Source organism: Crotalus tigris, unplaced genomic scaffold (assembly GCF_016545835.1).
Source record: "Crotalus tigris isolate CLP2741 ecotype Arizona unplaced genomic scaffold, ASM1654583v1 scf7180000019844.519500, whole genome shotgun sequence".
In the NCBI taxonomy this organism is placed as follows: Eukaryota; Metazoa; Chordata; class Lepidosauria; order Squamata; family Viperidae; genus Crotalus; species Crotalus tigris.
The window spans coordinates 207,598-267,424 of NW_024097737.1; the positions used below are offsets into that span (position 1 = coordinate 207,598).

At 45.2% G+C, this 59,827-nt stretch overlaps 1 protein-coding gene across 4 annotated transcripts; it reads right to left on the reverse strand.

Annotated features, from left to right (window-relative positions):
- Positions 1–5,836: 5,836 nt before the first annotated feature.
- SNPH (syntaphilin) lies at positions 5,837–48,680 on the reverse strand. Of its 4 annotated transcripts, none has more exons than XM_039364772.1 (6): positions 48,550–48,680; positions 48,174–48,344; positions 19,025–19,109; positions 15,576–15,683; positions 9,401–9,550; positions 5,837–7,901 (listed from the first exon to the last, which is right to left on the reverse strand). In XM_039364772.1, exons 3-6 carry the CDS (start codon positions 19,066–19,068, stop codon positions 6,647–6,649), a joined length of 1,557 nt encoding a protein of 518 aa, XP_039220706.1. In that variant the 5' UTR covers positions 19,069–19,109; positions 48,174–48,344; positions 48,550–48,680; the 3' UTR covers positions 5,837–6,646. The 4 variants fall into 4 exon arrangements, with proteins under 4 accessions (XP_039220706.1, XP_039220705.1, XP_039220707.1 ...); XM_039364771.1 differs by having other exon boundaries at positions 15,576–15,782; XM_039364773.1 differs by having other exon boundaries at positions 15,576–15,782; positions 18,988–19,109.
- Positions 48,681–59,827: the final 11,147 nt, after the last annotated feature.

A 59,827-nucleotide genomic window follows, 5' to 3' on the forward strand; every position in this document is an offset into this window, starting at 1 on the left:
GTGAAGAAAAAATATTTAAATATTTAAACCAGGGGTCTTCAAACTTGGCCCTTTTATGACTTGTGGACTTAAACTCCCAGAATTCCTGAGCCAGTCACGCTGAGGGGAAAGGGAGAGGTTTCCAAGCTGAGCCAGGCTGACTCAGGAATTCTGGGAGTTGAAGTCCATGAGTCATAAAAGAGCCAAGGTTACCTATTCCTGAACTAGGCAGTTCTTACATGAATGGCACCTGATTTTACCACAGCTGTTAAGCGAATCACACAGTTGTTAAGTGAATCCAGCTTGCCTCATTGATTTTGTTTGTCGGAAGCCATCTGGGACGATCGCAGATGGGGATCACATGACCTCAGGATGCTGCGACCATCGTAAATACAAGCCAGTTGCCAAGCAGATAAATTTTGATCAGGGGATGCTGTAGGTCAGGGGTAGGCAACCTTGGCTCTTTTATGACTGGTGGACTTCAACTCCCAGAATTCCTGAGCCAGCCTGGCTCAGCATGGAAACCTCCCTTTCCCCTCAGCATGGCTGGCTCAGGAATTCTGGGAGTTGAAGTCCACGAGTCATGAAGGGGCCAAGGTTACCTACCCCTGCTGTAGGTCATGTGTGAAAAAGGGTCGTAAGTGTCATTTTTCAGTGCCGTTGTAACTTTGAACGATTGCTAAGCCAACAGTTGTAAGTCGGGGACTACATGTACCATCCCAGTTGTTGGTCCAGTCTTTTCTTGACAACCTCCAGAGATGCAACGCCCACAACTTTGGGAGGCAAGCTTCAAAGAAACCCGTTCTCTGCCCTTTGCTGTTGATGAGAAAAGGCTGGTGGAAGAAACCACATTTCAGCAAAAAAGAAAATTAGGGATCTGACTTGTGTCACAAAGTGTGCAGAGTAACACAAGTTGGACTTGGCTCCTTAGCACGGATTGTTCTCACAAGCAGCTCAACTCTACCAGGTCCAAAATACACAGCCCTACCGACAGAGTTGTGATCTTTTTTCACACTTACGACGTGGCAACTTCCCTGCGGTCATTGGATCAAAATTTGGCCGCTCGGCAACTGACTCATATTTACGACGGTTGCAGAGTCCCGGGATTACGTGATCCCCCTTTTTTGCGACCTTCTGGCAAGCAACGTCAATGAGGTAGCCGGATTCACTTAATCACCATGGCAAGCAAGGTTGTAAAATGGGGGGGGAGTCTCACTTAACAACGGTTTCGTTTAGCAACATACATTTTCTGCTCAATTGTGGTTGTAAATCCAGCACTCGCTGTATGAGGCTCTTGTCCTGAGCAGGGGGTTGGACTAGAAGACCTCCAAGGGCCCTTCCAGCTCTTAGTCTAAGAAGGACAAGGGTGTGTGTGTGACATCAAAGTAAGGAGAAATTTCCTCACAATGAGAACAATTAGCAGCTGGTGGAACTACTTGCCTCCAAAAGTTGTGGATGCAGGAATTGGGTATGTCTAGTTTAATGAAGAGAAGGATGAGGGGGGACATGATAGCAGCCTTCCAATATCTCAGGGGCTGCCCCAAAGAAGAGGGAGTCAAGCTATTCTCCAAAGCGCCTGAAGGCAAGACAAGAAGCAACAGGTGGAAACTAATCAAGGAGAGAAGCAACCTGGAACTAAGGAGAAACTTCCTGACAGTTAGAACAATTAACCAGTGGAACAACCTGCCTCCAGAAGCAGTGAATGCTCCAACACTGGAATTTTTTGAGAAGAGACTGAACAGCCACTTATCTGAAATGGTATAGGGTTTCCTGCCTGAGCAGGGGGTTGGACTAGAAGACCTCCAAGGTCCCTTCCAACTTTATTATTATCATTGCTATTTTCATGTGGGACCTGAACACCTCTTAAAGTGTATCCCAAATCCGTGGGTCTCCCTAAAACTGCAGGAAGTGTGTGGGGAGAGGCCTTTATACCAACCTTCCCATCCTGGGACACCTGTATACGCTGGATTTCGACTCTCAGAATCCTTTGTTCAGCACGAGCCACGAATGGCTGGGAAAAGTGCCCAATGTGATAAGAAATTTGAGCAACCATTTGGAATTGGTTCCTAACTTATCTCATGTTTTGTTCATGTTTAATGTTTTGCTTTTATGACATTCTAAGCCAGCGGTCCCCAACCTTTTGGGCACCAGGGACTGGTTCCGTGGAGAGAAGTTTTTCCACAGACTGGAGAGTGCGTGGTTTTGTGTGTTGCCTGCATCCTGTGGATGTGGCTTTGCTTGTTTGTGTGGACTGGTTGCTGGCATGATGTGGCCCGGTACCGGTCCACGGACCGGGGGTTGGGGACCCCTGTTTTAAATCACCAAGATCCACCTGACCATGAGATGGGCGACATACACATTTGATAACTCAAGTAGAAATAAATAAATCAACCCTTCCAGCAAATCTCTGCGAACGAGAAATCCCACCGGCCGCCATTACAGATGGGCGCCAGTCTGGTGTCACAGAGACACTGGCTATTAGAGGTAGTCCCCAACTTACGGCCACAGTCGAGCCACCATTTCTGTTGTTAAGCTGTTGCAGTTGTTAAGTGAGTTTGGCCCCATTTTTACGACCTTTCTTGTCGCAGTTGTTAAGTTAGTCACCCGGTCGTTAAGTGAATCTGGCCACCCCCATGGACTTGGCTTGTCGGAAGGCTGAAAAAGAGGGATCACACGACCCTGGGATGTGGCAACGGTCCTAAATACGAGTCAGTTGCCAAGCATCCGAATTTTGATCACGTGACCCTGGGGATGCCGCAACGGTCGTAAGCGTGAAAAATGGTTGTACGTTAATTTTACAGTACTGTTGTAACTTCAAACAGTCACTAAAGGAATGGTTATAAGCCGAGGACTACCTGTATTTACAGAAGAATTTAGCAGCGTTAACGGGCTGAAGGTCTGGTTTAACCTTTTGCTTTTCGCAGCTTAGCGTACAGAATCAAGGCGACCCGTTTGGTGGGATCATCATCCTGTTTTCTGAACAGGCAGAGAAATGGGTCAGTACAGGGACCGTGTTTTGCAGGTCGTGTGAACACAGCCACAGTGTCATTTGGGAAAGAGCTGGGCGGGTTGTGTAGAAAAATATCCAGCCATTAAACAAGCTCTGCTGTAAACTTTTTCTGGAGCAGAGCAAGTGGTTAAAATACATCACTTTGGTTCTCCCCAGGTATTTACAGATTACAAGATATTCTCCGTATAATTTAGTGACTAGCTTTTATTCTTGGGCATAACCCACTAGACAACATGACCTCTCGGCTTTCCCTAACGGAAATTAGCTTCGCACAGGGTCCCAAGCCAGGATTGGCTTCCTCATGATTCAATGCAAACCCACACAAACTGCACAAACAAGCCTGCCGTATAACAGTTTAGTGTGATGAGTGAAGCCGGTCAGCATGTGGCTTGGTCCCAGCGAAAGGGATCTTAAGAGAGTTTACATTCCTTCGCAAGAATGGCCCCATCCAGCCACTGCTTTTGCTCACGGATGGTTGTAAATAGGGGGTCTTTTGCTAGCTTGGATGAAATGGCAGCCACAGAATTTAAGACAGTGTGATATTGGTTTACCCATTTTTCCCCCTCCTCATCTCAAAGGGATGTGGAGTTTAATCTCCATCTAGTCAGTTTCTCTACTCCCCTTGATTGTTTGTCTTATACATTACAAGCAAACAATGGAAACCCGAAGGAGGCACATTTTCCTAGGCCAGTACCATAACCACGGTCCATGTCCAGGTCTTGAACTACTCAAGGGTTGCATCAAGCTAGTAGCTTGACATTCTTGTCTACTGGATGGGCAAAAGTAGCAACCAGGTGGGGGGCACACAGTATGCTGGAGCCTGCTCCACGTTTAGCCTCTCCAGGGTTAGCATCGCCGAAGAGAGCAACCCACCACTGGAACGCCTAAACCGATCAACTAGGACAGTAGCGTTCCACGTTTGCCAAAAGTGAACATAGTGCAAAGCGAAAGAAAACAAACTTAAGGGCTTCTTTGACCCCAGGGAGGAGACGGCAGGTTGCTCCATGTGAGGTATATCTCTGCCTTCTCGTCATCTTTGTTCCCAGGAGCATTTTCCAAAACGCAGAGGGCGGAGTGGGCTCAGAGCAAACGGTTGAGAAAGTCTCACAAACGTGACGGGGGCGAGCGACGTGTCTGCGGGCACCCTTGCGCGCCGCGCTCACGATTCGACACATTTCACAACATTCTTGGAGGGGAAGGGAATGACACCCGAGTCCTCTGTCTGTCTTGCGAAAACATTTCTGGAAAGAAGGGCTGGCACCGATGGGGGCAGGTGGAACCCCCGACTACATTTCCTCTGGCGTGGGTGGCTCCAGGGTTGCGTTCCCAGATATTGGCCAAATGGTGCAGCATCGTGTTGTATCTGCAGACAGGACGTAATCTGAGGCAAGGTTCGCCAAGAGTTAGCCTTGGAAGAAGCGTCGTGACAGTACAGAATCTCTGAACAAAGTGCTGACTTTCTCCTACGGTACACCAACTAGCTCTACTAGACTGAGGCTTGGGGAAAGAGAGGAGTCCGAACAGCGGACGGGATGAGGAGGCTGGCCTACAGTTTGCGTTATAAAACCCAATGAAACGGCAGACCTTTGTAGGAAGGGCTGTTCCAAAATGATGCAAATTACAAAGGTGATTGGGTGTGTTCTCTCTTCACTAGAAACACAAGGGTAGTTTGACTAAGGACAACACCTGTACCAAAAGGGTAGGCGGTAGTGATGGTGGCGTGAAGCGAGCTTGCCAGTGAAGTGATTTGCAAACCTTATGTCTATTGTTGAATTGGGGTCATACTAGAAAGCAGTGGGCTTCGTGTTATTCTAGCAAGCCTGTCCCCCCCAAATGTCCAGATCAGGATTTGGGGTTCTGCAAGACTTCTGCACCATCTTAGATACCTTTAGAGGAGAATATATGTGGCTCAGGATTGATCTATAGGAGTCCTTGGTGGTCTTTGAGCTTAGTGGTTTTCTTGGAGACATTTCATGACCCAACCAGGTAACATCATCAGTGTTAGAAGGGAGTGGGATGTGTGAGGAGGAGGAGGACGACAATGATGACTGTGGGATATTTGATGCTCTCTGAGTTTGGTGGTTTTCTTGCAGATGTTTCATTGCCCAACTAGGTAACATCATCAGTGCTAGAAGGGATGAGGTTTGCGAAGTGGGGAGGAGAAGGAGGAGGAGGAGGAGGAGGAGGAAGAGGAGGAGAAGAAGAAGGTGGTGGTGGTGGTGGTGGAGGAGGAGGACGGTGACGATGACTGTGGGGTCCTTGGTGCTCTCTGAGCTTGGTTGTTTTCTTGCAGACGTTTCACTGCCCAACTAGGTAACATCATCAGTGCTAGAAGGGATGAGGTTTGCGAAGTGGGGAGGAGGAGGAGGAGGAGGAGAAGGAGGAGGAAGAGGAGGAGAAGAAGAAGGTGGTGGTGGTGGTGGAGGAGGAGGAGGATGGTGACGACGACTGTGGGGTCCTTGGTGCTCTCTGAGCTTGGTTGTTTTCTTGCAGAAGTTTCATTGCCCAACTAGGTAACATCATCAGTGCTAGAAGGGAGTGAGCTTTGCTCTCTGTTTTATCTCTCTTAGATCTGTGGTCCTCAACCTTTCTGGCTTCACAGACTGGCAGTGGCGGCGGTGGTAGTGGGGAGGAGAGGGGATGACTTTGCACGTGTGCTCGCTGCTTTTGCAAATGGAGCTTTGCGTACTTGCCCACCACTTGCATGGCCCGGTTCCCAACGGGCCGCAGACTGGGTCCAGACTGTCAACTGTGGGTTGGGGACCCTTGTCTTAGATAACAAGAAACAAGGGAAAGAAGCCACCAGTTTGCAAGGAGACAGAAGATGCAGTCAGACCTCTGGAAATCTCTCTGTGTGTGTGTGTGTGTGTGTGTGTATGTGTGTGTATGTGTGTGTGTGTATGTGTGTGTATGTAGAAAAGGGGACCAGGGGAATTTGGGGAGCTGCTGTTGCACACATCTGCCTCCTCTCTGCAAAGCAGATAAGAGTCCTTCTCCTACTGCAGTGGTTTCCAATCTTGGCCGCTGGAAGATGGGTGGACTTCAACTCCCAGAATTCCCCAGCCAGCCATGCTGCAAGACAGGCTCCTGTAAGGTGAAGAACATGGACGGATCTGGACTTAAGCAGGACGGGAGATGATCGCGGGAAGGTGAGGTAGACTCAGGGCTGGTTAGAGAATGACACTTGGAAAAAGCAGGAAAGAGAGACGAGGGAGGCCGCGACAATGGAGGGACGTTTTCTGGATCACTCAAAAACATTCAGATGTTAAGAGGAGGGAGAAGGGAGTCAGCCAATCATGTGGGACACGTGACACACGTTTCCTAAAGCCAAGTTTGAGTTTTCAAGAGCAGCATCCCTGAAAGGAGACGGTTTCTCAGCAAGGAGAAGACGGTCCTGTCCTGTCCACGCTGTGCCAGGGCCACCACAGCAATGGCTTCTCACAAGTTATTTTGCATAAATCAAGATCCAGCACATCGGGATGCCCGGTCAAGTCGACCCACCCGTGCGCTAAATAAATAAGGTAACAGGAAAGAGAAATTCAAGTTGTGCGTACGGGATTTACAATCGTGGTCCCCTAAACCCTGAACGCTCCGAGGGCGACAAAGCAGATGTATGTGCACATGACAGAGTCGGTTGGGTGGGGAAGAAGGAAGAGGTTATGGCGGAGAGCAAGTGCTGCTCACGTTGGTGACTGACCGGCAGCTGATCTTCCGGATCGAGTGCAGGGCGACTGTGCAGCAACCCCGCAGCAGAGAGCTGATGTTGTAAATGGGTTGCCCCTGCCTCCGCTGCGAACGGCACAGCCAAGCCACCGTAGGCACTGCAGGCACAACCACGGCCAAGAGATCCACAAGGAAATGGCGGCTCCAGTAAGTTTTGGGCTCGGCTGAAGAGTCCACTGGGGCTGCCGCCCCCGCGGTGTCCTGTCCTGGCTCAGTTGCCTCATCTTCAGGGCTACAGACGATGCTCACGGATGGGCTGGCGCTGCAAGGTTGATGCACAGCCGGGTTTCGCGAGGCCGGCTGGCCATCGGGCTTCTCGGTGGGTTCTCCAGCATTGACCACGACAGCAGAGACGGGTTCGAGGGTTGTCCTGTCTGTGTGGTTTGAGCAGTTGGGGACACAACCCTCTGAGCTGGTGGGCTCGGCCACCTCTTCAATCTCAGAGGGCCACTCCGAGGTAGGACTGGCGAGGCTGCCCGCTTGAGACTTCATGACCTTCTCCAAGATGGTGTCCAGATCTGGCTGGTAATGTCCGAAGTCTGTCTGGATGGCTTGTTCCTGCATGCAGCTAGCTTGTACGGCGGCCTCCACGCTCTGCTGAGATCCCGTTAGTTTCTCGTACGTGGAGCTGGTGGGCATCTGGGACCCCAGGGTGTAGGAGGTGTGTAGGGACGAGGCATCGTCAGGACCACACTCCACACCTGAGGACAGGAGGCTGCTGTGGTCCAACAAATCTGTCCGGCTCAAGGAGTTCTCTGCAGCCACGAAGCCGCTATCAGCTCCGTCGTCCACGGAGATGGTTTGCGAGCCGCCGATGTTCCTGTCCGTCGCTCCCTGGTCACTCAGCTTGGTGTACGTGGAACTGCGGGTGAGCGAGCGTGCAGGAGATCCCCCAGCCGACTCGGTGTGCCCTTCCTCTTTGACCGCCCCATTCTGCGCAACCTCCATGCTGTGCAGCAGCGTCTCCAGCTTCCTGTTCTGAATGTTGATGTCCACAAAGTACTTCTGGAGGCCTTTGTCCTTCTCGATCAGGTTATTCTTGACGGTGTCGATGACCTGCTTGAGCTGCTTGATCTCCTTCCGGGCTTCTTTGAGAGCCAGCTGAGCCTCCACTCGGTGACATTCTTCTTCAATCCAGTCTTCTTGCATCCTTGAGAGTTGGGTCTTCAGGTCTTCAATCTCGCCATCCCTGCAGTGACAAACAAGTAGTAGATCAGTGGTTCTCAACCTTTTTAATGCCGCGACCCCCAACCGGTCGTAAGTCGAGGACTACTCAACCGGTCGTAAGTCGAGGACTACTCAACTGGTGCAGTACCGTTTGCAGAGTGGGACTTTTGGCGGGCTCAGCAGGGCAGAGACAGCTTGGACAATTCCTACTGGCTTTTGAAAGCCAATAGAATTAGACTCTGTTCAAGAGAGTCTACTCTAATGGCTTTCAAAAGCCAATAGAATAAAAGGGAGTAGCACAGCTAAGGAAAAGGGGGAAAAATGGCAGACTGCGTTGTTTGCCGACCCCTGTGAAATGGTCATTCGACCCCAAATGGGGTCCCGACCCACAGGTTGAGAACCACTGTAGTAGATGGTCACTGGGCGGATCGCAACATACAGTACCGCATTGGGTGCCAAAACACATTATTAGGGTTGGGTTAAATTCTACATACAGGGCAGTGCTGATGTCTTTGCTTGTTTTCTGGAACCCTCTCTGCATTTACATGAGAGTATAACGCACACAGTGCTGAATAGAGCTTCTGCTAGGCACAGGATTATATTTCAGAGACCCTATTTCAGTAATGGCGAACCTTTTAGAGACCGAGTGCCCAAAAACTGGCCCCGCCCCTGCTCCACCCCCTGCTCTGCCCCCGATCCGCCCCCCCATCCCCTGCCCCGCCTGCCTGCAGGGCCACTCACTGCCTCCAGGGCCCGCCACAGATCACCCAGGCAGCCCAGCAGCGCTATGGTGGCCATGTCCTCTGCCCGCGCCCTGCAGCATCAACTGTGCACGATGAGGTGTGAGGGCAGAGTCTTGTCTACGCTGCCTGGCTGCCATGTCCTTGGCTGCGCTGCTCCGTTTGGGCCATGCTCAGGGGCAACTCTCCTTCAGGGGGGCTGCTGGAGAGGAGGGGCTCACGGGGCGAGGCAAGGCTGGGGCAACGGCACATGTGCCCACAGAGAGGGCTCTGAGTGCCGCCTCTGGCACGCGTGCCATAGGTTCGCCACCCCTGCCCTATTTGATAATACAAGTAGTCCTTGACTTACAACCACAGGGACTAACACCAGGCGCCCAAGGAGAAAACAATATCCTAATCAAGGAACTGCCAAAGAGTAAACTGTAGGTACCCCCACCAACACTGGCAGGGCAAGCTACTGTACATAAAGAGGGAGCAAACTCCACACTTACTCACACTGATGATGTTCCCTAGCCGGGTCATGAAACATTTGCAAGAAAATAACCAAGCTCAAAGTGGCTGAATATACTGAATCTGTAATTTTGACTGACTGATCAATTGACTTTTGAATTAAAACATTGATGAAAGATTAATCGAAGGGGGGTGACAACACGGATATCACATATGTATCAAAAAAGGATAGGATGCCACGTTCAATATTTTCTCCTGAAGGACTTAACCTGGAAAATCAAGGGCCTCCAGAAGGGAGGGAAAGCCCCCCTTCTCTGCCCCGGCTGCTCACCTGTCCTGCAGCCTCTCGTGAGTGTCCCTCAGCCTGGCCCGCAGGTGCCGGATGCAGACCTCTTTCTGCTGGAGGGGGGTGAGATATTGCTCAGGTGTCGGGGGCTTGATCCCATGGTTGTCACTACAGAGGAGGTACTTGACGGGGCGCCTGGAAAGAGAGGGAGAGGTAACTAACAGCGTTCCTTCCTTCCTCATCAAGGTCAACCTCCCACGCTATCATTTTTCTTTCTTTTCTTTCTCTTCCTTGTTCCCTTCCTCCCTCCCTCCCTTTCTTTCTATCCCCTCTCTTCTTTCTTCCTCCCTTCCTTTCTTCCTTCCTCCTCCCTCCCTTCTTTCTATCCCCTCTCCTTCCTTCTTCTTTCTTTCTCTTCTTCCCTTTCTTTCTTCCTCCCTCCCTCCCTTTTCTTTCTAGCCCCCTTCCTTCCTCCCTTTTCATTCTTTTTCTTTTCTTTCTTTCTTTCTTTTTCTTCCTTCCTTCTTTTCTCTTCCTTTCTTTCTTCCTTCTTCCCTCCCTCCCTCCCTTTTCTTTCTCTGCCGTCTCTCCTTCCTTCCTCCTCATCAAGATCAACCTACCACTCTATCATTTTTCTCTTTTCTTTTTCTCTTCCTTGTTCCCTTCCTTCCTCCCTCCCTTTCTATCCCCTCTCTCCTTCCTTCCTTCCTTCCTTCCTTCCTTCCTTCCTTCCTTCCTTCCTTCCTTCCTTCCTTCCTCCTCTTTCCCTTTCTTCCTTCCTCCTCCCTTCCTTTTCTTTCTATCCCCTCTCCTTTCTTCTTCTTTCTTTCTTCCTTTCTTTTCCTTCTTCCCTTTCTTTCTTCCTTCCTCCCTCCCTTTTCTTTCTAGCCCCCTTCTTTCCTTTTCATTCTTTTTCCTTTCTTTCTTTCTTTCTTTCTTTCTTTCTTTCTTTCTTTCTTTCTTTCTTTCTTTCTTTCTTTCTTTCTCTTCCTTTTTTTCCTCCTTCTTCCCTTCCTCCCTCCCTCCCTCCCTTTTCTTTCTATGCCATCTCTCCTTCCTTCCTCATCAAGATCAACCTCCCACTCTATCATTTTTCTTTCTTTTCTTTTTCTCTTCCTTGTTCCCTTCCTCCCTCCCTTTCTTTCTATCCCATCTCTCTCCTTCCTTCCTTCCTCCTCCCTCCCTTTTCTTTCTATCCCCTCTCCTTCTTTCCTTCCTTCCTTCCTTCCTTCCTTCCTTCCTTCCTTTCTTCCTTTCTCTTCCTTCTTCTCTTTCTTCTTTCCTCCCTCCCTTTTCTTTCTATCCCCTTCCTTCCTTCCTTCCTTTCTCCCTCCCTTCCTTTGAATTCCATAGATCTGCAAGGAGGTTTGTCCACTTTTCCCCACCTGTTCACACAACGGGGTGACCTTGCTGCCCCTCCCTTCAGCCAATTGCATTGCTACCTCTGCCAGACTGGGGTGTGCTCGATGCATAAGCTGTGCTTGGTTCTAAAGATGCTCCCTTTTTTTTTTCTAGGTTTCTAAGAGATGGGGGGAAAAGCCACCATCCTGGTCTTCTCCTCGCTCTAGAACAGCGGTTCTCAACCTGTGGGTCGGGACCCCATTTGGGGTCGAACGACCATTTCACGGGGGTCGCCAAACAACGCAGTCCATCATTTTTTCCTCCCTTTTTCTTAGCTGTGCTACTCCCTTTTATTCTATTGGCTTTTGAAAGCCAATAGAATAGACTCTCTTGAATAGAGTCTGATTCTATTGGCTTTCCAAAGCCAATAGGAATTGTCCAAGCTGTCTCTGCCCTACTGAGCCCGCCAAAAGTCCCATTCTACAAACGGTGCTGCACCAGTTGAGTAGTCCTCGACTTACGACCGGTTGAGTAGTCCTCGACTTACGACCTGTTGGGGGTCACGGCATTAAAAAGTTGAGAACCACTGCTCTAGAGGGATTGATGAAGCAACACATAAGAGACAAAGGATGCAGAATGGAGGGTGGGATTGGAGAAGACCAGACAGATATATAGAAGGAAGACAGGTCTTTATCCTCACAACACGGAAGACACACGTCTAGTGGGGACTGGCCAGGCTCCGAATTTTATTGCCTCTCTCCCAAATTCATGGCCGGTCCCCAGAACCGGCCTTCTTCTCACCACAAAGTGAGGAGGACCTCTACAAGGGCAGAGCTCGTTCTGTGGTGGCCTCCCATCCACGTATTTGTCCTCAAGAGGGCCTGGCCTAGCCTCCAGAATAACTAAATTTCAGCACGCACTGAAGGCCGTTCCATTTTCCCAGGGTTTTACAGGCATTTTTTATTGCTTTTCTGTTGTTATTACATGTCAGAGCAGGCACAGTCTTATTGTGCTGAGGTAACTCAGGAGTAAATACATTGGTATGTATTAAATGGTGGTTTATCATATCCTACAGTCGTGGCCAAAATTGTGGAAACCCCTTTGGGAAAAGTGTATTTTTGAGGTTGGATGGCTAATAACACCACTTTTTTTTTTGCAGTAGTACCATAAAATTATATATCAATGGAAAGATAATTTAATCAAGAATGTAATGCAACAAAGTTTGTTCAATGATCTGTATTGTATTCTATGAAAAGTTATAGCCAAATAACCAGAAAAAGGAAGCACAACTTGCTCAGGTTGATATCAGGTAGCTTTCCTTCATCTGATTGTAGCCAATGAGCGTGAGTGTTTAGAGAGCCAATTGGGTGCCATCTTGTTTTGGCCATGAGCCAATCAGATCACAATAGGATCCAGTGATTGAGGTCCTGTATTGAAGCTGAGAGGAGGACATTGGTTGGTGTGTTATGTGATCGCTATCAAGTCGGTTGGGGTTTTTTTGTATTTTTCCCGAGTGAGCTTGTAAAACTAATAAAATGAAAGTCATGGTGCAAAGAGTTGACCAGTTGCCCAGAAAGCGATGTAAAATAGTATCATTAAGTGAACAAGGCTACAGTTATAAAGAAATTAGAAGAAAAATGGGTGAGAACTTAACCAAAGGTAGCATTTCTACTGTACGCTTTTCCCAAAAGGTTTCCACCATTTTGACCACTACTGTATCTACAATGTACACACTAGGAACAGAATACATACATGTGGTCATTTGGCAAACTCCAACACGCAACAGTTACAGCAGGAAACGGACTGAGAGAGAAAGACTCTTCCCTTTTTTACTCAGGCTCTTAAAGGGACACAGACCCTGCTGAGTCATTCCTAACACTGCATCATTCATCTCCCATTAGACAAGCTGCTTAGCTTCTAAATCATTGCCTTGACATTACAGGTCGTCCTTGACTTACAAACAGTTCATTTAGTGACTGTTCAAAGTTACAGCAGCATCCCCGTGGTCACATGATCAAAATTCAAACACTTGGCAACTGATGGGCACAGGGTCCCAGGGTCACGTGATCCCTTTTTGTGACCGCCTGACAAGCAAAGTCAAGGGGGAAGCTGGATTCACTGAATGACTGTGTGACTAACTTAAACACTGTAGTGATTCGCTTAACGACCATTTGACTAGAAAGACCATCAAGTGGGGCAAAAGTTTTTAAGAAGAAACTGGACAGCCACTTGTCTGAAATGGTTGGACTAGATGACCGCCAAGGTACCTTCCAACTTTATTATTATTATTATTATCGATTATCGCACAGTCAGCCAGATGTTCAGACTGGATTTGGCATTTTGTCTACCTATCGAGTGCTTACCCAGGACCTGGGATAGGGAGATGTGGATGTTTGATGGTATTACAGATATCGTCGCAGGATGGAAGCAGTTCCTAATAAGGCCGCCTTTTGCAATTGATTAATAGCAAATTTGTCAATGCCAATGGTGATTATTATTATTATTATTATTATTATTATTATTATTATTATTAAAATGTACTTAACAAATGTCTCATTTAACAACAGAAATTTTGGGCTGAACATACCTGAAGAGGATCAGTAGATTATCACAATTGGAAGTGAACTGCACCTCAAGTATAGGTAATCCTTGACTTATAACTATTTGTAAGTTTATTTATTGACCATTTATTTATTTATTGACCATTCCAAGTTACAACGGTACTGAAAAAAGTGCCCTATGGCTGTTTTTCACTCTTACGGCCGTTGCAGCACCTCCAGGGGTCACGTGATCAAAATTCAGATGCTTGGCAACTGACTCACATTTATGATGGTTGCAGTGTCTGGGTTTGTTTGATCACCATTTGCGACCTTTGGACAAGCAAAGTCAATGAGGGAAGCCAGATTCACTTAACAACCCTGTTACTCACTTAACAACCACAGTGATTCACTTAACAACCGAGGCAAGAATGGTGGTAAAATGGGGCACAGCTCACAGCTGTGCCTTGACATTGCTTATTTATTTATTTATTTATGAGACTTATATACCGCTTTAAGTGCAAGCACTCTCTAAGCGGTGTACACCAGTAAGCAATGTATATATATATATTTTACATTGCCCCCAACAATCTGGGTCCTCATTTTACCTACCCCGGAAGGATGGAAGGCTGAGTCAACCTTGAGCCGGTGAGATTTGAACTGCTGACCTGCTGAACACAGTCAGCCAAAGTGGCCTGCAGTACTGCACTCTAACTGCTGCGCCACCTCGGCTCAGAAGGTCGCCAAAGGGGATCACGTGACCCCAGGACACTGCAACCGTCACAAGTATGAGTCGGTTGCCAAGTGTCCAAATATTGATCCCATGGCCACAGGGATGCTGCAATGGTCGTTAAGTGTGAAAAACGATCATGAGTCGTTTTTCCCAGCGTCTGCTGCAACTTTGAACGGTCACTAAATGAACGGTTGTAAGTTGAGGACTTCCTGTACCTGTTCTGGAACACTGCTTGCCAAAATGTGATTCATAGGCATGACGCATGGAAAGTGTACATTAGGAGAAGTGTGAACACACAGGTTACGTTTTGTGCGCTTCTTGGAGCTCTGCATCGCTTCGCGGTGCTTTTACAGCCCTCTCTGAACGGTTTATAGAGTCAAGCCTTTTGCCCCCGACAATCTGGCTCCTCACTTTACTGACCTCAGAAGGATGAAAGGCTGAGTCTGCCTTGAGCCAGTGAGAATCGAACTGCAGGCAGTGGGCAGAGCCAGCCTGCAATGTTGCCTTGCAGTAGGTAGCATTGCAAACTGAAGCAAAACTGGGACAGTGTGGGGGTTAAAATCAGCAAAAATAGTAACAGTGAGAGCACTTAGGCTTATATATCGCTTCACAGTGCTTTACAGCCCTCTCTAAGCATATTGCTCCCAACAATCCGGGTCCTCATTTTACTGACCTCGGAAGGATGGGTGGCTGAGTCAGCCTTGAGCTGGTCAGGATCGAACTGATGGCAGTCAAAAGAATTAGCCTGCAGTTCTGCCTTCTAACCACTGCGGCACCAGGACTCAGAGGAAGGAAAAAGAGACCAAAAGGAAAAGGAGGGAGGGAGGAAGGAAGGAAGGAAGGAAGGAAGGAAGGGGAGAGGGAAAGGAAGGGAAAGAGGAAGGCAGGGAGGGAAGGAGGGAAGAAGGAAGGAAGGAAAGAAGGAAGGAGAGAGGGGAGGAGAAGGGAAGGGAAGAGAAAGGGAGGCAGGGAGGGAAGAAGGAAGGAAGAAAGGAAGGAAGAGGGGAGTAGAAAAGAAGGGAAGGGAAGAGAAAGGGAGGCAGGAAGGGAAGAAGGAAGGAAGAAAAGAAGGAAGGAAGGAAGGAAGGAAGGAAGGAAGGAGAGGGGAGGAGAAGGGAAGGGAAAGAGGGAGGCAGGGAGGGAAGGAGGGAAGAAGGAAGGAAGGAAAGAAGAAAGGAGAGGAGAAAGGAAGGAAGGAAGGAAGGAGAGAAGGGAAGGGAAAGAGGGAGGAAGGAAGGAAGGAAGGAAGGAAGGAAGGAAGGAAGGAAGGAAGGACGGAAGGAAAATGTTGCAATAGCCCTTAGACTTATATACCGCTTCACAGGGCTTTCCATCCCTCTCTAAGCAGTTTACAGAGTCAGCCTATTTGCCCCCCAACAATCTGGGTCCTCATTTTACTGACCCCGGAAGGACGGAAGGCTGAGTCGACCTTGAGCCGGTGAGACTCAAACGGCCGAACTGCAGGCAGGCAGGCAGACAGGCAGGCAGCCATCAGCAGAAGTAGCTGCAATACTCCACTTTAACCACTGCGCTGTGCTGTTGTCACCAGACTGGGCAGGCTGGCCCTTCGGCCTGGACCTGCGTGCTCAGTGGCGCCCCCTGGCATTACCTTGGCGTGGGACTGCTGTCGCTGCCCTTACAGGAGCCGGAATTGCTGCTGCTGCTGAGCGAAGAGGTGCCGTAGGTGTCGCGCATACTGACGGGCGGGGAGGGGCGCCTGGAGGCGGGAAGAAGAAGCTGTTTCTCCGTCGGAGTGGCTGGGGCCGTTGCAGACTTATAGAGGGAGGCAGAGCCACTCCTTCCGTAAAACTCACGGCTTCCACAACCCGAGGGAACACAAATGCACAAGACAGGAGAAGAGAATCAAGGTAAAAAGTAGGACCGTGCAAACAGGAGATCACAAGGGAAGGGGGCTACAGCTTCTCTACAAGGAGCAACAGGGGGTGCATACAGGGGGTGGGTGATGGGTGTGGGGGATCTATAGAGCTCTCTCCCCTTCTTATCCTCCGTAACTCAGTTCTCCCCAAACTGGGCATCTTCCTATATGTCAGTGGTTCTCAACCTGTGGGTCGGGACCCCATTTGGGGTCGAACGACCATTTCACGGGGGTCGCCAAACAACGCAGTCCGCCATTCCCCCCCCCCCTTTTCCTTAGCTGTGCTACTCCCTTTTATTCTATTGGCTTTTGAAAGCCAATAGAATAGACTCTCTTGAATAGAATCTAATTCTATTGGCTTTCGAAAGCCAATAGGAATTGTCCAGGCTGTCTGCCCTGCTGAGCCCGCCAAAAGTCCCATTCTGCAAACGGTGCTGTACCAGTTGAGTAGTCCTCGACTTACGACCGGTTGGGGGTTGTGACATTAAAAAGGTTGAGAACCACTGCTATATGTGGATTGATCCCCCAAATTCTCAATGATGGCCACGCACGCTCGGGAATTCCGAAAATTAAGTTATCACACACGGAAGGAAGAAAACCAAACTACCAATAATTAAGTTATCGCATAGGGAAGAGAGCAAATCGAACTACCAATAATAAAATTATCGCATAGGGAAGAGAGCAAATCAAACTTCCAATAACACAATGTCTACATGCAAATGTACACCGCAACCCATCCTTGGAATATACCAATTATTGTTCTTGCTGGTCATTGGATCCCCAAAAGGTGATTTGTAACCCTTTTAGGAAATGGGGCCAAAAAAATAAAAAAATAAAAAAGGAAGGTCACCCAGCGATGTGGGTCAAATCCCTTGATATTTAATAAACTCAAAAGGTGAGGGGGGAAAAAAAGGCAAATAAAAGTAGAGGAACTTGTTGGATCATGGGTGCCTACCATCTAACAGGGTTTTTCTTTGCAGGTTAAGCAATGTTGTGCAAAACGCAAAAAAGGGACGAGACGATTCAAGGAAGAAAACAAGAAAGAACAGAAAATCTAACCCTAGTTTATATCATTTGACACAAATCATTTTCATCATGTCCATCTACCACGGTGTTTTGCAATTATGGCAACTTTAAGGTCGATGGACTTCAGTCTACCCATCTTAAAGTAGCTAACTTTTATATAACGTTTATATGTTGTTGTTGTTGTTAATTGCGAAGTCGTGTCCGACCCATTGCGACCCCATGGACCACGTTCCTCCAGGCCTTCCTGTCCTCTACCATCTTCTGGAGTCCATTGAAGCTCACGCCTCCTGCTTCAGGGACTCCCTCCAGCCCTTTCCTTCTCTGTCGTCCCCTTCTTCTCTTGCCCTCCATCTTTCCCAGCATTAGGCTCTTCTCCAGGGAGTCCTTCCTTCTCCTTAGGTGGCCAAAGGACTTGAGTTTCAACTTCAGGATCTGGCCTTCTAAAGAGCAGTCGGGGTTGATCTCCTCCAGGACTGACCGGTTGGATCGCCTTGCAGTCCAGGGGACTCACAGGAGTCTTCTCCAGCACCAGAGTTCAAAGGCCTCCATTCTTTGGCGCTCAGCCTTTCTTAGGGTCCTTTCTTTTTCATAAGCCTTTCTTATGGTTTATATAATGTTTATATAAAGAGCCAGTTTAGGCTAGTGGTTAAGGCAGCCAGGAGATTCTAAGTCGAGAAACACTGGTTTAAATCTATTTCGCTCTACCCCCGAATCCACTGTTTCTTATCTCCTATGAGAAACTTAAAAACGATCAGTATAACTTCCATGAAGTGTTCAATCTTAATAGTTAATAACAGTAAATATTAAAAGTTCCACCCCCAGATAAGGAACTGGACATAATCTCTGGAATAGCATGGAGGTTTTGCTACTTAAAACAGAAACTTTTAGCTTTATGTTGGTCCAAATTTTATTACTGAGTAAGGTCAAGCTTGATTCGAAGAATTCTAAGCTTTGTTTCATTGTTGGCTTATTTTGTGTTACCGAGACACAGCTATCCAATTGTTCTGCTCTTTCAAAGAGAGTGCGACACAAGTTTATTTTATACACAAGGTATATTAACCCATAACGGTGTGGCTGTAGTGTCATTGTTTATCCTTGTCGTTCTTTACTTCCCCCTTTTATTGGTATGACAAATTCCTTGTGTGTCTAATCACACTTGGCTAAATGAAGTATGGAATTGAATTGAATTTTAAATCCGTCCACTTCAATGGCAGAGGCAGTCTTCTGAGGAGGAGGAGGAGGAAGGAGTATTAGGTATGTTCACCGTCTTTCCGTTATTTATACAAATAATACAGACAGGTAAGCAAATAAATAAATAAAATTAAAATAATAAAATAAAGTAAAAATAAAATAATAAAATAAAAATTAAATTAAATTAACTAACAATAATATAATATAATATAATATAATATAATATAATACAATATAATAATGTAATATATAATATATAGTATAGTATAGTATAGTATAATATAGTACAATATAGTATAGTATAATATAATATAGTATAATATAGTATAGTATAATATAGTATAATATAGTATAGTATTAGTATAGTATAGTATTAGTATAGTATAATACAGTATAATATAGTATAGTATAGTATAGCATAATATAGTATTAGTATAGTATACTATAGTATAGTATAATATAGTATAATATAATATACTATAGTATAGTATACTATAGTATAATATAATATAGTATAGTATAATACAGTATAGTATAATATAGTATAGTATAGTACAATATAGTACAATATAATATAGTATAATATAGTATATAGTATAGTATGCTATAGTATAATATAATATAGCATAATATAGTATCGTATAATATAGTATAGTATTAGTATAGTATAGTATAGTAATTAGTGTAGTATAGTATAATATAGTATAACATAACATAACATAATAAAATATAATAATAATAAAGTGGGTGGAATTTGATGCTCCATCACACCTGCCATTTTTTTAACCCCTCCCTATGGGCACCTGAGAAGGACGGGACTCTTGTCTGCTGCCAGACGAGACGTGTTTTCGTGGGAAAGCTCTCCCGGGGGAAGTGCCAGAGAGAGGCTTTGCTTTGTGTGAATGGGCCAACTGCTGCAGGCACCCACCTTCCACGGGGAGGAGAAAGAAGGAAATCATATTCACCTTCGGGATCCCGTCGAGGGTCTTCTGCTTCCTGGCAAGGACATAGCAGTCACACCACAGGTTTTGGCAGTGAAGCCAAGGCCAGCTGGATGGGGAGAAGATGACAAGGAGAGAGGAAGAGGAAGATTCAGGGTGAGAATTAAGACCAGGCAGCTGTGAAATCTAGCAGATGGGCTCTGGGTTCAGATCTGGTCTTTCTTTCTTTCTTTCTTTCTTTCTTTCTTTCTTTCTTTCTTTCTTTCTTTCTTTCTTTCTTTCTTTCTTTTCCCTCTTCCTCCCTCCTTCTTTCTTTTTCTTCCTTCCGCCCCTTTTTTCTTTTTCTTCTCCCTCTTTCTTTCTTTTCTTCCTTCTTTCTTTTTTCTTTCTCTTCCCTCTCCCTCCCTCCCTTTTTCTTCCTTCCTTCCCTTTTTCTTTCCTTTCTTTTTCTTCTCTCCCTTTTTTCTTTCTTTCTTTCTTTCTTTCTTTCTTTCTTTCTTTCTTTCTTTCTTTCTTTCTTTCTTTCTTTCTTTTTCTCTTCCCTCCCTTCTTTTTCTTCCTTCCTTCCCTTTCTTTCTTTCTTTCTTTCTTTCTTTCTTTCTTTCTTTCTTTCTTTCTTTCTCTTCCCTCTCCCTCCCTCCCTTTCTTTTTCTTCCTTCCTTCCCTTTCTTTTTTCTTTCCTTTCTTTTTCTTCTCCTCTTTCTTTCTTTCTTTCTTTCTTTCTTTCTTTCTTTCTTTCTCTTCCCTTTCCCTCCCTCCTTCTTTCTTTTTCTTCCTTCCTTCCCTTTTTTCATTTCTTTCTTTTTCTTCTCTCCTTCCTTCCTTCCTTCCTTCCTTCCTTCCTTCCTTCCTTCCTTTTTCTTTCTTTCTTTCTTTCTTTCTTTCTTTCTTTCTTTCTTTTCTTTCTCTTTTTCTTTCTTTCTCTTCCCTCTCCCTCCCTCTCTTTCTTTTTCTTCCTTCCTTCCCTTTCTTTTTTCTTTCCTTTCTTTTTCTTCTCTCCCTCTTTCTCTTTTTCTTCCTTCCTTCTATCTTTCTTTCCTTTCTTTTTCTTCTCTCTTTTTTCTTTCTTTTCCCTCCCTCTCTCCCTCCTTCTTTTTCTTCCTTCCTTCCTTCCTTCCCTTTCTTTTTTCTTCCCTTTTTCTTCTCTCTCCCTCTTTCTTTCTTTCTTTCTTTCTTTCTTTCTTTCTTTCTTTCTTTCTTTCTTTCTTTTTTCTTTCTTTCAATCTACCGTAGATTGCGTGCTTTTACGAAACTTACTTTATTTTTTTTTTAAAAAAATCTAGGCTGCAGATGGCTCTGAATGCAGATGGTGGGAACGTGATGCGTGCTATCTGTCTCAATTTTAGCAAAGCATTTTATAAAGTACAGGCAGTCCTCGACTTACAACAGTTCATTTAGTGACCGCTCGAAGTTACAACAGCACTGGAAAAAGCAACGGATGACCCTCTTTTACACTTACGACTGTTGCAGCACCCCCTGCAGTCACGTAATCAAAATCTGGACGCTTGACAACTGACTCACGTTTACGACGGTCGCAGTGTCCCTGGGATCACGTGATCCTCTTTTGTGACCTTCTGACAAGCAAAGGTCAATGGGGGAAACCGGATTCACTTCACAACAGCGTGATTAGCTTAACAAGCGCAGCGATTCACTTTACCACTGCGGCCAAAAAGGTCGTAAAATGGGGCAAAAGCTCCCTTAACAACTCCTCTCGCTTAGCAACAGAAATTTTGGGCTCCATTGTGGTCGTACGTTGAGGACTACCTGCAATTCCTTCCTCAGTCATTTTCTTTTTTATCCAAGATGCTAAACTTTGTCTCTAGTCCTCAATACAGAGAAAGACGCCCTTAACACGCCGTTGAACACTGGGCGCTATCTAACAAAATGAAATTCAAGGGTGAAAAAAGTAAGGTTCTACATTTAGGCAAGAAAAGCCAAATGTACAGGTATAGTATAGGGAGTACCTTGCTCAATAGTAGCAACTGTGAGAGGGACCTCGGAGTCTTAGTAGACAATCACCTAAATATGAGCCAGCCGTGTGCTGCAGCTGCTAAAAAGGCCAACACAGTGCTAGGCTGCATTAACAGGGGGATAGAATCAAGATCACGTGAAGTATTAATACCACTTTACAAGGCCTTGGTAAGGCCACACTTGGAATGCTGCATCCAGTTTTGGTCACCATGATGTAAAAAAGTTGTTGAGACTCTGGAAAGAGTTCAGAGAAGGGCAACAAAGATGATCAGGGGACTGGAGGCTAAAACATACAAGGAATGGTGGCTGGAATTCGGTATGTCTAGTTTAATGAAGAGAAGGACGAGGGGGGACATGATAGCAATCTTCCAGTATCTCAGGGGCTGCCCCAAAGAAGAGGGAGTCAAGCTATCCTCCAAAGCCCCTGAAGGCAGGACAAGAAGCAACGGAGGGAAACTCATCAAGGACAGAAACAACCTAGAACTAAGGAGAAACTTCCTGACAGAACAATTAACCAGTGGAACAGCCTGCCTCCAGAAGCGGTGAATGCTCCAACGCTGGAAGTTTTAAAGAAGAGACTGGACAGCCATTTGTCCAAAATGGCATAGGGTTTCCTGCCTGAGCAGGGGGTTGGACTAGATGACCTCCAAGGTCCCTTCCAACATCATCATCATCATCATCATCATCATCATCATCATCATCATCATCATCATCATTATTATTATTATTATATTTAGAATCCTTCTTCAGGTACCAATCTCTTATTAGCTTTTCCTCCGCTAAGTGGGAATTTAAAAATGGTGGGAGTTTTTCAGCGGAGGGTAGAGCCCACTGCCTGCCTGAATAGAAGTTCCCAAGACAATGTTCTGCATCCCCAAAGACACGAAGCTGGAGTGGGGGAGAAATGCGCCAAGATTAGTCATCCTCCAGCTTGCTTGCCTGCTGCGAGGGAAGAAGATGCAGCTGTAGCGATGTCTGTGGACTGGAGAAGAGAAGAGAAGGGAGCAGGAGAGGGAGGTGGACTGATGAATAGAATAACAGAGTTGGAAGGGACCTTGGAGGTCTTCTAGTCCACCCCCCGCTCAGGCAGAAGACCCTCTACCATTTCAGACAAATGGCTATCCAGTCTCTTCTTGAAAACCTGCAGGGATGGAGCACCCACCCCTTCTGGAGGCAGGTTGTTCCACTGGTTAATTGTTCTCACTGTCAGGAAATTTTTCCATAATTCTAGGTTGCTTCTCTCCTTGATGAGTTTCCATCCGTTTGTTCTTGTCCTGCCTTCAGGCACTTTGGAGAATAGCTTGACTCCCTCTTCTTTGGGGCAGCCCCTGGAACTCTGCTATCCTGTCCCCCCTCATCCTTCTCTTCATTAAACTAGACATACCCAATTCCAGCAATTCTTCCTTACATGCTTTAGCCTCCAGTTCCCTGATCATCTTTGTTCCTCTTCTCTGCCCTCTTTCTAGAGTCTCAGCATCTTTTTTACATCGTGGTGACCAAAACTGGATGCCGGATTCCAAGTGTGGCCTTACCAAGGCCTTGTAAAGTGGTATCAACACTTCACGTGATCTTGATTCCTTCCCTCTGTTAATGCAGCCTAGCACTGTGTTGGCCTTTTTGGGCAGCTGCAGCACACGGCTGGCTCCTATTTAAGGGATTGTCCACTGGGACTCCGAGATCCCTCTCACAGTTACTACTATTGAGCAAGGTAGCACCTATAAGCAACTGTCAACCAAGCTAACAGTAAACAGCCCAACCAAAGAATCTCTAAGACCATCCCTACCAGAATTGAAACAGAAAGCAACCCCCCTACTGCCAGTGATGCTGTTCCCTAGTTGGGTCATGAAACGTTTGCAAGAAAACGAAACAAGCTCACGCAGCACCAAGGACCTCACAGTCCTCCTCCTCCTCCTCCTCCTCCCTGCAATTCCCATTCCCTTCTAACACTGATGATGTTACCTAGTCGGGTCATGAAACGTCTGCAAGAAAACAACCAAGTCCAGAGGGCTCCAAGGACCCTATAATATTCCTCCTCCTCCTCCTCCTCCTATTCTCCCTCCTCCTCTCCATAAACCTCCCTCCCTTCTAGCATTGAGGATGTTCCCTAGTTGGGTCATGAAGTATCTGCAGAGAAACCCATCAGTTCAGAGAGCATCAAGGACCCCACAGATCAACCCTAAGCCACAAAGCATTGGAGGATAAGGGGACTGGAGGCTAAAAACATATAAGAACGGCTGCTGGAATTGGGTAGGTCTAGTTTAATGAAGAGAAGGACGAGGGGGGGACATGATAGCAGTCTTCCAGTATCTCAGGGGCTGCCCCAAAGAAGAGGGAGTCAAGCCGTTCTCCAAAGCGCCTGAAGGCAGGACAAGCAACGGATGGAAACTCATCAAGGAGAGAAGCAACCTAGAACTAAGGAGAAATTTCCTGACAGTTGGAACAATTAACCGGTGGAACAACCTGCCTCCAGAAGAGGTGAATGCTCCAACACTGGAGGTTTTCAAGAAGAGACTGGATAGCTATTTGTCTGAAATGGTATAGAGTTTCCTGCCTGAGCAGGGGGTTGGACTAGATGACCTCCACGGTCCCTTCCAACTTTATTATTTATTTATTTATTTATTTATTTATTTATTATTATTATTATTATTATTAATCTTCTCCTTTATCAGTAGCCCTGTCTTCTCCAGGAAGATCTGTCCCCAACCTGGTCTTTCAGATCGTCCACTGGTGCCCCCCGTCACCATTCTGAGTCCATCCATCTTTCTGCCAGCCAACCTTCTCTTCCCTTCTGCATTTCCCATCATGATGAACTTCTGGACTTCTCCAAGTAGTGCTGCCTTTTTACACTGATTGATTAAGTTCTATCATGCCTGTGTTGACCCTTATTGACCACACAGATAGAAGTTCTCCATAACAATTGCCCCTAACTTGACCTTTCAGGTCTTCCTAAGGTGTGTCCATCATGACCAGAACTGACTCCATTTTCTCCTCTCCTCTCCCTTCCTCCCCTGTCTGCTCCCCTCCTCCTCCCCTCCCCTCCCTAAAGTTACAGCCTTCTCCAGAGAGATGGGTCTTCATATTGGTTGATTAGTTTCCACTGTTGACAATTAGCAAACATATAGATTTTCTCCAAGACAATCTGTTTTCAGCCTGCTCCTTTTTAATAGGTTTTTCTTTGATGGCATTATGTGTGTGCACGTGTGAGCTCAAAGGCCCTCTTAAGGTGACTTCCAGTACTATGATGCTATGACTCCAGACTCCTCTCTTCTTCCCATCTCTTCTTTCCTTCTTTCCTTCCTTCCTTCCCTTCCTCCCATCTTTCCTTCCTTCCTTCGCTCCCCCTTTCTTCCTTTGTTCTCCTTCCCCATCTTTCCTTCCTTCCCATCCCTTCCTTCCTTCTTCCCATCTTGCCTTCCTTTCTTCCTTCCTTCCTTCCTTCCTCCCATCTTTCCTTCCTTCCCTCCCTCCCTCCCACTCCTTCCTTCCTTTGTTCTCCTTCCCTGTCCTTCCTTCCCATCCCTTCCTTCCTTCCTTCCTTCCTTCCTTCCTTCCTTCCTCCCATCTTTCCTTCCTTCCCTCCCTCCCTCCCATTCCTTCCTTCTTTCGTTCTCCTTCCCTGTCCTTCCTTCCCATCCCTTCCTCCTTCCCTCCTTCCTTCCTTCCTTCCTCCCATCTTTCCTTCCTTCCCTCCCTCCCTCCCTCCCTCCCTCCCATTCCTTCCTTCTTTCGTTCTCCTTCCCTGTCCTTCCTTCCCATCCCTTCCTCCTTCCCTCCTTCCTTCCTTCCTTCCTTCCTCCCATCTTTCCTTCCCTCCCTCCCTCCCTCCCTCCCTCCCTCCCTCCCTCCCACTCCTTCCTTCCTTCGTTCTCCTTCCCTGTCCTTCCTTCCCATCCCTTCCTCCTTCCCTCCTTCCTTCCTTCTTCCCATCTTTCCTTCCTTCCTTCCCTCCCTCCCTCCCGCTCCTTTCTTCCTTTGTTCTCCTTCCCCATCCTTCCTTCCCATCCCTTTCTCCTTCCTTCCTTCTTCCCATCTCTCCTTCCTTCCTTCCTTTATTCTCCCTCCCTCCCTCCCTTCCTTGCTGCTTTGATTTGGTTATGTGGGAGAAGACAGGTAGGTTGTGACAGAGGAGAGGCAGGCCTGTTTATTTGCTCCCCGTTTCCTGACATGGGAGGATCAATAGAGTGCAACCTACGAGTGCAACCTACGACCTATCTTTAGTGGCGTCTAGAAAAATAAAATCTAAATTGAATGGGAAGCCCCCGCTAGGAGCTCTAAATACATGTGTTGCTGGGAAGGAGAAGAACATCCAAAGAGAACAGTGACTCAGCAACGAGAAACTGTCATTGTTGCAGCTGCAAAAAAAAAAAAAAAAAAAAAAAGGCGGAATTGCAGAAGCTTTAGACCAGGGCTTTTCAACCTTTTCACCCATTGTACCACTTTTAGGATATGGCAGTATCCGAGGACCACCAGTCGCCTAGCAAGGTGTCAAAAACTTGATGATTAAAAAGAAAAAAAAAGGGGGGGGGAGTGATAAAGTGCAGGTAGTCCTCGACTTACAACAGTTCGCTTAGTGACTGTTCAAAGTTACAACGGCACTGAAAAAAGTGCCGAGCAAGACACCTGCCTGCCCATCCAGTGGCGCTCTTCCTCCTGTCGAAGGTTTTCATTATTGTGAGCATTTCTATTGAGGATTGGCAGTGGGGGTGGGGTGGGGGAGTGTTTGGTTTTTATTCCTACCATCTGCTGGGTGGTTGCAGCAGGTTTTGGTCACTTCACTTGACCCTGGGACACTGTGACCGTCATAAATATGAGTCAGTTGCCAAGCATCTGAATGTAAATCACAAGACCCTGGAGAGGCTGCAACATTCCAGCTGATCGGCGCTTCTGGGCTCAGCAGAAGCACCAGGATCAGCAACAAGCTCCAGCTGGAGCCTGGCGCTGATCCTGGCGCTTCCGCTGAGCCCCGACAGCCCCGAAGAAGCGCCGATCAGCTGGAAAGCAGCACTGATCCTAGCGCTTCCGCTGAGCCCTGACAGCCCTGCAGCTCCAGCTGTCTCTCGCTCAGGCTTGTGTGGTTCTGCCACCGGTTCAGCTCCTTCCCCTTCCCCGCTACCCCTTTTCTAGGATGGTCGCGTACTACCTGCCAGGTGCCAATGTACCACAGGTGGTACCCGTACCACTGGTTGAAAAGCCCTGCTTTAGAAGATAATCACACCCTGGCTGACCTATATCCACAGTCCCCCCCCTTTTTCCCTCTCTCTCTGATTATAATCCTGCATCCATAAAAAAAAGTCAAATTCCAAAACTCAAGCTGGCTGTGCAAATTTTCTGCATTTTTATTTTGCGCAACACACTGTTCTTTCTTCCAATATGAAGAGGAACTAAAGAACCTCTTGCTGTAGCTTAAAGAGGAAAAGGGCCAAAACTGGCTTGAAATTCAGCATTAAAAAAAAATTAAGATCATGGCATACTGTCCCATCACTTGCCTGAAGGGAAAGACATGGAAGCGGTGACAGATTTTATTTTCTTCGGCTTCCAGATCACTGCAAACGGCGACTGCAGCCATGAAATTAAAAGAGGCATCCCCCTTGGCAGGAAAGCTATGGCAAACATTAGAATAAAATACTAATTCCACTGTTTAATTCTCCTCACTGATAGAGAAGAATAGAGATAACAGATTGTAGAATAGAAGAGAACAGAATAGAATAGACACAAGAATAGAATGGAATGGAATAGTGTGGAATAGAGAAGAATAGAGATAACAGATTGTGGAATGGAATGGAATGGAATGGAATAATAGAATAGAATAAAGATTGTAGAATAGAATAGAATAGAATAGAATAATAGAACAGAATAAAGATTATAGAATAGAATAAAATAGAATAGAATAAAGATTGTAGAATAGAATAGAATAGAATAGAATGCAGAATGGAATGGAATGGAATAGAATATAGAATAGAATAGGATAGAATAGAATAGAATAGAATAGAATAGAATCATGGAATGGAATGGAATAGAATGGAATACAATAAGGAATAGAATATAATAGAATAGAAGAGAAGAGAATAGAAGAGAAGAGAATAAGGAATAGAATAGAATAAGGAATACAATAAAATAGAAAAGAAAAGAATAAGGAATAGAATAGAATAAGCAACATAATAGAATAGAAAAAGGAATAGAATAGAATAGAATAGAATAAGAAGAGAAGAGAATAAGGAATAGAAAAGAAGAGAATAAGGAATATAATAGAATAAGGAACAGAATACAATACAATAGAATAGAATAAGGAATAGAATAGAATAAGGAATAGAATAGAAGAGAAGAGAATAAGGAATAGAAAAGAAGAGAATAAGGAATAGAATAGAATAAGGAACAGAATAGAATACAATAGAATAGAATAAGGAATAGAATAGAATAAGGAATAGAAGAGAATAGAAGAGAATAAGGAATAGAATAGAATAGAATAGAGGGAGGGAACCAAGCTATTCTCCAAAGCACCTGAAGGCAGGACAAGAAGCAACGGGTGGAAACTAATCAAGGAGAGAAGCAACCTAGAACTAAGGAGAAACTTCCTGACACTCAAAACAATTAACCAGAAGTTGTGAATGCTCCAACAGTGGAGGGTTTCACGAAGAGATTGGACCGCCATTTGTCTGGAATGGTATAGGGTCTCCTGACTGAGCAGAGGGTTGGACTAGATGACCTCCAAAGTACCTTCCAGCTCTGTATTCTGATAATTTTCACCCTATGCAAAGTTCTGCCTTTATTTAGCTGGAGCATGGAAACAAAATCACAGGAGTATATATATAAAAACAGGATAGAAGATTAATGCCAAGGGACATTGGCTTCCATTATGATTAAATATCAATAGCAAACAAGCTTATTCTTTGTATTCAGCTCAACTAATCTGGGAGATAGATGTAGACGTTTTGGGTTTATATGTACGCGGCTGAGCCTGTGCTTGTGTTAAATGTTGTGTTTGTCTTCCTCTTTTATCTTGGCTGCTGAATATGTTACTTATTGATTCGTTTATAATGTTTTAATCTTGTTTGTCATCACTGTTAGTCATCAGGGTCATAAATAAGTTGAATGAATGAATGAATGAATGAATGAGAGATCCTTCGTGCTCTCTGAGCTGGGTTGTTTTCTTGCAGACATTTCATTACCCAAGTAGGTAACATCATCAGTGCTAGAAGGGAATGGATGAGGATGAGGAAGAGGAGGAGGAGGAGGAGGAGGAGGAGGAGAACTGTGGTGTCCTTGATGCTCTCTGAGCTGGCTCCTTTTCTTGCAGACATTTCATGACCCAACTAGGTGATGTCATCAGTGTTACAAGGGGGAGGAGAAGGAGGATTGTGGGGTCCTTGGTGCTCTCTGAACTGGCTTCTTGCAGACATTTCATGACCCAGCTAAGTAACATCATCAGTGCTAGAAGGGAATGGAGGAGGAGGAGGAGGAGAACTGTGGGGTCCTGGATGTTCTCTGAGCTGAGTTGTTTTCTTGCAGACATTTCATGACCCAACTAGGTAACATCATCAGTGCTAGAAGGGAGTGGGGGTTGTGGGGAGAAGGCAAAGGGGAGGAGAAGGACAAGGATAAGGAGGAGTAGGAGGACTCTGGGATCCTTGATACTTTCTGAGCTAGTTTTCTTGCAGACATTTCATTACCTAACTAGGTAACATCATCAGTGCTAGTAAGGAGGGGGATTTGTGGAGAGGAAAGAAACCACCAAGTTCAGAGATCCCACAGCTGAACCCTCAGCTAAAATATTTTCTGATGAATGAATGAATGGATGGATGGATGGATGGATGGATGGATGGATGGATGGATGGATGGATGAGTCTCACATCTAAGTTATAATGATCCTAGAGATTTATCTGCTTATCTAACTCTGCCATTTTTATCTTCCTGGGCTCCAAGACCACCGCAGATGGGGACTGCAGCCAAGAAATTAAAAGATGCTTGCTCTTGGGGAGGAAAGCTATGGCAAATCTAGACAGCATACTAAAAAGCAGAGACATCACCCTGCCAACAAAAGTGCGTGTAGTCAAGGCCATGGTTTTCCCAGTTGCAATGTATGGCTGTGAAAGTTGGACCATAAGAAAGGCTGAGCGCCAAAGAATGGAGGCCTTTGAACTCTGGTGCTGGAGAAGACTCCTGCGAGTCCCCTGGACTGCAAGGCGATCAAACCGGTCAGTCCTGGAGGAGATCAACCCTGACTGCTCTTTAGAAGGCCAGATCCTGAAGTTGAAACTCAAGTACTTTGGCCACCTAATGAGAAGGAAGGACTCCCTGGAGAAGAGCCTGATGCTGGGAAAGATTGAGGGCAAGAGAAGAAGGGGACGACAGAGAAGAGGTGGCTGGATGGAGTCACTGAAGCAGGAGGCCTGAGCTTCAATGGACTCCAGAAGATGGTAGAGGACAGGAAGACCTGGAGGAACGTTGTCCATGGGGTTGCGATGGGCTGGACACGACTTCGCAATTAACAACAACAATCCATATCTATCTATCTATCTATCTATCTATCTATCTATCTATCTATCTATCTATCTATCTATCTATCCATCATCCATCCATCCATCCATCCATCCATCCATCCATCCATCCATCCATCCTAATGAGAAGGAAGGACTCACTGGAGAAGAGCCTAATGCTGGGAAAGATGGAGGGCAAGAGAAGAAGGGGACGACAGAGAAGGAGGTGGCTGGATGGAGTCCCTGAAGCAGGAGGCGTGAGCTTCAATGGACTCCAGAAGATGGTAGAGGACAGGAAGGCCTGGAGGAACGTGGTCCATGGGGTCGCGATGGGTCGGGCACGACTTCGCAACTAACAACACACTCTGCCATAACCCAATAAAACATTTTTGCCTGCAAGTTTGATGCATAAACATAGCCTCAGACTTCTGCAAAATTTTGACAAGTTAGTCCCTGCTTGGGGCAACGTATGTGGAAGTTGAGACAACAACACGCACTTCAATTCAAACATTATCTGGTGCTGCTGCAGACTGATGTTTATAAGCAGGTTTGCACAAATCTTTCTGCACGTACACCGTGGAAGATAATTTTACGTATATTATAACTATGACGGTCCAGTAAGAAAAACACAGGTTAAATCTGCTTTTCTTGGCAACAGTTTGTGTTCCAGCTCCAGAAGCCAAACAGCCTTTTAACTAAACAAGCTACAAAACAGCAGAAAAACAAAAGGCTTTGACAGTTGTTTTTGCAAGAATATTAGAGTTTTTTTTCATGCGCGTATGAATAAAATGAAAGTGGGGGTCTGGGAAGTTAGAAAGTGCCTATGATGCCTTATGAGGGATATAAGAATAAAAGGACATAACAAGCATATCTTAAGCAGTGTTTCTCAAGCTTGACAATTTTAAGGCATGTGGATTTCAACTCCCAGAATTCCACAGCCAGCATTGCTGGCTGTGGAATTCTGGGAGTTGAAGTCCACATGCCTTAAAATTGTCAAGGTTGAGAAACACTGTCTTAAAGGCAGCTATTTTGTTTGATAGTAAGGGCTGATTTGCATGTCCTGCTTGCTGAGTGCACCCCACTAAATGTTTGCCAAGGCTATGAATGCACGAGTTCACTGCCAGTCCTCAATGATGGCTAGATTGCTGAGTGTCAGCACAACTTTCTCAAAAATAGCCTCTGAGTCAAATCTCATCTCCTTTGTTGACAAGGTAACTACTTAGTGGAGAAGGGGCAGGCTGTGGATGTAATCCACCTCAATTTTCGCATAAAGGTTAGACCGTTTTTTCCAAAGGGCATTCTCCATCCACAAACTGTTAAAAGTGTGGTTTGGATGGGGCTGCTACGCAACCTGGTTCCACAGTCTGTTGCCTCGCCACATTCACAGAGCGACGGGATGCATTTATGTCGAATTGGAGAACGATAACCAGGCATCTACGCTGGGCCCATTTTTATTCAGCGTTGTTACCGAGAGTCCTCAACTTACGACTTACGACCTAGGTTCGAAATGCTAACGTTCAGGGACGCTCCCCGACTCTCAAGGGATTTTTGCATTATGGACACTCAGCAACCAGCTACGTTCGTGTCCGTTTGCGGCATCTGTGATTTACGTTTTTTGCTGGAAACTGGTCTTTCCTTCCTCCTTCCCTTCCTTTGCCTCACTCCATTTTCCTTCCTTCCTTCTCACCATTCCTTCCTTCCTTCCTTCCTTCCTTCCTTCTCCTCACCCTTCCTTCCTTCCCTCTCTTCCTCCTCAACCTTGTCTTACCCCCTTTCCTTTTCTCCCTTCCTTTTCCTCACTCTTCCCTTCCTTCCTTCCCTCTGTCCCTCATCCTTCCTTCTTTTCTTCCCTCCCTTCCTTCTCCTCCCTCCCTTCCTTCCCTCATCCTTCCTTCCTTTTCCTCACTCTCCCTTTGTTTTCTTCCTTCCTCTTCCTCACCCTTCCTTCCTCTTTCCTTCCTTCCCTCCCTTTCTTTTCCTCACCCTTCTTTCCTTCCCTCCCTCCTTTTCTTTTCCTCCCTCTCTTCCTTCCTTATCCTCCCTTTCTTTTCCTCACTCTCCATTTTCTTCCTTCCTTTTCCATCCTTCTTTTCTTCCTTCCGTCCCTCATCCTTCCTTCCTTTTCCTCACTCTCCCTTGGTTTTCTTCCTTCCTTTCCTCACCCTTCCTTTCTTCTTTCTTTCCTTCCTTCCCTCCCTTTCTTTTCCTCACCCTTTCCTTTCCTCCCTCCCTTTCTTTCCTCCCTCCCTCCCTTCCTTATCCTCCCTTTCTTTTCCTCACTCTCCATTTTCTTCCTTCCTTTTCACCCTTCCTTTCTTCCTTGTCCCTCACTCTCCCTTTCTTTTCCTCACTCTCCATTTTCTTCCTTCCTTTTCCTCACCGTTCCTTCCTTCTGTCCCTCATCCTTCCTTCCTTTTCCTCACTCTCCCTGTTTTCTTCCTTCCTTTCCCCCCTCCCTTCCTTTCCCTCATCCTTCCTTTCTTCTTTCCTTCCCTCCCTCCCTCCCTCCCTTTCTTTTCCTCACCCTTCCTTCTTTCCTTCCCTCCCTCTTTCTTCCTTTTCCTTACCCTCCCTCCCTCCCTTCTGTCCCTCATCCTTCCTTTCTTTTCCTCACTCTCCCTTTGTTTTCTTCCTTCCTTTCCCCCCTCCCTTCCTTTCCCTCATCCTCCCTCCCTCTCTTCCTTCCCTACTCCCTCCCTCCCTTTATCTTCAACATTAGTTTCCATTAGTTTTGATCTCTCTTATTTAAAAATTCAATAATTGCAAAACAAACAAACAAACACCCAGATTTGCAAATGATACGAAATTGGTCCATTTGAGGAACATCCACATGACAGAATGAGATTGGAATCTAAGCTGGATAGCTGGAAGATTGAGCCAAGAGGAACAAGATGCCCTTCAACAAGGAAAGGCATATAATTAGAGGGGGGAAATACATGATATACCTACAAGATGAACAAGGAAGACTTGGAAGAGTGACATCAGAGAAAGAATGGGTCATCATCCACAACAAGCTGAACACGAACCAACAGGGTGAGCAAAATAACGCATTGAAATAAGTCCCAAAGGTGCTTTTTCACGAGGCAACTGGACTTTCTTGTTTTTCTTTAAAGATGTTTCCCTTCTCATCCCAGAAGCTTCTTCAGCGCTGAAGCTTCTTAGATGAGAATCAAAACATCTTCAAAGAAAAACTCCAGTTGCCTCGTGAAAAAGCATCTTTGGGGCAACTATGACCTGGATGATGGAGAATCTCCATCGACATTAAAATAACAACTGCATCAAAGTTGCGTGAAGCCAATTTGGTCTGCTGGTTAAAGCATAAGGGTAGAAAGCAGAAGACGGTGAGTTCTAGTCCCACCTTAAGGAATGAAAGCGGGCTAGGTGACTTTGAGCCAATCACCAGGAGATGGTGAGTTCTAGTCCCGCCTTAGGCATGAAGGCTGCTGGGTAACTTTGGGCCAATCACCAGGAGACGCTGAGTTCTAGTCCTGCCTTAGGCATGAAAGCCGGCTGGGTGACTTTGGGCCAATCACCAGGAGATGGTGAGTTCTAATCTCGCGTTAGGCATGAAACTCTGCTGGATGACTTTGGGCCAATCACCAGGAGATGGTGAGTTCTAGTCCCGCCTTAAGCATGAAAAGCACCTGAGTGACTTTGGCCCAGTCCCTCTATCAGCCCAGCCTACTTCACAGGGTTGCTATTGTGAGGAAAATAGGAAAGAGGAAGATATGTTCACCACTTGGAGTTATTTATAAACAAGAATAAAGGTGGGATAAAAATCAGATAAACAAATTGACTGCAAGATGGGCCGAGGGTGCAACCAGACCTACATATAAAATTCAGAATTATGCATGCTTCGGTGCCTCCAGGCTTATCAAAGCCAGAAGAAATTTCAACACAGGGCCTTTAAGCCTCAGGAGGGGATCTGGGTGTGTGGGAGGAAAGGAAAATGAATACTATGGTGGCAGAGAAGACTTTATGTAAGGGAGAAGTTAGGAAACCTTGCCCAAAGGTCATCTGCTGAAGATGTCTCTGCAGCAGGAGATAATTTACATTAACCACAGCTGGGCTCTGATCCAAAGGGACACCAGACACCGTTCTCCAGTCTTGGCGCTCTGCACATTTATTATTTCATTTTAATCCCACTTTTATTGCTTGAAAAGGAACTTGAGGCAGTAAGCATGCCTAATATGCCTTCCTCCTTCCATTTTCCCAGTAACAACAACCCTGTGAGGTGGGTTGGGCTGAAAGAGAGACTGGCTCAAAGTCACCCAGCTGGCTTTCGTGCCTAAGGCGGGACTAGAACTCACCATCTCCTGGTGATTGGCCCAAAGTCACCCAGCTGGCTTTCATGCCTAAGGCGGGACTAGAACTCACCGTCTCCTGGGGATGGGCCCAAAGTCACCCAGCTGGCTTTCATGCCTAAGGCGGGACTAGAACTCACCGTCTCCTGGGGATGGGCCCAAAGTCACCCAGCTGGCTTTCATGCCTAAGGCGGGACTAGAACTCACCGTCTCCTGGGGATGGGCCCAAAGTCACCCAGTTGGCTTCCATGCCTAAGGCGGGACTAGAACTCACCGTCTCCTGGGGATTGGCCTAAAGTCCCTCAGGCAGCTTTCATGCCTATGGTAGGACTAGAACTCACCATTTCCTAATGATTGGCCCAAATTCCCTCAGGTGTCTTTCAGACCTAAGGTAGAACTAGAACTCACCAATTCTTGGTGATTGGCTCAAAGTCACCCAGTTGGCTTTTATGCCTAAGGCAGGACTAGAACTCACTGTCTCCTGGTGATTGGCCCAAAGTCCCTCAGGCGGTTTTCAGGCCTAAGGTAGAAGTAGAACTCACCAATTCTTGGTGATTGGCTGAAAGCCACCCAGCCAGCTTTAATGCCTAAAGTGGGACTAGAACTCACCATCTCCTGGTGATTGGCCCAAGGTCACCACGCTGGCTTTATGCCTAAGGTGGGACTAGAATTCAACATCTCCTGGTGATTGGCCCTAAGTCAACTGTCTGGAGCCTAATTACTTAATAATTTAGGCCAGACCAAAACCAGGACATCTGAAAGCAAAAGAACTGAATCCAGGATTCCTAGTGCATAACCGCAGGATCACATCCATCCGAGGCGTCCCTTCTGCATTGAACATTTGACAGGAGAGGTTTGTATTTTATGTCTCTCGGATACGAAGGTCGGTCAAGTAGCAAAGAACCAAACTCTCTGTGCGGAAAGAAGCAACAAGTGGCCATTTCAAGCTTTCCCACCCATGGATAGAAATATATCTGAAGTGGGCAGTTTCCTGCAATGAATGGAACAGAATAAATGGAACAGGGATGAATGGAACAGAATAAAATTAAGAATGGAATAGAAACAGAAATGGAAACAGGAAGGGCAGCAGAGGAGAGGAGAGGAGAAGGAGAGGAGGGGAGGGCAGGGGAGAAGGAGAGGATGGGAGAGGAGAGGAGAAGGGAGAGGAGAGAAGAGAAGAGGGAGAGGCCGGAGAGGAGAGGAAGGAGAAGAGAGAGAGGAGAAGAGGGAGAGGAGGGGAGAAGAGGGAGAGGCGGGGAGAAGAGGGAGAGGATAGAGAGGAGAGAGAGGAGAGGAGAGGAGGGAGAGGAGAAGAGGGAGTGGAAGGAGAGGATAGAGAGGAGGGAGAGGAGAGGAGAGGGGGGGAGAGAAGAGGGAGAGGAGGGGAGAAGAGGGAGAGGCGGGAGAGGAGACGAGAGGCAGGAGAGGAGAGGAGGGAGAGGAGACGAGAGAGAGAGAAGAGGGAGAGGATAGAGAGGAGGGAGAGGAGAGGAGGGAGAGGAGAAGAGGGAGTGGAAGGAGAGGATAGAAAGGAGGGAGAGAAGAGGGAGGAGGGGAGAAGACGGAGAGGCGGGAGAGGAGAAGAGAGAGAGGAGAAGAGGGAGAGGATAGAGAGGAGGGAGAGGAGAGGAGAGGAGGGAGAGGAGAAGAGGGAGTGGAAGGAGAGGATAGAGAGGGAGAGAAGAGGGAGGAGGGGAGAAGACGGAGAGGCGGGAGAGGAGAAGAGAGAGAGGAGAAGAGGGAGAGGATAGAGAGGAGGGAGAGGAGAGGAGAGGAGGGAGAGGAGAAGAGGGAGTGGAAGGAGAGGATAGAGAGGAGGGAGAGACGAGGGAGGAGGGGAGAAGACGGAGAGGCGGGAGAGGAGAGGAGGGAGAGGAGAGAGAGGAGAAGAGGGAGAGGATAGAGAGGAGGGAGAGGAGAGGAGAGGAGGGAGAGGAGAAGAGGGAGTGGAAGGAGAGGATAGAGAGGAGGGAGAGGAGAGGAGAGGGGGAGAGAAGAGGTAGAGGAGGGGAGAGGAGAGGGAGAGGTGGGGAGAGGAGAGGAGAGAAGAGGTAGAGGAGGGGAGAAGAGGGAGAGGTGGGAGAGGAGACGAGAGGCAGGAGAGGAGAGGAGGGAGAGGAGAGGAGAGAGAGGAGAAGAGGGAGAGGATAGAGAGGAGGGAGAGGAGGGAGAGGAGAAGAGGGAGTGGAAGGAGAGGATAGAGAGGAGGGAAAGGAGAGGAGGGAGAGAAGAGGGAGGAGGGGAGAAGACGGAGAGGCGGGAGAGGAGAGGAGGGAGAGGAGAGGAGAGAGAGGAGAAGAGGGAGAGGATAGAGAGGAGGGAGGGGAGGAGGAGAGGAGAAGAGGGATAGAAGGGAGAGGAGAAGAGGGAGTAGAGGGAGAGGATAGAGGAGGGAGAGGAGAGGAGGGGAGGGGAAAAGGAGGGGAGAGGAGAGTAGAGGAGAGAAGAGAATTCAAGGGCTGGAAGTGATTTTGGAGGTCATCTAGTCCAGCCCCCTGCCCATGGCAGTAGATCTTATATCATCTTAGACAAATGTTTATGCATTTGTTCTAGAACGACTCAGTTCCATAAAGACTGACAGGCAAGCTTGACATCATGGATCCTGATGACCCTGGATCTTCTCTCAAGCACTTTGTGAAGGACAGGCAAAAGGTCCAAGGACCCAGATGTCATGATTTAAGAGCTCAGAAAACATTTCACTGACGTGCTGGAAAAAAACAACCCTTGATTCAGCCCGAAAAGAGCAACGTGGTTTTATGTTTGCCCTACAAATATTCTGTACTAATCCAGGCTACTTCCACATCTTAAGGGAAATCTCAACGATAATTTCCGGAAGCGTCAGATCCATAATATAAGAGACGACGCGACTTTGAACGTCGCAAGTTGGACATGTGTGGAATGGCACGGCCCCTTTTGGAAACTAAAAATCTGGAAAAGAATAGGTAGCTCCGTGCAATACACCTTTCCTTAAAACAAGTTGCTCTTTGTCCAATGCAGTTCACACACTGGAGGAAAAATGCCGGAAACGCCAGCTTTATTTTGCTCCTGAATTTGCACATGGCTCAGATTTCAGGCGTGGAAAATGCTGCAGAAAAACACCAATGAAATTCCGTTGGCTTAGATGCTGCCTTAGAGATCTGGGTGACTCAGCCCTGGTTTTAATTTCAACTGGAGATTCAAGGAGGACAGTATTTAATTTGACTTTATAGTCTAATCTGCTACGTGTCAGTGGATTCTCGCTGCAATGACACTTTTGATTTGAAAAGAAGATTTCCGCACGAGGGCGTAATGAAGGAGCGTCAAAATGCCTGCAGCTTCTTCTCGTTTGAGGGAACGAAGTGAAAATTGCAATATATTGGTCTCTTTGGAGGGCATTCATCCTTGCAACTGCCAGTCCTTCATCGCAATAATATTTTTCAGGCAGTGGTAACAGAGAAGGGAAGCAAACAGAAGCACAGCTGGACCTTCAACGTTGAAGTTCTTCGGAATCTACGTCGAACATATCCTGTAGCATTCCAAGTTTTTTTTTTATTTGTTTGTTTGCTTGTTTTTCAAATTCAGACGCCATGCCAACAGAATAGAATATCTGCAGGTCAGGATTGAACGGCAAGGTTCTTGGTGGTCTCTGAACTTAGTTGTTTCCTTGCAGACGTTTCATTACCAAACTTGGTAACATCCTCAGTGCTGGAAGGGAGTGGGGTGTGTGGAGAGGAGGAGGTGGAGGAAGAAGGAGGAGAATAAAGAAGAAGAAGTTGAAGAAAAAGAAGAAGAAGAGAAAGAAGAAGAGGAGGAGAAGAAGAAGGAGAAAGAGGAGTAGAAGAACAAGAAGAAGAACAAGAAGAAAAAGTTGAAGAAGAGAAAGAAGAAGAGGAGGAGAAGGAGAAGGAGAAGATGAGAAAGAAGAAGAGGAGGAGGAGGAGAAGGAGGAGGAAGACTGTGCGGTCCTTGCTGCTCTCTGACCTTGATCACTTTCTTGCAGACATTTCATTACCAAACTAGGTAACATCATCAGTGCTAGAAGAGAGTGGGAAGTGGGGAGTGGAGAAGAAGAAGGAGAAGGAGAAGGAGAAGAAGGAGGAGGAGAAGGAGGAGGAAGAGGAGGAGGACTGTGGGGTCCTTGCTGCTCTCTGACCTTGATCACTTTCTTGCAGACATTTCATTACCAAACTAGGTAATATCATCAGTGCTAGAAGAGAGTGGGAAGTGGGGAGTGGAGAAGAAGAAGAAGAAGAAGAAGAAGAAGAAGAAGGAGAAGGAGAAGGAGAAGGAGAAGGAGAAGGAGAAGGAGAAGGAGAAGGAGAAGGAGGAGAAGGAGGAGAAGGAGGAGGAAGACTGTGGGGTCCTTGCTGCTCTCTGAGCTTGATTACTTTCTTGCAGATATTTCATTACCAAACTAGGCAACATCATCTGCTAGAAGAGAGTGGGGAGTGGAGAAGAAGAAGAAGAAGAAGAAGAAGAAGAAGAAGAAGAAGAAGAAGAAGAAGAAGAAGAAGAAGAAGAAGAAGAAGAGGAGGAGGAGGAGGAGGAGGAGGAGGAGGAGGAGGAGGAGGAGGAGGAGGAGGAGGAGGAGGAAGAGAACTGTGGAGGAGGAGGAAGAGGAGGAGAAGGAGGAGGAAGACTGTGGGGTCCTTGCTACTCTCTGAGCTTGATTGCTTTCTTGCGGACATTTCATTACCAAACTAGGTAACATCATCAGTGCTAGAAAGGAGGGGGGAGTGTGGAGTGGAGAAGAGGAGGAGGAGGAGGAGGACTGTAGGGATCAAGTTGCTCTCTGAGCTTGGTTGTTTTCTCGCAGACTTCTCAAGACCCAACTAGGGGACATCATCAGTGCTGGAAGCAAATGGGCTTTGCTCTCTGTTCATCTACAGGCAGACCTCCCTCCCTTCTAGCACTGATGGCGTGACTTAGCTGAGTCACGAAAGGTCTGCAAGAAAATAACTGAGTCCAGAGAGCACCCCCCTCCCCCAGATATATATATATATATACCACCCTTTTCACACACAGTTACAAAACAAACAGTCCCAAGAACCACCACCACACTTTTTAAAACCGTACCAAAAGGTGCCAGCCAACCTCAGCTTCGAGGGAGTAACGTTCCCTGTGTTGACTTGGTGGAGTGGTGTCGCTTTTGTCGTGTCTGGGGTGCCTTTGGGGTGCCAGGGGGACTGGCACGTTTGGCTGGCCTGGTCTTTGGCCAGCTTCTCCCTCCGGGCATACGGGCGCTTCTAGGTTTCTGCTTCCTCCAAGCTGGCTAATGTTGGCAAGTTGGTCTGCAGGATTAGCGTCACTCCGCAGGGGCCTGGGTTACTAACCCTTTTACAAGGGCGGGAATGCCTGTGTCCCTCTCCGTCTTCACAGGGCTTCCGCCGGCTGGGTGTCAAAATGGGTTTGTGTGATTTCGGCCAACTCAAGCAGCCATGTGTGTGTGTGTGTCTGTGTGTGTCTGTGTGTGTGTGTGTCTGTGTGCGTCTGTGTGTGTGTATTTGAATGGGTTTTTATTAAATGGTATTTATGTGTGTGCTCAAAGTCCCTCTAAGGTCACTTCCAGTCCTAGGATTCTCTATTCCTTCCATCTTAAACTCCTTCCTTCCTTCCTTCCTTCCTTCCTTCCTTCCTTCTTTTCTCCCTCCCCATCTCTCCTTCCTTCCTATCATTCCTTCTTCCCATCTCTCCTTCCTTCCTTTCTCCTGCCCTTCTTCCCACCTTCTTCCTTCTTTCCTCCCATCTCTCCTTCCTTCCTATCCTTCTTCCTTCCTATCTCTCCTTCTTTCTTTCTTTCTTTCTTTCTTTCTTTCTTTCTTTCTTTCTTTCTTTCTTTCTTTCCTTCCTTTCCTTCTTCCCATCTCTCCTTCCTTCCTTTCTCCTTCCCTTCTTTCCATCTCTCCTTCCTTCCTTTCTCCCTCCCTTCTTCCTTCCTTCCTTCTCTCCATCTCTCCATCTCTCCTTCCTTCCTTTCTCCTTCCCATCTCTCCTTCCTTTCTTCTTCCAATCTCTTTCCTTCCTTCTCCCTTCTCCTCTTCCCATCTCTCCTTCCTCCCTCCCTCCCTCCCTCCCTCCCTCCCTCCTTTCATCCTTCCTTCCTTCCTTCCTTCCTTCCTTCCTTCCTTCCTTCCTATCCTTTTTCCCATCTCTCCTTCCTTCCTTCCTTCTTCTCATCTCTCCTTCCTTTCTCCCTCCCTTCTTCCCATCTCTCCTTCCTTCCTTCCTTCCTTCCTTCTTCCCCCTCCCTCCCTTCCTTCTTCCCATCTTCCCATCTTCCCTCCCTCCCTCCCTCCCTCCCTCCCTCCCTCCCTCCCTCCCTCCCTCCCTCCCTTCCTTCCTTCCTTCCTTCCTTCCTTCCTTCCTTCCTTCCTTCCTTTCTCTTGACCAGCTTCTATTTTTAAAAGCAGCAAATCCTCAAGCCCCTTTGTTAAATTCTTTGCTTGGATTCAGTTCATTAATTATTGAGAGACTTACGGTTATCTCAAATGTATGTTGCTTTTAAATTTATGCAAAATGTAAGAAGGTGGTTTGATCCCGGAGGACTAATTAACCAACAGATCAGCATTTAAGGCCATATTTAGAGGGTTGCTTTCCACCTGTGTTGTCCAGCCCAGCACAGAAGCATTAAAAATCAATCTGTTCCATCTGTACCTGGAGCCTTACCAACTTTCAATTGTTTAATAGTCCAAATAATCTCATCCGAAGTAATTAAACCATTAATCTCATCTCTTTGATCAGTAGTAAGTTTAGGAAAATGTGATTCCTGTAAATACTTTTCTATATCGGAAACTTGTATGTTATCACTAGCGTATAACTTTGAATAAAAATCTAAAAAACTCCTTTTAATCAAATTTTGTTGATAAACTTCTTTACCTTTGTAATTTATTTTTTCTATAATCCTTGATTTCTATTTCTTTCGTAGTTGGTCAGCCAACCACCTACCAGGTTTATTTGCATTACAAAATGTATTATGTTGCATATACCTCAAGTTAATTGCAATCTGATCAGCTATCAACATATTAAATTGCTCCGTAAGCAAACTAATAGAAGCCTTTAAATGATTGTCCAGTGGATTTAATGTAAGAGCCTTTTCCTTAGATTTAATCTCTACTTCCAACTCTTTACGTGTCTGCATCTGTTTACGTCTATGCATATTATTCATGTAAATCATGTATGCTTTACTGGCGTCCCGTACCATTGGCATCGGAGTACCCTTATGCATATTCAAAAGAAAAAATTCCTTTAAATAATCTCTACATCTCTGTAAATTCCCTTCATGTCTAAATAAATTTTCATTCAACCTCCAAGTCCTTCTATTCCCACCTTCAGTAAATAACTCCATCCATACACGACTATGGTCTGATAATATTTAGAGGCTTGCTTTCCACCTGTGTTGTCCAGCCCAGCACAGAAGCATTCAAAATCAATCTGTTCCAGAGAGAACCAGTTAAATGTTTGTGGCTCAAAAAAAACTGAGAGCCAAAACGAGGAACGTCAACTCAAACAACGTTAGCTTAGTCGAGAAGAATTTTGATAGGCAGAAAGTTTAATCAAGCGGTGGAATCCTTGATGGGTGTTGACAGTGGGTCAATGTGCCACTCAGCCCAATTCCCAACCTTCTCTATAGGGAAATGAAGGTGTGTAAGATTGCATTTTGAGTTTCGAACAACCGGGATAAATCTGTGAAAAATATCACAAGCCCCCGCAGGATGATTTGACGAGGCCTTTAGCGAATCAGCTAAAGCATTTCTTTCGAGCTTTGCTGAGCCCCTCCGGGTCACGTAAATTCGGTCCTACAAGGGGCTTGAGGTGCTTGTGTTACTCTGACCACGTTGCAAGTAGCGCCGTACCGATTGAAGGGAATATTTGTAGCCCAGGGTTGAATTGTGGAGTCTCTGAGCTTGGTGGTTTTCTTGCAGACGTTTCGTAACCCAACTAGGTAACGTCGTCAATACTGACGAGGTCTGCAAGAAAACAGCCGAGTTCAGACAGCACCAAGAACTCCACAGAAAAGGAAACCCATGGATTAATACCAGACAAACAACCAAGGGGAAAAAAAACAACCAATACCGTAATGAAGGAAGCATGAAAGAAAAAAAAAATCACATTCCCAACCACACTGCCAGGGCAAGCCACTTGTATATAAGCAGAGGTCAACCTCCACTCCCTTCTAGCACTGATGATGTTACCTAGTTGGGTCATGAAACGTCTGCAAGAAAATAACCAAGCTTGGAGAACACCAAGGACCCCACGGTCCTCCTCCTCCTCTCCACACACTCACCTCCCTTCTAGCACTGATGATGTTACCTAGTTTGGGTCATGAAACGTCTGCAAGAAAACCACCAAGCTCAGAGATCACCGAGGACCCCACAGTCCTTTCCTCCTCCTCCTCCTCCTCCTCCTCCTCCTCCTCCTCCTCCTCCTCCTCCTCCTCCTCCTCCTCCCCTCCTGCTCCCTATAGTCTCTTCTAGCACTGATGATGTTACTTAGCTGGGTCATGAAATGTCTGCAAGAAAACAAGCAAGCTCAACCTCAAGGACACCACAATTCTCCTCCTCCTTCTCCATTCCCTTCTATCACTGATGATGTTACCTAGTTGGGTAATGAAATGTCTGCAAGAAGCCAGCTCAGAGAGCACCAAGGACCCCACAATCCTCCTCCTCCTCTCCCTTCTAACACTGATGACGTCACCTAGTTGGGTCATAAAATGTCTGCAAGAAAAGAAGCCAGCTCAGAGAGCATCAATGACACCACAGTTCTCCTCCTCCTCCTCTTCCTCCTCCTCCTTCTCCATTCCCTTCTATCACTGATGATGTTTCCTAGTTGGGTCATAAAACATCTGCAAGAAAACCACCACGCTCAGAGAGCACCAAGGACTCCACAGTCGTTGTCGTCGTCCTCCTCCTCCTCCTCCTCCTCCTCCTCCATCTCCCTGCACATCCCCCTCCCTTCTAGCACTCATGATGTTACCTAGTTGGGTCATGAAACGTCTGCAAGAAAACCACCCAGCTCAGAGAGCCCCAAGGACCCCACAAGTCTCTTTCTTCTCTTCCCTCGCTCCCTTCTAGCACTGATGACATTACCTAGTTGGAGAATGAAACGTCTGCAAGAAAACCACCCAGCTCAGAGAGCACCCAGGATCCACACCTATTGTTGTGTGAATCATTGCCCTTGCTAAATTAGTCACACGGTTGTTAAGTGACTCTGCCTTCTCTTTTCTTCTCAGAAGGTGGCAAAAAGGGGGTCACTGGACCCCGGACATTGCATCCGTCATAAATATGAGTCAGTTGCCAAGCTGACTTTTGATCACGTGACCACGGGGGGGGGGGGGGAGGCTGTAACAGTCATTAAGTGTGAAAAAAAGCCAGGTCATTTTTTTTCCCCAGTGCCATTGTAAGTTTGAATGGTCCCTAAATGAAGGGTCGTAAGTCGAGGACTACTTCTTACTGGGAAAAGCCTTATTTTAAAGTTTTAAGGCACATTATTATATTTGGGGGGGGTGTAGGGCAGATCAAGCTTGTTTCCCTTATCTTAAATTCAGCTACCCACCCCCACCCCCCATCCTATTGATAGAATTCTGTAAGGGCCTGCATTCATGTCCTGAAGCAGTGGTTCTCAACCTTTTTAATGCCGCGACCCCCAACCGGTCGTAAGTCGAGGACTACTCAACCGGTCGTAAGTCGAGGACTACTCAACTGGGGCAACACCGTTTGCAGAATGGGACTTTTGGCGGGCTCAGCAGGGCAGAGACAGCCTGGACAATTCCTATTGGCTTTTGAAAGCCAATAGAATTAGACTCTGTTCAAGAGAGTCTATTCGATTGGCTTTCAAAAGCCAATAGAATAAAAGGGAGGAGCACAGCTAAGGAAAAGAGGAAAAAAATGGTGGACTGCGTTGTTTGGCGACCCCCGTGAAATGGTCGTTCGACCCCAAATGGGGTCCCGACCCACAGGTTGAGAACCACTGTCCTGAAGGGTTTTAATCAGAATGAATTGAAACTAAAGCAATTATTGGTTTTTAGGTGTGGCTTTGAATGTAGGAGCTGTATATTGCCATGGGCCCCTTGGTGTGTATTGGAGATGAATGCATTTTGTAAATAATAATAATAGTCATAATAATAATAATAGTCATAATAATAATAAAGTTGGAAGGGATCTTGGAGGTCATCTAGTCCAACCCCCTGCTCAGGCGGGAAACCCTACACCATTTCAGACAAATGGCTGTCCAGTCTCTTCTTAAAAACTTCCAGTGATGGAGCATCCACAGCTTCTGGAGGCAGGTAGTTCCACTGATTAATTGTCCTCACTGTCAGGAAGTTTCTCCTTAGTTCCAGGTTGCTTCTCTCTTTGGTTAGTTTCCATCCATTTGCCTCCTGTCCTGCCTTCGGGCGCTTTGGAGACTAGATTGACTCCGTCTTCTTTGGGGCAGCCCCTGAGATATTGGAAGACTGCTATCATGTCCCCCCTCGTCCTTCTCTTCATTAAACTAGAACTAGTTAATGAAAAGCCGGTAGTTATCATAAAACTGATGTCAATGCTGCTAACATCGGATGTTCTTGCTTTGACAACCTATGGAGATGCAGCCATTTTCCTTCTTATGTTTTACTCTTAGAGTTAGAATTAGAGGATATGGTGGGGGGGAGAGGAGGGATGTGCATGGGAGTTAGTTAGACATAACAATATTGTTATGTACAAAAAAAGTAAGGTTCTACATTTAGGCAAGAAAAACCAAATGCACAGGTATAGTATAGGGGGTACCTTGCTCAATAGTAGTAACTGTGAGAGGGATCTGGGAGTCCTAGTGGACAATCCCTTAAATAGGAGCCAGCCGTGTGCTGCAGCTGCCAAAAAGGCCAACTCAGTGCTGGGCTGCACTAACAGAGGGATAGAATCAAGATCACGTGAAGTGTTGATACCACTTTACAAGGCCATGGTAAGGCCACACTTGGAATGCTGCATCCAGTTTTGGTCACCACAATATACAAAAGATGCTGAGACTCTAGAAAGAGTGCAGAGAAGAGCAACAAAGATGATCAGGGGACTGGAGGCTAAAGCATACAAGGAATGGTTACTGGAATTGGGTATGTCTAGTTTAATGAAGAGAAGGACGAGGGGGGACATGATAGCAGTCTTCCAATATCTCAGGGGCTGCCCCAAAAAAGTGGGAGTCAAGCTATCCTCCAAAGCCCCTGAAGGCAGGACGAGAAGCAACGGATGGAAACTAAGCAAGGAGAGAAGCAACCTGGAACTAAGGAGAAACTTCCTGACAGTTAGAACAATTAACCAGTGGAACAACCTGCCTCCAGAAGCGGTGAATGCTCCAACACTGGAAGTTTTTAAGAAGAGACTGGACAGCCATTTGTCCAAAATGGTGTAGGGTTTCCTGCCGGAGCAGAGGGTTGGACTAGATGACCTCCAAGGTCCCTTCCAACCTTATTATTATTATTAACAACCTGTCTCCAGAAGTTGTGAATGCTCCAACACTGGAAGTTTTTAAGAAGAGACTGGACAGCCATTTGTCTGAGGTTTCCTGCCTGAGCAGGGGGTTGGACTAGATGACCTCCAAGGTCCCTTCCAACTTTATTATTATAATATTATTATTATGAGGGTTGCAGTGTCCCACGGTCACATGATCACATCTGTAACCTTCCAAACTGGCTTCCGATAAGCGAAGTCAATGGGCGAGGCCAGTTTTGCTTAATGACCGCACAATTCACTTAACAACCTCAGCGATTTGCTTAACCATGAACTGTGGTTAAAAAGGTCATAAAACCGGGCAAAACTCACTCCGCAACTGCCTTGCATAGCAATGGAAATTTTGGGGCTCATAAAGCAGTCCTCAACTTACGACCGCCATCGAGCCTGTAATTTTGGTCGCTAAGTGGGACATTTGTTCATTTTGCCCCATTTTATGACCTTTTTTGCCACAGTTGTTAACTGAATCTGGCTTCCCTCTTGACTTGGCTTGTCAGAAGCTCGCAAGAGGGGCGTCACATGACCCCGGGGGAGGGACACTGCGACCGTCATAAATATGAGTCAGTTGTGGCAAGCGGCTGAATTTTGATCCGGTGACCTTCCTTGGAGATGCTGCAACAGTTGTAAAGTTGAAAAACAGTCACGAGTCTCATTTTTTGGTCCTGTTCTAACTTTGGCCGCTAAATGAACTGTTGTAAGTCGAGGACTACGCGTACTTGCAAATAATAATAATAATAATAATAATAAAGTCATAGAAAATGATAAAATTAAACTGCTCTGGGACTTCAGAATTCAAACAGACAAGCACCTGCAACATAACACCCCAGACTTAACAATTGTCTATAAGAAAGACAAAAAAGTCTGGATAGTGGACGTGGCAGTGCCTGGAGATAGCAGAATAGAAGAGAAAGAACTGGAGAAGATAACAAAATACAAAGACCTACAAATTGAAATAGAAAGACTGTGGCAAAAGCAAGCAAGGGTAGTACCAATAGTAATAGGCTCCTTAGGTGCAATCCCAAAACAACTGGAGCACCACTTGAACACCATTGGCATTGACAAATTCGCTATTAGTCAATTGCAAAAGGCGGCCTTACTAGGGACTGCTTCCATCCTGCGACGATACCTGTAATACCATCAAACATCCACATCTGCCTATCCCAGGTCCTGGGTAAGGACTCGATAGGTAGACAAAATGCCAAATCCAGTCTGAACATCTGGCTGACTGTGCGATGATCCATAATACTACTACTACTACTACTACTACTACTACTAATAATAATAATAATAATGATGATGATGATGATGATGATGATGATAAAGTTGGAATGGACCTTGGAGGTTATCTAGTCCAACCCCCTGCTCAGGCAGGAAACCCTATACCATTTCAGACAAATGGCTGTCCAGTCTCTTCTTAAACACTTCCAGTGTTGGAGCATTCACTGCTTCTGGAGGCAGGTGGTTCCGCTGGTTAATTGGTCTAACTGTCAGGAAATTTCTCCTTAGTTCCAGGTTGCTTCTCTCCTTGACTAGTTTCCACCCATTGCTTCTTGTCCTGCCTTCAGGTGCTTTGGATAATAGCTTGACTCCCTCTTCTTTGGGGCAGCTCCTGAGGTATTGGAAGACTGCTATCATGTCCCCCCTCGTCCTTCTCTTCGTTAAACTAGACATATCCAATTCCAGCAGCCGTTCCTTATATGTTTTAGCCTCCAGTCCCCTTATCATCTTTGTTGCTCTACTACACTGGATCTAGCTCGGAGGATCACTAGCAATACAGATTCAGTAGCTTTCTACTGGACTCGATCTCTTGTGTGATCCCTTCTAATACATCTGTCACCAGAAAAAAACCCAAGCTTGCATCCTGTGACAATGGTGTGAGAAGACAATTTCTTACAAACACAAGGTGGCCGCGATGTCAATTATGTTGGAAAGAATCTAACCTCTTCGGGGATGCTAAGGACCTGCTGGTGACTCAGAAGTCGCAAGATGCAGAATTTGGTTGTTTACAACAGGCAAAATGCCACTGAAGGAGGGCCTGCTCGACTGAGAACAGTGCTGACACAAGACAAAAATTACAGGTTTCCCGTGGGATAAAATAAACCCACCATTATAAATCACCCTTCTGGAGGGACAAAAGTCTAGTCTTCCCATCCCGTGCCCCGAACAAGCCTGGGAAACTGTGGCGAACTTGATGCAAAAGTAGGCCTAAAGAGTGACAGTTTGACATTTTGGGTCCAAGACAGGGGAAGATCGGAGAAAAAAAAAATAGTCTGGAAAAGCCACACCAATTCCCAACAAAAGAATGGCTTTTTAACAAATCTGTTTCACGCGCCTTTGAAACAGAACCAAGCAAGGTTATTCTAAGGCAGAAGAACATCTGCTAATGACCTTGAGTGGAGAAAGGGAGAATAAGGCCAGAAGGACAGATTTCATTTGGGTGCTTCGTCCTCGCTTTAAGAGACGGCAGCAACGACCCCCCCAAATGCATTTTTTTCAGCAAAAAAAATTTAGGACAAGCTTTGGCCTGTTGGTAAAGCCTGCTTGGCCCTGCATTGTGGTCTGTTTACGAGCCAGTTCTCTGCCAGTAAGCCAAACCGAGATATTTCTGGATGTTCCAGCGAAGATCCATGCACGACCCTTCAAACTCCCCCCACCCACCAGAACCAATTTTCCTGCTTGCAAAAAATCCATTTTGGGGGGATTTTTGCAAGCAAATCATGTGCCTTTCGTGGATCATCTTTATAGGTGGGTATTTTGTTTTTTTGCAAAAAGGCCGGCAGAAGAATGAGTCATGCCAACGACGCCCACCGGGCTGTGTGATCCTGTGAAAGCCAAATGCCCCCCCCCCATCAACCAAACCCCGGCCATTTGCACACTTGCAGAAGTCCGAACTTCTCCAGCCATGCAATTTTAACCCTTTCCCTTCAGAACTGCCCAGACCCGTTCTCCTCTCAGCGGTGGTACTTACCTGAGAGAGGCCAGCTGGAGGATAGATGGCAGGGACGATGCTCTGAAACAGATCTTGGCTTGGGGACTTCTTAGAAAGCCGGGGAGATGGAGGCAGAGAGAGGGAGGGAGGATGCAATCCTACTGCAGTGCTCATAGGAGGCGGGTGATGCCTGCTAGCTTGGTCAGCGCCCTGTCAACAGCCGAGGGAGACAGAGAAAAGGCGGGGATGAGAGAAAGAGAGAGACACGGATGCAGCTGGCGGAGAGACACGAAGGATGCTTTCCTGGTTTTCTTTCCCAGCCCTTCCACCTGCATCCTCCATTCCCCGCCTCCCCCATCACCAAAGAGCATCCTTAGTCAAAAGACCAACATCTGCAGGTTTAAGGCATCATCACCTCCTCTACTGGCCCCTTCCATGGTGCTGAGCTTTTGGGGGGGGGGCACTCGGAGGAGAGGCAGCTGGGCTGAGCAATTCTTGCTGTCTGGGGCCCACAAGGGTGGGGAGGAGGAGGAGGAGGAGGAGGAGGAGAAGGAGGAGGGCGGCTTTGCCTAGGCAGCTGCGTACTTGGCTCCTGTGACTCCTTCTTAAAGGGCCCACCGTCCGCAAAGCCAGTTCAATCACGATCCCAGCTGAATCGGGTTTCTCACCTCCGCTTTACCTTTAAATCGGTCCTGCTGTTCACTTCCGTCCTCACCCTGGCCTGGAGCAGCTCAGCAAGGGTGAAAGCGGGTTTTTTTGCATCAAATGTGGGTGGTTTTTTTTGGGGGGGGGGGTATGTGTGTGTGGAAAAAACTTCATTTCTGCAGGTCTGCGGTTAGAGGCGCAACACAAGCCACTAGCAAAAAATAAATAAATAAAAAATAAAATAAAATTGGGCTCCCCCCCCGTCCTTCACTAATGGAATTGTTTCGTTGCGGTTCCCATCTTTTTTTTTCTTGTTTTCTTGTCTTTTTTTATTTATTTGATTGGGAGCTGCGCAGAGTTGTTGGGAGTTGGGCAGCATATAGATTTAGTAAATAATAATAATAATAATAATAATAATAATAATAATTGATCATCACACAGTCAGCCAGATGTTCAGACTGGATTTGGCATTTTATCTACCTATCGAGTCCTTACCCAGGACCTGGGATGGGCAGATGTGGATGTTTGATGGCATTACAGATCTCGTTGCAGGATGGAAGCAGTTCCTAGTAAGGCCGCCTTTTGCAATTGACTAATGGCGAATTTGTCAATGCCAACGGTGTTCAAGTAGTGCTCCAGTTGTTTTGGGATTGCACCCAAGGAGCCTATGACTATTGGTACTACCCTTGCTTGCTTTTGCCCCAGTCTTTCTATTTCTATTTGTAGGTTTTTGTATTTTGTGATCTTCTCCAGTTCTTTCTCGTCTATTCTGCTGTCTTCAGGCACTGCCACGTCCACTATCCAGACTTTTTTGTCTTTCTTATCGACAATTATTATTATTATTATTTATTATATTATTGTTGTTGTTGTTATGGCTGGTTGCAAAGTCAGCCAGGTGTTTAGAATGGATTTGGCATTTTTCTCCACCCACTGAGTCCTTCTCAAGGACCTGGGATAGGCAGAGGTGGCTGTTTAATAACATTAAAGATCTTATCGCAGGATGTAAGCTGATTTTGAGTGAAGCTGCCTTTTGCAATCAATGGGTGGTGAATTTGTCAATGCTAATGATGGCTCAGATATTTTGGTATCGCACCCAAGGTGCCTATTACTATTGGGACCGCCTTTGCTTGTTCTATTTCTATTTGCAGGTCTTTGCATTTGGGGATTTTCTCCAGATCTTTTTCTTCTCTTTTGCTCTCTCCAGCTAAGGCCATACCCCCATCCAGACTATTTTGTCTTTCTTATTGACAAGTGTTAAGTCTGGAGTGTTTTGTGACAGGTGCCTGTCTGTTTGAGTTTTAAAATCCAAGAGCAATTTAGCTTCTTCATTTCCTATGATTTTCCCTATTTTGTAGTCCCACCAGTTCTTGCTTGCAGGCAACTGGTGTTTCTTGCAGATCTTCCGATGCACTGTTGTTGCTACTTTGTCGTGCCGTTGCTTGAAGTCGGTCTGGCAATCTTCTTGCAGCAGCTAAGCTTTTGGTCCACTGTTTCTTCAGCTTCTTTGCAAGAGACAGCATTTGCTGTCTGTTGCGGTCTTCTCAATTGTGCCTTTGGATGCATTTGTTCTTGCTGCTTGCTCTTCTGCAGCCAAAACTAGTCTCTTGGTCTCCTTCTTCAATTTCTCTGCTCTTAGCCATTGCCAGGTCTTGTAATTATCTGTTTCCTGCTAGAGGTGGCGCACCAGTTAGAGTGCAGTACTGCAGGCCACTTTAGCTGACTGTGTTCAGCAGGTCAGCGGTTCAAATCTCACCGGCTCAAGGTTGACTCAGCCTTCCATCCTTCCGGGGTAGGTAAAATGAGGACCCAGATTGTTGGGGGCAATGTAAATATATATATACATTGCTTACTGGTGTACACCGCTTAGAGAGTGCTTGCACTTAAAGTGGTATATAAGTCTCACAAATAAATAAATAAATAAATAAATAAATAAATAAATAAATAAACAGGCCATGTAATACTTTGCCTTGCTATCTCTCTTTTCCGCTATTTGGTCTTTCTTCTAGGCCAGTGTCATGGTTGACTTCTCATAGATCTCTGCTTGCAACTTGACAACAGAAAACAGAAACCACAAAGTAAAAAAGATGTTGAGACTCTAGAAAGAGTACAGAGAAGAGCAACAAAGATGATCAGGGGACTGGAGGCTAAAACATGTAAGGAACGGTTGCTGGAATTGGGTCTGTCTAGTTTAATGAAGAGGACGAGGGAGGACAGGATAGCAGCCTTCCAGTATCTCAGGGGTTGCCACAAAGAAGAGGAAGTCAAGCTATTCTCCAAAGTACCTGAAGGCAGGACAAGGGGAGCAACGGATGGAAACTAATCAAGGAGAGAAGCAACCTGGAATTAAGGAGAAATTTCCTGACAGTTAGAACAATTAACCCGTGGAACAACCTGCCTCCAGAAGCTATGAATGCTCCAACACTGGAAGTTTTTAAGAAGAGACAGAACAACCATTTGTCTGAAATGGTAGTGATGGCAAACCTTTTAGAGACCGAATGCCCAAACTGCAACCCAAAACCCACATGTATCATCGGGTGCTGGGTGGGCGTGGCCAATTGGGTGGGCATGGCTGCCATGGTAATGGCAGACTGGGTGGGACTAAAAGTTCAATCAATTCCAACTTTGCGAGATCTTTTTTTTTCCCCACGAGAAGTTGAAATTGATTGATTGATTGAACCTTTTTTTTTTTTTGCACACAACGGCGGAGGCCTAAAGCAAAAAGGTTTTATAAAACCCAGTTGAAGCCTAGGACTGGGGCGATGGTGCACCTGCCCACAGAGGGGGCTCTGCATGCTGCCTCTGGCATGCGTGCCATAGGTTCTCCACCATGGGAATAGGGTTTTCTGTCTAAGTAGGGTGTTGGACTAGAAGACCTCCAAGGTCCCTTCCAACTCTATTATTCTATTCTATTCTATTCTATTCTATTCTATTCTATTCTATTCTATTCTATTCTATTCTATTCTATTCTATATTGCAATATCTATTCTATTCTATATTGCAATATTTATTCTATTCTATTCTATTCTATATTGCAATTATTCTATTCTATATTGCAATATTTATTCTATTCTATTCTATTCTATTCTACAATATCTATTCTATTCTATTCTATTCTATATTGCAATATCTATTCTATTCTATATTGCAATATTTATTCTATTCTATTCTATATTGCAATTATTCTATTCTATATTGCAATATTTATTCTATTCTATTCTATATTGCAATTATTCAATTCTATATTGCAATATTTATTCTATTCTATTCTATTCTATTCTATTCTACAATATCTATTCTATTCTATTCTATTCTATTCTATTCTATTCTATTCTATTCTATATTGCAATATCTATTCTATTCTATATTGCAATATTTATTCTATTCTATATTGCAATTATTCTATTCTATATTGCAATATTTATTCTATTCTATTCTATTCTATTCTATTCTACAATATCTATTCTATTCTATTCTATTCTATATTGCAATATCTCTTCTATTCTATTCTATTCTATTCTATTCTATTCTATTCTATTCTATTCTATTCTATTCTATTCTATTCTATTCTATTCTATTCTAGTCTAGTCTAGTCTATTCTAGTCTAGTCTATATTGCAATATCTACTCTACTCTATTCTAAACTAGGCAGGGGAGAGAAGATTAGTTGGAATGTATGGGGAGCTGGGAGAGAATTCAAGAGCACTGTGGCCGGAAAGAATTTCTACATCTCAAGGTCAAATGCTGGAAACTTCCAAAAGGCCCAGATGGTTCCCAAAACAAATTGACTATATATGATTGGTGGACAATGGACAGTTGTGTAGTCCAGAGGGAAAAGGGGACTTTTATCTAAGCTGTTTTCCATGCGAAAAAAACCCTCAGGACTGGTTCTTCTTCTTCTTCTTCTTCTTCTTCTTCTTCTTCTTCTTCTTCTTCTTCTTCTTCTTCTTCTTCTTCTTCTTCTTCTTCTTCTTCTTCTTCTTCTTCTTCTTCTTCTTCTTCTTCTTCTTCTCCTCTCTCTTCTCCTCTCCTCTCCTCTTCTTCTTCTTCTTCTTCTTCTTCTTCTTCTTCTTCTTCTTCTTCTTCTTCTTCTTCTTCTTCTTCTTCTTCTTCTTCTTCTTCTTCTTCTTCTTCTTCTTCTTCTTATTCTTCTTCTTCTTCTTCTTCTTCTTCTTCTTCTTCTTCTTCTTCTTCTTCTTCTTCTTCTTCTTCTTCTTCTTCTTCTTCTTCTTCTTCTTCTTCTTCTTCTTCTTCTTCTTCTTCTTCTTCTTCTTCTTCTTCTTCTTCTTCTTCTGAAGTCGTGTCTGACCCTATGTGGAATGATCCATAAAGCTATACTCTTGGAAAAAAACAATGCCCCAGGACTTTCTTTTTTGCTGCATTTGCCAAAGGGACAGTTGACATTAGGTTTCTGTGTGAAAAACCGCTTAGGTAAAAGTCCCCTTTCCCCCCTGGGTCTTCCAGGTATTTGGTCTCTCCGGTATTCAGTAAACCGTCCTAGTGTACTTCAATGTCCTTCAGATATTCTTCCAATGCCCTTGTTTCTCCTTCAGCTATCTGGTTGAATTGCAATATTCCACCTCCACCTATCATGCTTCCTACAGTAACTATATTAGGCCCAGCTGTTGGATTGCAAGAGGACAGACAGATGTTTTTTTACAGGTTAAGTCCTGGACTTACAACCACAATTGAGCCCCCATATTTCTGTGGCGAAGGGAGGCACTTGTTAAACAAATTTGGCCAAATTTTACCCCGACTCACCACAGTTGTTACGCGAATCGCTGCAGTTGTTAAAGCAGTGTCGTGCCTGTTCAATGAATGTGGCGTCCCCATTGACTTTGCTAATCAGAAGGACGCAAAGGGTGGGGGGCCACGTGACCCCGGGACACCGCAACCCGCCATAAATTCATGCCAGTTGCCAAGCATCCGAAGTCTGACCATGTGACCGTGGGGACATTGCAACGGGGACGTTGTAGAAAATGGTGACAGATCACAGCAGTCTTCCAATATCTCAGGGGCTGCCCCAGAGAAGAGGGAGTCAAGCTATTCTCCAAAGCGCCTGAAGGCAGGACAAGAAGCAATGGATGGAAACTAATCAAGGAGAGAAGCAACCTAGAACTAAGGAGAAACTTCCTGACAGTGAGAACAATTAACCAGTGGAACTACTTGCCTCCAGAAGCAGTAAATGTTCCAACACTGGAAGTTTTTAAGAAGAGACTGGACAGCCATTTGTCCGAAATGGTGTAGGGTTTCCTGCCTGAGCAGGGGTTGGACTAGATGACCTCCAAGGTCCCTTCCAACTTTACTACTATTACTATTACTTTTTTTCAGTGCCGTTGTAACTTTGAACGGTCCCCAAATGAAGGGTTTTAAGTCAAGGACTGCTGCCCAGATGGACAGTTATATCAAGATCAGGTGAAGTGTTAATACCACTTTACAAGGCCTTGGTAAGGCCACACTTGGAATGCGGCATCCAGTTTTGGTCACCACGATGTAAAAAAGATGTTGAGACTCTAGAACAGTGGTTCTCAACCTGTGGGTTGGGACCCCATTTGGGGTCGAACGACCATTTCACGGGGGTCACCAAACAAGGCTGTCCGCCATTTTTCCCCCTTTTCTTTTGCCACGCCCCTGGCACCCGGTGATGTATAAGTGGTTGGGGGTCACCACAACATGGGGAACTGTATTATGGGGTCGCGGCATTAGAAAGGTTGAGAACCACTGCTCTAGAAAGAGGGCAGAGAAGAGCAACAAAGATGATCAGGGGACTGGAGCCTGAAACATATAAGGAACGGTTGCTGGAATTGGGTGTGTCTAGTTCAGGGCTAGGCAACCTTGACTCTTTTATGACTTGTGGACTTCAACTCCCAGAATTCCTGAGCCAGCCACGCTGAGGGGAAAGGGAGAGGTTTTGTAATGACCCACCCCACTTTGCATCTTAAGAAGACAGAACTCTTGGAATAATTCTTCCAACAGGAATCCTTTATTAAGAAGAAGTGGTTGCAGGCGGGCTAGACAGGACTTGGGGTCCAAGCTCTCCCATTCAAGGTTTTAAGGGGTTCCCCCAGCAGTCCCACCCAATCACCCCCCCCTTCCAGTGATAGTTTCAGGCATCACAATTCCACCCCTTTGATGCTTTCTTCCGTCCTTCTGGATGGAGACTTCAAATAAACTACATGAAAGGTAAATAGCCCCTTTGTCATGGTAAGGTTCTTTGGTGCTATTTACATTCAAACCCTTTGAGGTTGCAATAAACACATTCCTTCATACTGAAGGAAGTGAGGGCCATAAAGCCCCTTTGTTCTCCCCCTTCTCTCCCTCTTATGGCAGAATCCAGAGAAGGCAGAATTGGGGTTTTCTATATTTGATGATTAAAGATGAAATATAATTGGATTCTGACAGGTTTCCAAGCTGAGCCAGGCTGGCTCAGGAATTCTGGGAGTTGAAGTCCACCAGTCATAAAAGAGCCAAGGTTGCCTACCCCTGCTCTAGTTTAATGAAGAGAAGGACCAGGGGTGACATGATAGCAGCCTTCCAGTATCTCAGGGGCTGCCCCAAAGAAGAGGGAGTCAAGCTATTCCCCAAAGCGCCTAAAGGCAGGACAAGAACCAACCGAAACGGATGGAAACTAATCAAAGAGAGAAGCAACCTAGAACTAGGGAGAAACTTCCTGACAGAACAATTAACCAGTGGAACAACCTGCCTCCAGAAGTGGTGAATGCTCCAACACTGGAAGTTTTTAAGAAGAGACTGGACAGCCATTTGTCTGAAATGGAATAGAGTTTCCTGCCTGAGCAGGGGGTTGGACTAATTGACCTCCAAGGTCCCTTCCAACATCATCATCATCATCACTATTATTATTATTATATCATCTACGGGGTCACCACTCTCAAGACACAGCAGAGACCACAATACGGCATCTAGAAACTATTCCAGCCATACAATTAAAAATATGGATCTAGTATGTCACTAACACCTTTGTCATAAATAGAACACAGGAAACTACCAACAATGTCTTTAAATGAATACAACAAATACAAATGAATAAATGAAGGCAACATTGAGTATTAAACAAAAAAGTTTTTTTTTCTGCATTGAATTCAGCAAACTGATCATTAGCCACAGATTTTAATCAGCACTGATTACATTGATTCTCCCAGACCTGGACCAAGAGAAATATACTTCTGATGGGAGTGCAAAAGATTTATTTTCAGTCCTTAAATCCACTCGGATATTGAAAAATAAATTTACCTGACAAGCAAATGGGTAATCCCAAGTGCATAGATTGGCCACAATTGATATAGAATTTAATAGGTTTAATATTAATTTAATTAATACTAGTATTAATTAGTATTAGTATTAATTTAATTAAATTCTTTTGTCCAAGGATTAAGGGAACGCAAGAGAGAGAGGCAAACACAGATTCATGCAAAAGCTGAATTTGATTCAATTTTTATTTCTAAATATGTGTTGTTTTATTTGTCAGTTAAACTTATATGCCACCCTTCTCACTGTCTAAATTTACATTCAAACAAAGCATTCGTTTATTAAATTCCTACTTTGGTTTTCCATGATAAATAGTGCCACCAGATTAAATATATTTATTAATTAAATCTATATGTTCCCCTATAAGGTTATTCTGGGTGGCTTACAGATTGCAAAAATATAAATAGAGAAGCAGTTAGAATTTTAAAGCTATGCAAATACATCTAGTCAATAATGATTTATCCGATGTATTTCACATTTCTCTCTATATTGTCGCATTAAAAACCCAAAGCAATTTTTGGAGTGAATACAGGCACCCCCTGAGATCAACGGTGCACCTGTGTTTTAAAAGACCCGTTACAGGTAGTCCTCAACTTACAACCGTTCATTTAGTGACCACTCAAAGTTACAACGGCACTGAAAAAAGGGACCTGTGACCGTTTTTCATGCTTACAACCGTTGCAGCATCCCCAGGGTCACGTGATCAAAATGTTGGTTCTTAGCAACGGACTCATATTTATTTTTATGTTTTTAAGAAAATTTTATTGGTTTTCCAGTTTTACATTTAAGTATTGGAAAAGCAACGTGGCGGTTGAGTTGGTCAATAATTACATAACATACAAATATCTTTAGTACAGATCTCAAACTATTACATTAAATGTTTCCCCTCTTTTCCCCTTAGTATTTACTGTCTCATCTTTAAATTAGTACAATTCTTATTATACCAATTAAATAAAAAATAACTTTCTTGCATCTGTCAATAACTTTTATTTTATTACATATCCAAGTGGTTTTAACGTTCAATCTTTTTAGACAATCAATGTCCTGATTAATTTTCCCCCAGTTTTTGGTTTCCCATTAATATTTATATTTCACATTTGATATTTATTTATATTTATATTTATTCATATTTACAACGGCTGCAGTATCCCCGGGTCACATGATCCCCTTTGACAAGCAAAGTCAATGGGGGAAGCTAGATTCGCTTAACGACATGCTACTAACTTAACAACTGCAGTGATTCGCTGAAAAATTGTGGCAAGAAAAGTCATCACAAGGGGCAAAACTCACTTAGCAAATGTCTTCCTTAGCAACAGCAATTTTGGACTCAACTGTAATTGTTAAGTCGAGGACTACGGCGTTTCTGTTTCTAAGGATATTTCCACTGTCCTCCATCCATTTTCTTTCTCCCAACACTTTCAATAGGTTGACTTAATGCTTTACTATAATTGGGTGGGTAGTGTGGGGTCGATGGGAAATAATTGGAAGGGATATTTCATGAGGCAAGATGGGATAAGCAGAAGGTCAAAGACATTTTATCTTGATCTCGTCTAATGGAAGACAACAGCGAGGTAATGAATTCTCTTAGAACAGTGTTTCTCAACCTTGACAATTTTAAGGTATGTGGACTTCAACTCCCAGAATTCCACAGCCAGCAATGCCTTAAAATTGTCAAGGTTGAGAAACACTATCTTAGAAGGACAGCTGGCAGTTGGGTTTGAATCTCATATAGCTGGCACCTTCCGACTTGTCCTCTCCACTTCCCTGCAGGGCCAAGCGAGTAATTTACATGGTAGTATCAATCAAATCATTATTAGGATCATAGACCACCATAAGAAGGGTGGAATATTAACAATTAATATTTTTTTTTGAAAAAAAAAATTAAAATTAAGCTAAAACATTTTAAAAAGGTATACATATGACTATGTTTACGTGTGTGTGTGTGTGTATTATAAATAAAATATATAATATATATACATATACATATATATACATATATACACACATATACATATACACACAAACACACACAGACATATATGTGTGTGTGTGTGTGTGTGTGTGTGTGTGTGTGTATAAATTATTTTAAAAATGCGAGTCCCGGGTATATTCATGATAAAAGCTACGAAAAACTGATCGCCAAGATTAAAAAACTTTAGTAAAAGGCGAAAAGATTTATATGATTTGAAGAGAAACCAGAGTACTAAAGATTTCCACGGAGAGGAACATTTATGAGTTTTCATAGTTTTTAATAAAAGTTTTTTAGTCTCGGTGATCACGTTTTTAGTAGCTAGTATAACTAATACTAATACTAATAATAAAGTTGGAAGGGACCTTGGAGGTCATCTAGTCCAACCCCCTGCTCAGGCAGGAAACCCTATACCCTTTCAGACAAATGGCTGTCCAGTCTCTTCTTAAAAACTTCCAGTGTTGCAACAGTCACCGCTTCTGGAGGCAGGTTGTTCCACTGGTTAATTGTTCTCACTGTCAAGAAGTTTCTCCTTAGTTCTAGGTTGCTTCTCTCCTTGATTAGTTTCCACCCGGTACTTCTTGTCCTGCCTTCAGGCGCTTTGGAGAAGAGCTTGACTCCCTCTTCTTTGGGGCAGCCCCTGAGATATTGGAACACTGCTATCCTGTCCCCCCTCGTCCTTCTCTTTGTTAAACGAGACATGATGAATGGCTGCAGGAATTGGGTCTGTCTAGTTTAATGAAGAGAAGAATGAGGGGTGACAGGATAGCAGTCTTCCAATCTCTCAGGGGCTGCCCCAAAGAAGACGGAGTCAAGCTATTCTCCAAAGCACCTGAAGGCAGGACAAGAAGCAACGGATGGAAACTCATCAAGGAGAGACGCAATTGAGCCGAGGTGGCGCAGCAGTTAGAGTGCAGTACTGCAGGCCACATTAGCTGACTGTGTTCAGCAGGTCAGCGGTTCAAATCTCACCAGCTCAAGGTTGACTCAGCCTTCCATCCTTCCGAGGTAGGTAAAATGAGGACCCAGATTGTTGGGGGCAATGTAAATATATTATATATACATTGCTTACTAGTGTACACCGCTTAGAGAGTGCTTGCACTTAAAGCGGTATATAAGTCTCATAAATAAATAAATAATAAATAAATAAATTAAGGAGAAATTTCCTGACAGTGAGAACAATTAATCAGTGGAACAACCTGTCTCCAGAAGTTGTGGGTGCTCCATCACTGGAGCTTTTTAAGATTGGACAACCATTTGACTAGGATGATATAAGGTCTCCTGCCTCTTCGACCTCTAGATTCCTTCCGACTCTGTTATTCTGTACTATGTACGTTTATCTGTAATTCCTAGTAGTTTGGTGAAAAGAGCTCCATTCTATGCTTCTGTAATGTTCTCCATTTCTAAATTCAGGGAAGCCTTTTTTCTCTCGTTGTGTGCTATTCCCTGGAGATTCGCCTCGCCTGCTTAGCTGTAATAATGTTCTCCTTTTAAATGTTTTATTAGATCGCTTCTCTGAAACGGTCTCGGCCTCATCACAGTGTGAATTCTCCCCTTTCCTTTATCTCATTTATTACGCTGTTTGTCATGCCCTTCAGGGGAAAAATAAAAGCTAATCAAATAATTAGTGAATATGATTAATGAAGGATGAAATGAGCCTGTTAAGGACTGCTAAGTCGAATGTCTCAGGATAGGGGTAATTCTCCACTTATGACCACAATTGGAACCACGATTAATGTTGCTGAGCAAAAAGAATACTAAGTGAGTCACACCCAATTTTACAACCCTTTTTTTTTTTTGCCCTGGTTAAGTAAATC

Excerpts from the sequence above, each read along its gene's own strand:
- SNPH (XM_039364771.1), bottom strand. The coding sequence starts at position 19,068 with ATGTCCTTGCCAGGAAGCAGAAGACCCTCGACGGGATCCCGAAG. Across the intron at positions 9,551-15,575 it reads GACAGCAGTCCCACGCCAAG|GCGCCCCGTCAAGTACCTCC; the intron begins GTAATGCCAGGG and ends CTCTCTTTCCAG. Across the intron at positions 7,902-9,400 it reads CACGAGAGGCTGCAGGACAG|GGATGGCGAGATTGAAGACC; the intron begins GTGAGCAGCCGG and ends TTGTCACTGCAG.